This window comes from Limanda limanda, chromosome 16 (genome assembly GCF_963576545.1).
Source record: "Limanda limanda chromosome 16, fLimLim1.1, whole genome shotgun sequence".
Lineage (NCBI taxonomy): Eukaryota > Metazoa > Chordata > Actinopteri > Pleuronectiformes > Pleuronectidae > Limanda > Limanda limanda.
Genome location: NC_083651.1, coordinates 24,254,620 through 24,326,708, shown reverse-complemented (window position 1 = coordinate 24,326,708; position 72,089 = coordinate 24,254,620). Strand labels below are relative to the sequence as shown.

General features: G+C 39.2%; 3 protein-coding genes across 3 annotated transcripts; all 3 read left to right on the top strand.

Moving 5' to 3' along the window:
- The first annotated feature begins 21,845 nt into the window (after positions 1 to 21,845).
- LOC133021296 (interferon alpha/beta receptor 2-like) lies at positions 21,846 to 27,069 on the top strand. Its single transcript, XM_061088075.1, has 6 exons — positions 21,846 to 21,849; positions 22,036 to 22,143; positions 22,324 to 22,484; positions 25,529 to 25,691; positions 26,464 to 26,585; positions 26,909 to 27,069. The coding sequence occupies exons 1-5, from the start codon at positions 21,846 to 21,848 to the stop codon at positions 26,520 to 26,522; spliced, it is 495 nt and encodes a 164-aa protein (XP_060944058.1). The 3' UTR covers positions 26,523 to 26,585; positions 26,909 to 27,069.
- Positions 27,070 to 28,741: 1,672 nt separating this feature from the next.
- Positions 28,742 to 39,662, top strand: LOC133021205 (interleukin-10 receptor subunit beta-like). Its single transcript, XM_061087966.1, has 7 exons — positions 28,742 to 28,938; positions 31,476 to 31,599; positions 32,741 to 32,934; positions 35,025 to 35,179; positions 36,164 to 36,314; positions 36,880 to 37,025; positions 38,104 to 39,662. The coding sequence occupies exons 1-7, from the start codon at positions 28,860 to 28,862 to the stop codon at positions 38,335 to 38,337; spliced, it is 1,083 nt and encodes a 360-aa protein (XP_060943949.1). The 5' UTR covers positions 28,742 to 28,859; the 3' UTR covers positions 38,338 to 39,662.
- Positions 39,663 to 45,267: 5,605 nt separating this feature from the next.
- Positions 45,268 to 59,183, top strand: LOC133021295 (interferon alpha/beta receptor 1b-like). The gene is made up of 8 exons (XM_061088074.1): positions 45,268 to 45,277; positions 45,432 to 45,597; positions 47,995 to 48,185; positions 49,136 to 49,293; positions 55,640 to 55,793; positions 58,133 to 58,290; positions 58,639 to 58,811; positions 59,003 to 59,183. Exons 1-8 carry the CDS (start codon positions 45,268 to 45,270, stop codon positions 59,181 to 59,183), a joined length of 1,191 nt encoding a protein of 396 aa, XP_060944057.1.
- Positions 59,184 to 72,089: the final 12,906 nt, after the last annotated feature.

Here is a 72,089-nt window from a genome sequence, read left to right as displayed (position 1 = left end):
TGCCCGCTGCAACATCTCCACATAGCCAGCTGCTGTTTGATGCCCCTGCAAAACCTGGAGCTCCATTGTTACATTGAAGGAAAAAGCACCCCAGATCATGATGGTGCCCCCTCCACTGTGCCGCGTAGAAAACATCTCAGGTGGCATCTCCTTGTCATGCCAGTAACGTTGGAAGCCATCAGGACCCTCAAGGTTACATTTTTTCTCGTCAGAGAATAAAACTTTCTTCCACCTTTGAATGTCCCATGTTTGGTGTGTGGTATATTTCAGCTAATAACTCTTTTGAACATGGTTATAAAACATGATGACATCTTAAAAGCTTAAGCGTCTTAAACTCTCTCTGAACACTTTTCCAGGTGTTATTCGTTAGCTATCTCCCCCTTAGAATACTTCTTGACCTGTACAATGAAGGACCCTGTTGTATGACGTCATGTTATCTCTAGTCTTGGGGTTCCACCTCCCACCTATAAAACTTCTTACCCTGCAGGGAGACTTCAGATTTCACCATTTTGGCCTGTGTGATTTCTCCAAGTTCCGGAGCTTGTCTTGACCTGTACTGCTGTTGTGTAATAAACATCATTATACTTGTAAGTACTGGGTCCGCGGTCCTTTTCCTTCATCATCAACTTCTACAACAACACGGCGACCTCTCGGCCGACAAGAATACACCTCAGACTTTGGCATCACGTTGAACTGAGACGATTTGTGCACTGCGGCACCTCCAACAGCTTCAAAACGGTGAGGATTTCTCATTTTGTCTGGACGCTGGTTCGTTCATTGGGGCTGTTGTATGTGTGTCTGTTTATCCACACCGCTAAAGAACATGTGTGTGGGGGTTTGTTGTGTTGTTTGATGTGAAGTGGAACTCCGTGCTAAATTTGATTTCATTTGCGTATTGCATGACGCAAATAGGGGGGAAATACAATATTAAAGGTTAAAGGTCCTAAGGTAGAGGACATGGTTTAGAATAGCTTAATTGTAAAGATAAGGTGTGTTAAATGACATCGTGCAAGTTTAAAAAGACGGTACCTCAACTTTTGTAAACAGTAAGACATATGTGTATTAATCACTGCGTTACAATTTGCTAAGGCATAGTCAGAAATTGAGCTAAAGGGACAAATTGGGGGATAACCTGGATCCAGGTCATTTGAATATATAAATAAATAAATAAATAAATAAATAAATAAATAAATAAATAAATAAATAAATAAATAAATAAATAAATAAATGTAAAGGGTAAGGTGTAATGAGAGGAGGATAAGAGTAAGGAGATGACCACAGGGATCAGCCGCAAAATCTGGATGTTAAAGCCCTCAGAGAAGGAGCAGCAGGACGGGCCTCAGTTTTAATAACTGGAGATGAAGAAATATACATCCGTGTAATATGCTCCCGCTCTGACATTATTGACGAATTGCGTCGGAAGGAGCCAGTCACCCGGATTTTTTCATCTCATTGGGTAGCAGAAATTAAGAAAAAGCGGCTGACTAGCTAGAATTCGTGGTAAAAATGAGATCTCTGGCTGTGAGAGTTGAATTGCAGTGTTGTATTTTGGATGTGTGTGTATGAGAAGATTGTGTTCATTGCTGTGCTCGAGCTGTGTGAGTTGAATTGCAGTGTTGTATTTTGGATGTGTGCGTATGAGAAGATTGTGTTCATTGCTGTGCTCGAGCTGTGTGAGTTGAATTGCAGTGTTGTTTTTGGATGTGTGTGTGTGTGTATTTTGTTGTTTTCTGGCCAGAATTGAATAAACATGATTGAATAAAATATATGAGAGGACTATAAAAACATGAGCCTCGTAACAACACAATGAGCCTCTTTTAAGGGGACTTATGAACTATGAACCTCCCTTATAAGAGGACGTAATGACATTATGAGCCTCGTTAGGGGGACTTAATAAATATAACCATTCATTCCCTCCACTGATTCTCACTTTCTCCATGTGCTGGGGTGTGTGTGTATGATGAATGTGGACATGGCTGTGTGAGAAAGGAAAAATGCAGCAGGAGTTGGTCTGTTTGGTCTAAAATTAACAAAAGTTTTTATGATTGATTAAATATATATATATGTTGTGGTTACGAACGGGAAATTTGATGACTTGTAGGGACGGATGTTTTGTTCTCTGTGTTGAATGGAACGGTTGGCCTCATTTGGGGGACGTAGTGCATGGGTCAGTCTGCCCCCACCTTTTTGGTGTGTCTGTGTGTCTCTTGTGTGTGAACTTCCCTATGCATCGCTCCTGTTTGGAGCAAGGAGGGGAGTTTGGAAACGTAAGGGGGGATTTTCACTGTGATTAACAGTCTCTTGTGGGTCATGTTTTAAAGAACTCTCTCTCTCTCTTTTTCTCTCTCGTGTAATCAGAAATAAATAAAATAAAGTGTTGGGTGAGAGTTTTAGGAACTCCTTTAACAAATAACAGGAATTACACTTATGCGTTTTGCAACAGAGATCTAAATAGAGTCTCAAAACAGAGGAGAGAGAGCTTTTTAAAAATATTAAAGGAACTTTGACTATTGAACAAGTCGGGGTTTAAATTAGGAAATGTGTGATTGTCGGCTAAATTAAACAAAAATCACTGAAAGAGGCCTCTCCTCAGTTTCCCTGAAAGAAAGCATCTGTTCAGGAAAGAGATAGCAGGAGGAATATAAATCTTTTAAGAACTTTAGTGTAGCGACATGAGGGGAGATCTTTGAGGTCTCACCTATGTTATTTACACCATTCTGTAAGACACAGGGATAAGAGTCACAAAGAGTTTAAGAAAAAAATTTTTTAATGAGGTTTTAGTTTAAGCTAAAAATGATAATTTGTTTGTTTCTTTATGATAAAGCCAGACTGTGCAGACAACATAAGGAAATAAAATCGCTTGTTTAAACCAGCTAGATTGGATATGGCTGTAGTTCTATAAAAATCTTTTAACGCTTGAACTTTTTATTTCATTTGGTTTTCATTAAATTCAACAATATTTAGTTATGGGTTAACTTTGGGAATAAATTGGGTTTAATTTGACATCTTAGACTTTAAATAATGGATAAAGATCATTTTAATAAACAGGTAGAGGAAATTATTTGCATTGACTAGACAATGCAAATGTGCTGGTTTCAAGACTGTTATAAAGCTACACTAAGGGCTGATATAAAATAAGTCAAAACAGCCATGGAAAAATAATAAACTTTTGAGAACTTTAAAGATATAAATAGAATAAAATGAACTAAAATATACATTGATGATGCGTTGTGTGCAGTTACAACTGGTTTAAAAAGAGAAAAAACATCTGTTGACCTGAGCACTGGCAGATAATATGTGCAAGTGTGATGCTCACACTTTAATAATGGCCCAGAGCGAGTTCAGCAGCAAAAACAACGACTAGCCAGTCACTCTTTGTCTCACATTTTCTCTGATAATAAAAGTTAACGCATGGGATGAATCCTGTTGGAAAGGATGTTGGCTGAAATTTGTACAGCATTGGTTAACAAAGGCGCATAACTGTGTCCACAACAACAGCAGTTTGTTTTCTCCAACAGTATTATAATTGATGCATTTTTAATACATGTGACTTGATGTATAGAAAAAATTAACTGTGTATGGTTAAGACCCGTAGTTGAGGGGTATGCCCACACCTATGTAAACTGTCCAAATAGTTTATGACTTGGTTTTATGGCCATGTGGTCTGCAACCACAGGCCTATGTAAACTGTCCAAAAGGTTTATGACTGGGACTGGTGTGATGGTCTGAACTGTACATGACCTGAAAGCTGCTGGATTTTCTGCTTGTTATCCCTCCAAAGAACTGAATTAATTATTGGATAGGGGTTGTTACATTATTTTGATGATGATTATGTTACCAAGTTTCCTATTTTGCTACTTATGATGGTGTTTTGGAGATCGATTGAAGACTTATTGTTAATAAGGCTTACAATGAAGAAATTCTTAACATATGTAAATGAAAAAGTAAAAAAAAAAAAATATATATAAGATTTGGACAATGGAACTGATCCAAATACTCCTTATAAGCACTGCATGTGAAGGACCTAATACGACACTTAGACTGATAATCATATTGAATCGCCTATGATGCTGTTGAAAGGACCTAATGGGTTCATAAAGATACTAAATCATGTTTGTTTTTTCCCTTATCCATTTACGGTGGGTGAGAATTGAGGTCGGAAGACGGAAAGGCAGCTGGCCAGTGCAGCAGGCAGCCTGAGGCCTGCTGACGTCAGCGTGCACCATTCCTGTCTCCAGTCTGATCAAGGCCAGTACATTTTATCCACAAACTCTTTAGAAAAAAACCCTGCATTTGTACATTTGTATGTGTTCTCATTTATGGTTATTATTGCTGATAAACATTTTAACCTGCTTTCATTTGTGAGCTATTATAAGGATATTAATAGAGCACATTCATCTGTTTACACACACATGCAATACTACACTTATGTCAGTCAAACTAAATACAATAAAATAAAGGGCTTGGCAACAGACTGACCGGTTAATGCATTTGCTTAATTACTGGACTTTGATTGTTTGGTCTCAACTCCCGCTGTGAAGTTGCAAAAGTGAGGTTCATTGTTTGTGCGTGGTTCATTCTGATCTGAGCTGTGTTGGAGATTTGATATTGTGGCTGTTTGACGATTTGAGATAAAAATTGGGTGAATGTCTTGCTGCAATCAAGAGCACGTTTGGTGACATCTGGTCACTTGTGGGGGCGTGTGACATTTTTGTCAAATATTGTAAGGGGACCTTTGGGTTGTGTTGTTTTTGATTCCTTTTCAGTTGGTGAATCAATTTCATTTTATTGGCTGTGGTAAATTAGTGGCTTTATCACGTGATTGATTGATTTGTTTGATTAATTGATTAATCAATTGATTTGTTGATTGATTGTTTGGGTCTTTGATTGGTCAATTGATTTGTTGATTGATTGTTTACATTTTTAATTGATTTGTTTGATTAATTGATTTAGGAATTGACTAATTTGTGGATTGATTTGTGGATTGATTGTTTGAATTTGTCGATTGATTTGTTGATTGATTGTTTAAATTTGTTGATTGATTAATTAATTGATTGATTATTGATTAATTGATTAATTGATTGATTGGTTGATTGATTGAAAAAAAAAAAAAAAAAAGTGGGGGGAGTAATCTAAATAGCTTTGAATTTTTAGAAATTACTGAAAATTTACAATAAGAAAACATAAGTACATCGCTACAATGTGGAAGAAAGCCACTAAAAGCCCAAAAGTAATTACTCCTGTTGATGTAGTACAGAAGAATAATCCTTTAGTTAAAGGCATCGCTAACATTGCAAAAATATCGGAGAAATGGCATAAACGTTGGCCTGAAATTGATCAACCATGGCCAGTAGAGGGGACTCTCAACCCAGATGTGATCACAGTAATGCAAGTACTCGTGTCCACATACAAGGCGGGGCAAAAGAAAGGCAAAAAGGGGAAGACACGCAAAGAAAAGAGACAAGTGGAGCTTGGCATTCTCCAGTTGTTTGAAAATGAGGGACAGAAACTGATCAAAGCTGCAAACGACAAGAGTGAGAAAGACGTACAAGAAATGGGACAAAAAACAAAACAAACAGGAAAACTGTTGGCAGACAGCAACCCATTTTTCTCCCATATGAACCCGGTAAAAAGACCTCCACCTTATGAGGAAGAGACAGAGTCTAAAAGAATCTATCCTCAGCTCCCAGGGATCAGTCAGGAGGGTAACTACCATATCAGAGACGAGGATGACAGAATAATAGAAACAGGAAAAGCGGAAACAACGATCACGATGTATCCAAGTTCCAAGAGTAAGACGAAGACTTCCAAAAGTAAGGTGAGAACGACAAGTTCGGGAACAAGGATCAGAAGGATGGAATGTGGATACGATGACCAAAGTGATCTGGAAGGGGCCATGGGAGGATATGACCCTGTGGTAAGGCTCATACTGGCTAGAGCGGAAAAAAGAGGAGGTAAGACCACTAACGATAGTGAGGATGAAGACAGCGATGAAGATTTGGAGATCCAAATTCCTTCATCTTCAAAAAGGTTTAGTCCTGCGATACCCAGTCCTGAAATTGAAGAGGATTTAAAAGTGATCACAAGCAAAATAGACCAATGCTTCCTCGACCTGGATTCACTTAATACTCCAGAAAGACAAAGTATACTGGAACATCAGATAGAGGGGCTGCATACATTGAGGAAGAGGCTGCAGAGAGAAGAATCCCAACAATGGGGCATGAGAGATGCACTACGCTCAAGAAAACAGTCAACACCCAGGAAGATGCTTCCAGTGGTCGTCCGAGGGCAGAATTTGGAGTATAAGCCTTGGCAGAATGCAGATATGTCAAGCATAATTGACAAGTTACCTACTCTTCAAGATGGAGCACATTCCTGGATTTCAAAGTTGGAAGAGATTATGGTGGGAGACCAACCTGCCATGGGAGATATTAAGAGAATCTTGGCTAATCTCCTCGGAGTTCATGCTATGGGAGAGATTCTACTGAAAGCTGGACTTAATCGATATGTGGGAACTGCTGTGAATGACTCAGAACTGTTTTCTGCAAACAGAGGTCGAGTGTGTAGAGCGCTGAGAGAGACATTTCCGACAAATGTACATCCCGACAATATTCTGATTGAACCACTGGGAAAGGAAGAAAATCCGAGGGCCTATGTGTCAAGAACTCATCAAGTGTGGAGAAATGTTACAGGAAACGACCCTGATTTGAATCAAATGGAGCAGTCAATTTTGAGAGCCAAAATACAGAAGGAATTGCCTCAACCAGTGAGAAGCAAGCTGGCAGAGGTGGTCGGTCTTGGAAGCATGGAAAAAAGTGTTTATACGGAGCATATAGCCCATCAGGTGATGCTGTATAGAAAGAAGGAACAAGATCAAAAAGAACAGGACCAAGAGACCCTCAGAAAACTCAATCAAATACAACTGGTGGATAACAAGAAGATGGAGAAGAAGCAAGCTCTGGTTATACAGAATAAAGCTCCACTAGATCAACCAAACCAGGTTCAGCACCAATTTTTCCAGCCATCATCGGTGGATCCAGTTGTTTCCTACCCACAGCCAGGTTTTGATCAAGCACAGACCTGGGAAGGAAGGGATCAAGGAAATTTCAGAAGAGGAAGAGGAGGAAGAAATAATCCCAACTTTCAACAGCGTTCTGAAGAATGTTATAACTGTGGGCAATTAGGCCATTTTGCCCGCGAGTGCAATAGGTCAGGAGGTAATTTCAGAGGAAATTTCAGAAGAAACTCCAGCGGAAACTTCAGAGGAGGATTCAGGGGCCGATCAGGGCCACCCAGGGGACCGGTGAACCCTTACAGGGGCCCGGAACCAGGATTCTAGAGGTGCCCTGAAGACTCGAAAGGGGGGTGTCAGCTGATAGTATCTGGGCCGGAGAGAGATCCAACAATAGAGGTGAAAGTAAATAATCGACCATTGGAAGTGATGGTGGATAGCGGAGCTGCTTTTACCTGTATTCGGCCTGAAGATGCTATACATCTCCCTATGTCCGGTCAATGGATACGGACAATCGGGTTTGAGGGAGTAAAACAGCTGATACCTCTTACAGAACCAATTGAGCTCTGCTACAAAAATCTGAAAATTAAAATACCAATATTAGTATCAGAACATACACCTATTGCACTTTTGGGAAGAGATGCTTTGTGTAAATTGGAGTGTACAATAAAGTGTTCACCAGGCGGCTGTCTGGTTGAAATGCCAAACGAAATTTTTCACCAATCATTGATGACAACGGAAACTGAAGCTTCTACAGTATTTTGGATCGGAAGTCGGATCTTTTGAAGCCAGCTAAATTGTGGGAAAAGTTCATCACCGCAAACATGCCTGATGCAAAGCCTCCAGAGTATCCGTTACACTGCACGCTCAAGTATTTCAAGAATGATGCCCAACCAAACACCAAAGAATGGTTGAAATATCAACCAAAGCAAGTTCAACTCAGTTCAGGCTGTATAATTTTGGGACCACAAGGAGCAGCTATGAAGATACATAGAGATGACTATTTGGATAAAGAGTTTGATATCAAGAAGAGTGTGCCACATGTGACCTTGTTGGTGGGTGAAGAATATGCGCAGAAGCATATAGGAGAAATGATGGCAGAAGCAGAAGAAGCTGTTTTCATACCGGTAAAAGAAAATCTTGCCATCTGGAGGAGTGAGGATCAGAGATTCATTAAAATTATGATCTCCGCTCAAGGACAAGGAAAGCCACAAACTGTGCAGATGACACATGAGACAATTTGCAGTGCTAGGATGGACTCAAACTCAATGAGAGAAGAGATGCTACAACAAGTTCCAGAATGTTTGTGGTCTCGACATAGTACTGATATTGGACTTGTGAAGTCAGTCCAACCAGTAAAAGCTGAACTCTGACCAGGAGTCAAACCTCCTTGGAAGAACCAATATCCACTGAAGGAAGAGGCAATCCGAGGAATTGAACCACAGATTGAAGGACTTTTGAAAGCGGGTGTTTTGAAGATAACACAGAATCCCCAGAGTAACACGCCTCTTTTGCCCGTAAAGAAGCCAGATGATTCATATCGTCTAGTACATGATTTGAGAGCAGTAAATTAAGTGGTAGCTGATTTTCCAGCTGAAGTGCCAGATCCACATACTCTGCTAGCCCAAATTCCTCCAGATGCGACACATTTCACAGTGTTAGATCTATGTGGTGCGTTTTTCGGTGTCCCACTGAGTATAGAAAGTCAAGGCTTATTTGGTTTCACATACAAAGGACAGTTTTATGAATATGAGAGATTGCCACAAGGGTTCAAACATAGCCCTCACATTTTCAATAAAATATTGAAGGATGATCTGGTAGGAATAGATCGACTGTTAAAAAGTACTGTGGTTCAATATGTGGATGATATTATCATTTCTTCACCAGATGAGGAGACATGTCATAAAGACTCCATTAAATTGCTACAAATACTGGCAGAAAAGGGGCATAAGGCCTCTCAGAAAAAGCTGCAGTATTGTCAGGAGAAGGTAGCTTATTTGGGTCAGATAATAACGAAGGGACACAGAAGCATTTCTGTTGGTCATCTGGAGGCCATTCGCAAGGCTCCAAAACCCAGAACGGTGCGTGAGATGTTGACATTTCTTGGTATTGCAGGATATTCCTCAGCATGGGTAGAGGATTATGCAAGTCTGACGGGACCTTTGAGAGCTATGATCAAAGATACTGGGAATGACAAACTCCATTGTAATCTTTCTTGGACACAGGATGGCCTTGTGGCATTTGAAACAACCAAAAAGAAGTTGCAAGAGGCTCCGGCGCTAGCACTTCCAGACTACTCTAAGAACTTCTTATTATACGTATCTACTTCCACTGGGGGAAAATATGCATGTGCAGTTCTTTGTCAACCAACAGGTACGGGGACAAGTCCTCAACCTATTTCTTACTACTCCACTGCTTATTCAGAGGTAGAGTTAGGGCTACCACTGTGCTACAGAGCAATGGTGGGAGTTTCTTTAATGTACAATAAAGCATCATCTGTCACAATGGGTTATCCAGTGACAATTCTGACACATCATAGTCTCAGAAATCTTTTGAACTATGGTAAATACACATTGACTATGTCTAGACTCAGAGACTATCATAGGCTCTTGGAGCAGGAAGATGTCACTCTTGCAAGATGTGCCACGGTGAATCCAGCTGAACATTTACCAACTCCAGAGGACGGTGAGCCACACGATTGTGTTCAGGAAGCAGAGAAATACTCTAGACTTAGATCAGATTTGCAAGCCCTCCCATTGCATGAGGCAGACCTGGAGTATTGGACTGATGGGTCCTGTTATCGTGTGGGAGATAAATTGAGTGCTGGCTATGCAGTAGTAAAAGCCCAAGGAACTGGATTTGTTGTCGAGAAGGCTGAAGTGATTTCACAGCCTGCATCTGCACAGCTTGCTGAGCTAGTGGGCCTAACTGAAGCATGCTTGTTGGCAGAAGGTAAGCGAGTGACAATATATACTGACTCTGCATATGCACATAATGTGTGTCACTTGTTTGGAGCGGTGTGGAAGAACCGAGGGTTTAAGAAAACGGATGGTTCTCCAATACAGCATCACGCCCAGATCATGAAACTGCTACATGCTCTGATGAAGCCTTAAGAAATAGCAATAGCTAAATGCGCGGCACATAAGAGGAATGCGTCAAAGGTTTCACAAGGAAACAGAGCAGCTGATGAAGCTGCAAAAACAGTCACAGGAGCAGATAAATTGGGCAAAGTTCTTCTGGTCACTCACGAGGTGAACTTGGAAGACAAAATCACTCTTAAAGATGTGATTTTAATGCAAGAAGCAGCTCCTGACATGGATAAACAGTTGTGGCTGGATCGAGGTGCCACCCGAGATTCTACTGAACTTTGGAGGAATCATGAGGGGCTGATAATAGCACCTCCAGACTTGTTGGGTTTAATGATTCAGGAGGCACATGGGTTAGCTCACGTTGCAAGGGGGAAAGTTAGGAGAAAAATTACAAAGGACTATGGATTTTGGGCACCAGGGTTGCTTGAACAGATTGATTATGTCATAGGCAGGTGCACAATCTGTCTGAAAAACAATGTTCGCAGGGGTGTGACGGTTCCTCCTGGTTACATTCCAACTCCGAGGGGTCCCATGCGTGAACTAGTTGTGGACTATGTTGACATGATAAAACCGATTGAAGGTAAGAGATACATGCTAGTCGTCGTTGACAGATTTTCACGATGGCCCGAGGCTTGTCCAACCAAACGAAAGGATGCTCAGTCAGTTGCCAAGTTCTTATGTAAAGAGGTCATAAGCAGGTGGGGACTCCCAGATCGAATATCCTCAGACAATGGGAAAGAGTTTGTGGATAAGACGGTGAAACTGATTTTGCAAAAATTAGGAATCAAACAGTGTCTTGGCTCAGTCTATCATCCTCAAAGTCAAGGGATGGTCGAACGAATGAATGGTGTTTTGAAAAATCGTATTGTGAAAATATGTCAGCATACGGGTTTGAACTGGATTGCAGCACTTCCACTGGCTCTTATGGTATGTCGCTCTAGTGAGTTGCGCGATTTACATATGACACCGCATGAGTCAGTTACAGGAAGATTGATGCCAACGCCTTGTTTACGTACAAGTGGAAAGGGTCCAAGCCTGGCCCTTTTGGAAGATGAAATGCGGGCATATGTCACATATATGGTTAATCTACATAAAAGAATATCCACATATGTTTCTGACAGGCAAAGAAAAGCGGAGGTGCAGGACAACCTCGATGAGCAAACAAGGAACAAAGTGCAACCAGGAGACAAGGTTTTCGTGAAGGTGTTTAGAAGAAAGTGGTATAACGAACGCCGTGAAGGACCATTTGAAGTGGTTCGTAGTACTGGAACCGCAGTCCAGGTTAAAGGATCTCCAACGTGGTATCATTTATCACATTGTGTCAAAGCACCAAGTGAAGGGACACCACACTTACAGAACCAAGATGTTGATGGTTCAAGAGAGCCAAGAGACAATTTGGAAGAACCTACACCACATAGGGAGATGCATGAAAATCCCCAGAATCAGAACTCAGAAGGAGAGATCGTCCACGCTTTGGACAATGTTGTTGATTCTGTGCACATTTCTGATAATGCCGGAAATGACTCTGCAGTTAATGGACAGGAAGGAAGATTCAGTGACATCGTCTTTCAACACGTCCCAGAAACAGCAGGACCTATTTCAGTTGCCAGCAAAGCACCGGAGATATCAAAGGGCTGTGACCCTGCTTCAGGACAAATCAGGGATCCAGTTAAACAAAGGACCCCAAGACCCGTTAGGAAAAGGGTTAAACCAAACTATTACTAGAACCAGGGTTGAAACAGCCTTGGGAGAGTCAGTTCAGCTTCCATGTCAGTGTGCAGAAGAGAATAGTGGTGAAGGGCAGCTTAGAGTTGAGTGGAAAGATAACCATGGTAAGGTTTTAGCTCTGTCAGGGATATCACCATTGAGTAAGTATACATTAGTTAATGACAAAAGGAGAGTGAAGGTTAAGGGAGATTGTAGTCTTTATATGTATAGACCTAAACAGGAAGATCAAGGCGATTATACATGTTCTTTTTATGATCCACATTCTAGGAGTGAGCAGTCCGATTTTAGGTTTAGAGTTCGTATAGTAACATTCATGATAAAAGGTTTGAGTCCTATTGGAGATTTCATGGTTAATACAGGGGTTCAGGAACAATTTACCACAGTAACCACTCCAGGGGTGATTAGTACACGCATGATGGGAAAAAAGAATGATGATTCATCTGTAACAACTTAGAGGACTATTTCAGACAGGGACAATGGCTTATTTGACTCGGATCAGACACCAGAACGCATGACTGATCAATACCATACATTGCAAAAGAGGGACACCAAATGGAAGGCGTTTGGGTTTGATCCTTCAGTTTTACAAATTGCAGACCCATGGGCGAGCAGGAACTTATGGTTCCAGCAATTAACTCATTCTGTAAGATCGCTTACGAATCGGAAGGGTCCATGTGTGGTAAAAATTCCATCGCCAAACTCATGGTCTTCATTGATGGCCATGTCAGTAAATCTGTTTAAGCCTAAATTGACTTGTTCTTGGTTGGAGGAATCACCATATGTAAATTTGCTTGATCGACAAGAAGATATCACCACGGCGGTCCCTGATAAAATGGAAGTGAAATCAGTGAGAGCTAACAGCTGTTTTTGTTCAAACAAAACTTACAATGGGCCGGGAATGTTTATGGGGATTGCAGATTGTGACGAATATATGATGGATTTGGGTAAACTTCGACATTGGATTAGTAATGCTACATATGAAGTAACCTTTTATGGACCACATCACAGACAAAAGACAACTTTAAGGGTGCAGAACCAAAATCTGCCTGGGAATGTGACTATCGGGAATTTCAAGGATATTTGGTGGGTTTGTGGTGATAAAGCATACATATTTCTACCGTATGGGTGGACAGGATGCTGTTATATGGCAATGTTGAAACTCCCATATGAGGTTTTAACTATCCACAAGGGAGAGAAGCCAGAAGAGGTCCAATCTAATGTCGTTCCCGGAAGCAGGAAGAAACGGGAGATGGCACAGTTTCACAATCTGGAATCTTACCATTGGAGGATAAGTATAGGAGAGAAGTGGGGAATAGGATTATTTCCATGGTATGGAGTGACATTCTTGGCAGATCACATTGATAACATTACCTACACTCTACAGGGTTTTGCAAACGAAACCATAAGAGGCTTTGAATTTTTGTCAAATACTCAGAAAAGCCACAGATTGACGTTGCTAAAACATGACATGGCTCTTGACTACATTTTGGCCAAACAAGGTGGCCTTTGTTTGGCTATGAATTTGACTGGAAATGCTTGTTATACTCTGATTCCTGATAGCGCTGACAATATGACTAGTGTCATAGATGCATTGAAGGTTATAAGAGATGCGTTTGGTCCGTCGGAGGACGCTGGATGGTCTGCAAATTCTTGGTTGCGAGAGAAATTAGGGCCAGTAGGAGCAGTGTTAGTTCAGATTTTGGCAGCACTCCTTATAGCATTGAGTGTGATGTTTTGTTTTTGTACGCTGCTGTTGACCTTCGCAAAGGTAATGATAATGAAATGGGTTGGGGTAGTGATGCCCGGTGATCAAACTCAGATGCCATTATTACATGGTGCTGACGCTGATGAGGACGACGTGATAAGGGGCCCAATGGTGGAAACATATCCCTTTTGAATATCTGAAGTTGTTATAATCCTGACATTTACCTCTGTTACTTTTTAGTTATTTCTTAGTTTCTTATTACATTAGTGATGTGTTTCCAGGGGGGAAATGGATGAATGTGACTTATAATATCACATTTACTTATAGAGTGTTAATCTGTACTGATGTTTTTGATATTGTATCTGTTTTGTATGCAAAGATACTGGTTTTCTTTTCTTTCATTCTAGAACATATTGGGGAACGATCGCTATGAGGGTGGATTGTTCAGGGACTCCGATGTGTTGAATGGATTCAAACACTTCAAACATGAACAATACAAATGGACTGAAGGACTCTGGGCAACGATACAATATCCAGATTCAAGATGTCATTGATACTACAACTGAGAGACAATACTGCTAAGAAACTGCACTGTTCTATATTTTTGTGTTTTCTCTTACATATATTGCATGAATAATATTAAAAGTGAATTATATTCTTTGTGTGTTAAATACCGGGAAAAATGATGTTTTCTGTTATTAGGCAAATATCCTGGGACCTCAGATATTTTCTTTATTTTCTTGACGCTTAGGGACAGTGGGGCTAGGCAGGGAAATGTCCATTGAGGGTCCAATGGGATGACCAGCCTGACCTTGGACATTATTTTGTTTTTATTTACTGAGAGTTCCATATGTATTTGCTTAAAGACATTCCTTACACAATTTGCTAAAAGCCTAATTTCAGTGATATAGGAGTACTATATATGGTCGCCTAGGCAGAGGGGCCGTGAGAGAATTTTCCTGTCTAGATTGTTTGATGGATAATATCAAGAAAGATAGCTGCCAGACTGGGTTTTTCGCTCTCACAACTAAACTCCTAAACACAGTTACTTTATTATTGGAATTAAACGCCTGTATGTTTTCGAGACCTTATTTAGTCTCGAAGGGGGGAATATGTGGTATATTTCAGCTAATAACTCTTTTGAACATGGTTATAAAACATGATGACATCTTAAAAGCTTAAGCGTCTTAAACTCTCTTTGAACACTATCAGACAGATGCTGTCTGATGGTTATTGGGCTGCAGTCAGCACCAGTAATGGCCTTAATTTGGGACGAGGATCGTCCCGTGTCTTGACGGACAGCCATTCGGATCCTCCGGCTCAGCGCCGGTGAGATTTTTTTGGGTCTACCACTTGATTTTTTTGTTCCATAACCCTGAGGATCTTTTAAGAAATCCAAAATGACTGTCTTACTGCGTCCAACCTCAGCAGCGATGGCACGTTGTGAGAGGCCTTGTTTATGCAGTTCAACAATCCTACCACGTTCAAAGACGGTGAGCTTTTTTGCCTTTGCCATCAACAGATCTTCACAGTGTGATTACTTGACAGGAAATTACATGGAATCCAAATTTTTGAAGCTCTACTTAGAACCTTCCTAAGATCCAACAGTGCAAAATGCAAATTCATGCAATTTTTTAACTGGTCTTAAGATTTTGATCAGGAGTGAATATTAGAGTCTCTAGTTTGAGCAATAGACGCCTCACAGGTCCTCAACTGGCAGCGTCTTTGAGAAAGATGCTGGAAGAGACCTGGGGCCATCTGTCAAGCATGGTGGAGGTCATGTGATGCTCTGGGGCTGCTTTGGTGCTGGTAAAGTGGGAGATTTGTACAAGGTAAAAGAGATTTTAAATAAGGAAGGCTATCACTCCATTTTGCAACGCCATGCCATAGCCTGTGGACAGCGCTTGATTGGAGCCAATTTCCTCCTACAACAGGACAATGACCCAAAGCACACCTCCAAATTATACAAGAACTATTTAGGGAAGAAGCAGGAAGCTGGTCTGCTGTCTGTAATGGAGTGGCCAGCGCAGTCACCAGATGTCAACCCATTGAGCTGCTGTGGGAGCAGCTTGTGCCCATCAAGCCAATCCAACTTGTGGGAGGGGCTTCAGGAAGCGTGGGGTGAAATTTCTACAGATAACTTCAACAAATGAACAGCTAGAATGCCAAAGGTCTGCAATGCTGTAATTGCTGCAAATGGAGCATTCTTTGAAAAAAGCAAAGTTTGAAGAGCAAAATTAGTATTTCATATAGAAATAATTATTTCTAACCTTGTCAATGTCTTTATATTGATTTTGCATCTCATTTGATAAATAAAAGTGTGATAATCAATCAAGTTGTTGTCTTTAATAGCTTTGCTTAGTTACACTGACATTCTGTGACTGTTCTTCCTTTTTGTGGGGTTCACCAGAGCTTTGTGTACATTATATAGCCCAAACCTGAATGCTCTGCTATACCAAAATGTGAGAAAAAACGGAAAATCCAGAAAAAGTATTTCCTATATTTTAAATACAAAATACATGTATTGTATTTTGTTAAATTTTCTTGCACCAGTATTTTGTATTTTATTTTGATGCATTTATTTGAGGGGTATTTTGTATTTTGTATCAAAATGCATTTGTATGTATTTTTTCCCATCTCTGTCCACGCGGCCATCTTGTGTTAAACAGGGTCAAACAGGGACTCGATCAATAAGGAGTCAGTCTCAGCTGTCAATCATGATTGTCAATCAATCCGTTTTTATATCATTCAAACCAAGCTGATCAGAAACATAAGCACTGGAACTGGCCGGTGATACTGAAGCAGACAGACTTGAACTGCTGCTGATGTTTCCACAGTCATGAACTAAAGATCACTTCTTCTTCTTCTGTGCATATAAAATAGTTTTCCAGCCCTGACTTAATTAAAAAGTTGTTTCCTATGATTTAACACAGCTCAGATTATTGCAGGTTTAGGCCTGAACACATGAATCTGTTTCTTCCACTGAAGGTTTTAGAACAAACTTTCTATCAGAGGAACACGGATGAAGATCTTCATCTTTTACCGCTGGCTGTAAAAAGAAAGGCCCCTTTCTCCTGAGGAGAGACACTGTCTAAATGGAATGCTTTAACCATGTCATTGCTCTCACTAAAATTTTCATTAAATAATAATCATTGTCTCAATTGAAGACCACTGTTCCAAGTGATCCAATTAAAACTTAAACAGTCAAAAGTCCATTTCAACAAATATGTGAAATGCTAGCCTCCTGGAAGTTCTCTCACTGGTTTCGGGATCATCGTTTCAACAAACAGGTGTATGCTTTGCACCTGTCTCATGAGATGCCATTTATCTAAATAATCTGCACAACAGTGCCGTCTTCAGGCAAAACTCAACCAAAACACTTTTTTTTTTTTTTGGATCCTCTTCACTGATAATGCAGATATCCTTCCTTCCTTCCCAAGATATTTACAGTAAAACCAGATTTATAGGAGAAACAAAGTGAGTGTTCACGTACCTAAGTGCAGAAAGAATAAAAATGAAATGTCCGACAGTGAACAGTGAGTTAGTCATAATGAGAACTTTTAGGGAGCAGTCCTTACAAACGTTCACTTTGAGTTTGTGATGCAGCAGGTTGTGGGTCCCACTATTTAACAACAAAATGAAGGCGTGGCTAACATCCAGGCCAGTATGAACTTGTTTTAACTGGACACTGAGTCATCGCTTGACTGTCGACCAATCAGAGCAGAGCCATCCTCTGTGAGTCATCCTCCCCCAGTGTTGTGCAAGTTCACACATCTCATGAACCAAGATAACCAGTGAGCTGAGCCCCCCCTACGGCTCAGGGCCGAGACCCAGTTCAAGGCCAATGGCTGTAGGATTTTGTTGGATGGCAGGCTTTAATTATATAATGACATCTTCTTCATTATCACATTGCTCACAAATCAACTGTCAGCTGGATGTCATCCAATCGACTTTATGAATAGGCCTCTTATAAGAGGTGTTAAATGACACAGTTTTAATATTTGTATAAAACAAAGTTAATTTAAAAAAAAGTAACACAAAGTACATGATGGAATAAAAGCAATACAAATAAATACCCCTGCTTTCACTAATTTGTTCACTTATTAGTTTGTTTAGCTTCCGCCTCGTTCTGTATAGTGTGTCATGTTTAATTGCTGTTTCTGAAGCTTTTCTAATTCCTTTAACAGTCCAGTTTTTATGAAGCTGTAAACAACATCAGTGGTGTCAGCACTATGTTTCACTTGCTGTGGTGATGATATATCGATCAACAATGTTCTCGGGTTATGATCAGTCTTTCTCTTTCCGTTTCTGTATCTTCTTTCACTTTGAAGGAAGAACTTGTGGAGACCAGTGGTTGGTTGTTTGGAGCTGACAGCTGGACAGATGTGCAACCAGAGATGGGCAAAAATACATACAAATGTATTTTGATACAAAATACAAAATACCCCTCAAATAAATGTATCAAAATACAATACAAAATACTGGTGCCAGAAAATGTAACAAAATACAATACATGTATTTTGTATTTAAAATATAGGAAATACTTTTTCTGGATTTTCCGTTTTTTCTCACATTTTGGTATAGCAGAGCATTCAGGTTTGGGCTATATAATGTACACACAGCTCTCGTGAACCCCACAAAAAGGAAGAACAGTCACAGAATGTCAGTGTAACTAAGCAAAGCTATTAAAGACAACAACTTGATTGATTATGTATATACACTACCGTTCAAAAGTTTGGGGTCACCAAGCTAATTTTGTGTTTTCCATGAAAACTCACACTTTTACTTATCAAATGAGATGCAAAATCAATATAAAGACATTGACAAGGTTAGAAATAATGATTTTTATATGAAATACTAATTTTGCTCTTCAAACTTTGCTTTCGTCAAAGAATGCTCCATTTGCAGCAATTACAGCATTGCAGACCTTTGGCATTCTAGCTGTTCATTTGTTGAAGTAATCTGTAGAAATTTCACCCCACGCTTCCTGAAGCCCCTCCCACAAGTTGGGAAGGCTTGATGGGCACTTCTTGCGTACCATACGGTCAAGCTGCTCCCACAGCAGCTCAATGGGTTGAGATCTGGTGACTGCGCTGGCAACTCCATTACAGACAGCAGACCAGCTTCCTGCTTCTTCCCTAAATAGTTCTTGCATAATTTGGAGGTGTGCTTTGGGTCATTGTCCTGTTGTAGGAGGAAATTGGCTCCAATCAAGCGCTGTCCACAGGCTATGGCATGGCGTTGCAAAATGGAGTGATAGCCTTCCTTAATTAAAATCTCTTTTACCTTGTACAAATCTCCCACTTTACCAGCACCAAAGCAGCCCCAGAGCATCACATGACCTCCACCATGCTTGACAGATGGCCCCAGGTCTCTTCCAGCATCTTTTTCAAAGATGCTGCCAGTTGAGGACCTGTGAGGCGTCTATTGCTCAAACTAGAGACTCTAATATACACTCCTGATCAAAATCTTAAGACCAGTTAAAATATTGCATGAATTTGTATTTTGCACTGTTGGATCTTAGGAAGGTTCTAAGTAGAGCTTCAAAATGCAAAAATAAGAAATGGGAACAAGAGACCAAAAGTTGTGACCAGGCAATTTATTGAAAACAACAATTTAACTCAAATAGGCTGTTCATCAGCTGATCAAAAGTTTAAGACCACAGCCTTTAAAAGCCAAAATCTGTGCAAAAATTTGGATTCCATGTAATTTCATGTCAAGTAATCACACTGTGAAGATCTCTTGATGGCAAAGGCAAAAAAGCTCACCGTCTTTGAACGTGGTAGGATTGTTGAACTGCATAAACAAGGCCTCTCACAACGTGCCATCGCTGCTGAGGTTGGACGCAGTAAGACAGTCATTTTGCATTTCTTAAAAGATCCTCAGGGTTATGGAACAAAAAAATCAAGTGGTAGACCCAAAAAAATCTCACCGGCGCTGAGCCGGAGGATCCGAATGGCTGTCCGTCAAGACACGGGACGATCCTCGTCCCAAATTAAGGCCATTACTGGTGCTGACTGCAGCCCAATAACCATCAGACGGCATCTGCAAAGGAAGGGCTTCAAAAACAAGAAACGTCTTCATAGGCCACGTCTCCTTCAACGCCACAAAATTGCCCGTTTAGACTTTGCAAGGGAGCACCAAACATGGGACATTCAAAGGTGGAAGACAGTTTTATTCTCTGACGAGAAAAAATGTAACCTTGATGGTCCTGATGGCTTCCAACGTTACCGGCATGACAAGGAGATGCCACCTGAGATGTTTTCTACGCGGCACAGTGGAGGGGGCGCCATTATGATCTGGGGTGCTTTTTCCTTCAATGTAACAATGGAGCTCCAGGTTTTGCAGGGGCATCAAACAGCAGCTGGCTATGTGGAGATGTTGCAGCGGGCATCCCTCATGACTGAGGACCCTCGTCTGTGTGGTAACGACTGGGTTTTTCAGCAGGACAACGCTCCAATTCACAATGCCCGTCTGACCAAGACTTTTTTCCAGGAGAATAACATCAACCTTTTGGACCATCCTGCGTGTTCCCCTGATCTTAATCCAATTGAGAACATTTGGGGATGGATGGCAAGGGAAGTTTACAAAAATGGACTTCAGTTCCAGACAGTGGATGCCCTTGGTGAAGCCATCTTCAACACTTGGCGCAACATTCGCACTAGCCTTTTGGAAACACTTGCATCAAGCATGCCAAAACGAATTTTTGAAGTGATCAACAATAATGGTGGAGCTACTCATTACTGAGTCAGTTTTTGACACTTTAATTTCTGTTTTAGGAGGTTTTCTTTTTTTTGAGCTGTGGTCAACAGTGCAAAATGCAAATTCATGCAATTTTGTAACTGGTCTTAAGATTTTGATCAGGAGTGTACTTGTCTTTTTGCTGAGTTGTGCACACCCCCCCCCCAACTTCTCCTTCTACTCTGGTTAGAGCCTGTTGTGCTGTTCTCTGAAGGGAAGGGAGTACTCCACACCGTTGTAGGACATTTTCAGTTTCCTCTCAATTTCTCGCATGAAATAGCCATCATTTCTAAGAAGAAGAATAGACTGGTGAGTTTCAAATGAAAGTTCTCTTTTTCTGGACATTTTGAGAGTATAATCAAACCCACAAATGTGATGCTCCAGATACTCAACTAGCTCAAAGGAAGTTCAGTTTTATAGCTTCTCTCAACAGCTAAACAGTTTTCAGCTGTGCTAACATAATTGCACAAGGGTTTTCAAGGATTTTCTAATCATCCATTAATTTTCTAAGGTGATTAGCAAACACAATGTACCATTAGAACACTGGAGTGATAGTTGATGGAAATGGTCCTCTATACATCTATGTAGATATATCATTAAAAATCAGACGTTTCCACCGAGAATAATCATTTACCACATTAACAATGTATAGAGTGTATTTCTGATTAATTTAATGTTATCTTCATTGAAACATTGCTTTTATTTGTGACCCCAAACTTTTAAACTGTAGTGTATATATTAATTGGACTTAATAGCCCATAAACTTTGGCTTTGTATCAACAAGAAATTATTCATCACATATGAATAGCATCACACATAAGGCCTATGTATACTATAAAAGACAAAATATAGAATTAAAACCAGTTTTACACAGGTAAAGAGCCTAAATAAATGACTGTACATCAAGTTCTGCACAGAAAAATAAAAACAAATAAAAGGTAAAAAGCAAATCAATACAAAAGTGAACAGGTAGCCTACTTACTTCTCTTTTACTTTACCTTGGCCAGTGGCATGGTAGGCCACATAGTTCCTTATTAAAATGTTAAGTGTCTCATACAGGTTCAGACTGACATCCTTATGACGTAATAATCCTTTCATTTTGGTTCTTGAGACCCAACCACTAAGTAGCCAGTTTAGTTTCCTTTAAGAACAACTCCCTTTTCAAATATTTCTGTTGGTAACCGCCTCCTGTGCGGATGGAATATTATTCCTGCAAACGAGAACAGTCTCTCAACCGGAGCTGAAGAGGGGAGGGTTGTGTTAAATCAAACAAAAAGGAGCTTGATAAGTGGTTACTGCTGAAGAGAAAGCAGGTCTTTTCTGGTGTCCTCCAGAAAACGAAGGGTCTCTAACTCAGCTTTGCTGTGGCTTGTGATCTCCTGTCTTTCCTGGACTTGAGTTTCTTCAGCTGAGAAAACAAAGGAGTCATCTTCCTCATCATCTTGGAGGCTGGAGGAAGCCGTTTCACTCTCTGCCACCAGGCCAAGATCTTCAGCTGAATGGAGCATAAACTGGTGGATTTGCCTCCTTTCTCCTGACAATCGTGGTGGTAGCCAGCGCATTTTGAAGAATGGGTGAACTCGTGAATTGTTTTTGGATTCGTGGAGAAAGTATCTTGAGTATTTCAAATACAAAATTACTTCACTCTAAAGTATTTTGTTACAAATTACGTTAGATTTTTTATCGGCCCTATCAAATACAAATGACAAAATACTCGAAGTAATTGAAATACTGCCCATCTCTGTGTGCAACCTAACCAGAGTGTTCACTGACCCATACACTCACTACAAAGCCCGAGTCCAAGCCTTCACAACCACCCAGACATCCAGCTGGACCAAATCAGGCTGGTTCCAGCCCCAAGTCAGACGGTGAGATACCACAGACACAGTTCAAAATATGTTACAGACAAATATTTAAGAACATGTTGCCCAACATTTCCCTCAAAGGGCAGCCATCATTAGGCTGCTTCTTTTTTTAAATGACAATTCTTTGTCCTGTGATTACTCTCGTCTTAGTTGATGAAATTAATTAAATGTTTCTCCCCATAGCTGTGCTGGGACCTCCTGATGTGTCTGTCTCTGGCTGTGGGAACTGTTTGATCCTGCAGCTCAAACCTCCTGCAACAAAGGGCCTCCAGTGCAGCCTGCAGCTGGAGAACCTATACAGAGGAGTGATCCTGCATGTGCAAAGGACCAGGGATGGGGCACAGGTATTTGTTACACAGTAGCACTTCTCAATATTTTTTATATTTCCATTTTGACTCTACTGTAGGATTGTTGTTTTTGTTTTTCCTAACCTTCAGTTTCACAAACAGTGTTTGCAGCACTAACAAACTAATGTGTAACAATGAAAAATTATTTAATTATTTATTAGTTAATCACTAGAAAATCACTAGAAAACTAGAAAAATCATCAGAAGAATCACTGTCTTTGGAAGTTCCATACATGCCACCAGAGCAGGGACAATACAGACTAATCAAAGACTTGTGTCTTCCTGTGTTTGAGAAAATGTTCAGCCGGAGGAGAACAAAAAGGAATTCATTTTCATATCTGTATATTCAATCTTATGGCCTGCATTCGTGCCAGCTAGAATGTACGAATATGATAAGATGTAAGTGGAGGGCTAAACCATTTTTGAACAGAGTGATGGTCAATCACACTTCCTGCCCCAAATTAGGGTTATAAAGCAGAAAACAAATGATTCTTTGATTCTTTAAGCAGATATAGGTCCAGGGTATGTGGGTTATATTTTCTTATCTTTACCAACTTCGAGTGTAAAAAAAAAATAAAAGATTATATTAACAGACTAACTGATGCATTTTACACTTTAGTGGATATGTATTGTTGTTTCTTTTTCTTGTTCTGAACATCAGGTATGCAGCCAACTCTTTCTTGAGAGAAAATACAGTACTTTGACGCAGGAAATGATTTTCATCACTCTTACTACGTCAACAGTTTCTGTTAACACTTTAGAAATGGGTGAAAGCTGAACAAAGAAAGAAAGGTGCACCACTTCAATAATAATAACAGAAATAAGGAAACTGTACACGTTTGCTGGTAACAAGTACACTTCTGAAGTTCTTTAAGGATTCCCATTCTGCACTACCTTATTCTCCTACTCTACCACAATTCAAAGGAGGATATTAAACTTTTAGGAAAAATTACTTTCCATAATATTACTTTACTCCACTACATTTATTTACCAGCTATAAGTGATAGTTTCCGTACAGATTTCACATATACAGTCAGACAATTTGTTGCACCATTACATACTCAAGCATTAATGTGCTTATTAATACATTAGTAACCAAACTCCAGTAATTTCTTCCAAGTCCAACCTTATATTCTAAATGCTGTTTCAAGTTGAAAAGCTCAAGCTCATGTTTCATCTTAAAACTGTCACAAATGTATTGTTAATTTTACACAACAATGTGATTTGAAAGGATTCAAATTTAACATATTGAAAAATTATGGCTGGTGTTTTTTTAATTAGCTATTTTAGTCTTTCTTTCATTTGCCAAAAAGGCCAGAAAGCATATCACAGCATGACATGTATTCTTTTCCCCCAAGATGATTTAACTAGTGTCATGGAAATTATTATTAATTAAATCTAACTGTTCTCTGTGTTATGAAACACAAACATGTTGTTCACATAGCTATGCTCAAAGTACAGGTGGAATGACCTAAAGAGCATTGCTATAAAATCTAAGTAATATTTGCAACTGCCTGATACAAGTACTGTAGATGTCTGTTTGTTTGGCCATGGATGAACTTGAGACTATTTGATGTTCTAAATGTCTATTCCCTCAGGAGAGGAGGATGACTGTTGCCTCTTTTCTGATAGGTTCCAACCACTGAACTTGTGATGTTCGCGTGGTATGGGACGATGATGTAGTGACGTCAGATTGTGTATTTAAGACAGCCTTCCTCTCATCCAAATCGTCAGACCTTCAATACCTGCAGTGGTGTTGACAGCTCTGTCCCGCTTGGCCAAGTATTCACTCAGAAACTCTGTTTGTATTCAACTCTATTCTCTGTAAATTGTTTTCTTGACCATTAATTAAATACTTTGATATCATTGAATTGATCACTCAGTCTGATGGTCTATTTCCTCACCAGGGAATTAAAACAAAATTCCCAGCACAACTAGCGATTAAACTTTGCCTCACTTTTCACACTTTTAGCCCCATACACACCAGGTATTCATATGGGTTTTTTGTGATCCCATCACAAGGGGACAGCTCTAAGTACAGGTGAATGCATTTAGACTGGATAGCGATCGAATCATGCCAGACCACATTCAGAGGTGGTCTGGACCACATGTGCAGTGTGAACGTGAATGCATCCTTCACTGCATTGCACAAGGTTAATTCAGCACTTCTTGATAGTTGACCGACACCCCCACTCCTCTCTTTCTCATCCTGACAGACAGACACACACAAACAATGACATCGGACACATCTGTAAACTCAGACTGGGTAAAAACAACATTATTTGGTTTAACTTACACCAATGACATACATGTTCATTTGCATCTAGAGCGGGGAAGTGAGATCTGATCTAAGTGGTCACGGGAGACACATTCAGGATACGCTTTAATGCCAGACATGAACACACGTACTCAGTGCTGGCCACTTGTGATCGGATCTTTCAGGAAGGATGTTAGTACCTGGTGTGTACAGGGCTTTTAAGATGCTCTGTTGAATTACAGTAGCTCGTCTATGTTTTTTAAACAGCAACACAGGTGGCACCCTGTACAGGTGAATAGAGACTGATTTCTGATTCAAGATCTGTGCAATCAAAATTCACACAGTTGCAGTAGACATTTATTCTTATACATTTCGACCAGCAGAGAATGTGTTCCTTTGTGTTTGACATAGTTAAAACCGACAGTTTTTGTATGAGATCTGTGTTAACTGTTTTGAAAAAGGGTGTAAAAAATGTGCAACCCCAATGAAAAGGTGCCAACACACAGAGGACTTCTGCTCTACTAAGCAGGCGATAATGATCAAGTGGATCCCTCCTAACAGTATGTTTCAATATACAAGAAGGAACTGTAATGTAAGCAAAACCCAACATACTTAACATACATACATTAAAATCTCGTAATACGGCTTTTGCCTGTCATGACATCAGTGTTTATATTAAGGATTGAGCAATACCAAATATTCAGACTTGGTAAATAACAAATCATTTATTCCTCATGATTTGCTTTTAATTTTTTCCCCCTAATCTCCTGGTTTGTATGTTTCAGTTCAGACTGGATCTGCTGTACAGTGAAGAGACAGTGATCATGTACCTGCAGCCAGGTGTAGAGTACTGTGTGAGCATCTCTGTGACAGCACTCCTCAAATCCAACCATGTAACCAGTAAACCTCACTGTGCATTCACCAGCCATCCTCCATCCAGAAGCTCATGTATGTCACTCTTGTTTACCCAAATGAAATAGCCAAAACTAATGCAAAAATGTGTGATCCTTTTTCTTCTTTTGTGCCATCAACTTTTAAACGTTGACTGGTGCAATAAACCATCAAGACATATATATCTCTTCACCTTTTCTCTCCTGCTTTGTTCAATAAGGAAATTTAGATAAGAACATGAATCTTGTGATAACAGATATGATGACAGTTTTACATGGTAAATGGACAGTACTTGTAAAGCGCTTTTCCAGTCTTATCCACCAATCAAAGTACGTTACAGTGCATCTATACAAAGCACTTAATCACACATCTTTCATACACTGGAGGTGATGGTTGATGTTGAACATCATTTACTTTAGGACAACATTTTCAATTCGTATTTCCCTGGACAGTGAACATTTTAATGTAAATTTGGGAATTTGAGTATTGTTTTAAGATAACCCACTGTATAAACGTATCCTCTGCTGTGAAGTGATGTACTCAGCTGCCAGGTAATCAGGTGTCACTAAAGCTGTCTGCATGAAAATAGGATTTTTTGAGTATCTAAATGTTTAACATCTTTATGTCATTATATATGTTTGAATATACTAAGTTATAAGTTTATCATTGAAGCATAACCACAGTAAGTACATGCCAATTACCAGTGAAAACTGAAATCTAACTGAATTTTCAGTGTTTCCAAATGTAATACCATTTCTGATTTAAGTAAAAATGTATGTTCCAAAAAGCAGAGTTGCGTCATCTGACATATTGTCCTCTTTTCTAACAGTGTATTTGGTTATCAGCCTGCTGTCTTTTTTTTGTTTACTGGGCTTCCTCATAACTTGATTGGTTGTTAATGGTGGTCAGCGGAGCTTCACAATACTAAGACAACACTTATCCACATGTCTGGTAAGTAATGCAACTGTGCTGGAACACAGATAATTATTTGAAACAAGGTGAAGCTTAAACTATTGAATGTAGCAGGTGAATTAGTACAGGTCAATCAAAAGTCATGCAATTTCTCAGGATCTCCATCCAGATCACCATCATTATATAAAAGATGTAACCATTCTTTTATTATATTTTCAGAATATACGAAAAAGCAATCTACCAAAGTCTATTCACAATATTAAAACTAGGACAGGGACGGGAACAGAATGCTCCTGTAAGGATTTCTGTAAATTGGATGATTTAAGTGTGACTGTCTCTGTCATTGTCTCTTTAATCTCCAGTCATACACAAGTTCATCATGAAGGGACCTGAAGAGCAGCTGTGAGAGGGAGAGGAAGCCTATGAACTGGCACTATCCCTAAAGATCAGAGGAGCTAGATTGGGGCAGCTAGTTTTAGAGCTGGCCGAAGCTCTGAGAGAAAAATCTCTGGTTAAGTATCAAAGTGAAAAGTTTTCATAAATTGTTATAATACTGTCTTTATGTCAGTATTTCAATTTTGTTCTGACTCTAAATGTAATAAAGTGAATGAAGTCATTGTAATTTAAAACACTTTAAAACTGAAAGAATACTTGGATCGCATGATCATTGATCGCATTCATAAATACCTTAACTTATGAATGATACTTGATCTTAGCAATAAGATTATATATTAATAACCACAATTGAGTTGTTCTCATACATGGGTTTAGCGTAATAAAATCAAAAAAGTAAAAATACGAAACTGTACAGAATATATTTTGAATCCTGCTGTCCAGCCTCATCTCTACCAGATGAGCAAAGTGATACTTTTTCATTAATTCTTTGGTTTTACTAACAAGCTGTTGTACTATACGATGAGAATATGCCATTTGATGATATTAATATTTCATATGCCTCTCTTAGGTTTTCATTAAACAATTTTCATTAAAATGAAGCATGTTGACAATTTTCTCCAGTTCTCCATGTTTTTTCAACAAATGTATTTTATACTTTGACCTAATCTGGATGGTGATGTCTTTATCATGGTGGCACACCACCTTGATGTGTGCAAAAAATTTGGAAAGGTGCATTTACAACTAAAATGAAAATAGTAAACCAGCTTTGATGTAATTACCATTCATTCAAAATCAGTTAATAAAATCAACTAATAAACTTTTTTCCGATATCTGACGTCATCAGTGCTCTGGGTACACAGGGTTAATTAACTCTTTATCAAAGTCTAATTTGGATCACTCTTGCTATTTTCTTTGGCTTGTGTTTGATTTGCTAATATTGAAAAGGTCCACATTAGCTTTCATTCAACCATCTAATTCCCAAATCTCTTAGGGCTCTATTGAAATTTATCTCATCCCAAATGTGTTTGTAATATGGCGTTTGCTGGGCTAGGTTCATGCTCACAGATATAGAAAGATAGATATCTCATTGACATGTTACACATGTCGCTGCCATGTGTCACTTTTGTTGCCATATTGACGAGGTCAAAATTTGTGAGTAAATAAATACATGTGAGAGATCCATATTTGACCATAAATTCTGAGGCTTTGATCATCTCAAAAATATGTCATACATCTATTTCCACCTAAAATACATTTGTATTATAAAGGGTTACATTACTGGACATAAAATAATATTTGTTAAGTCTGAACAGAACTGAAGTTGTTATATTATTTCATATTGAAATATTATCATATGTAATATTTCTAAAGCAGTTTTGGCAGGGGGTTGTGGATGGGGGCCATAATTGTCCGTACTGTGTTGAGAGGATTTTTTCGCTAAATGTGTTTAGTATTTTTGAAAATAATATTTTTTTCATTATTGTTTGCTTTAAAAGATAAATAAAAAGTTGGGGTAACAAAGTGCTATTTTAAAGGGTAAAATACTGAAAATGTATACATATTTGGTAATTATGATCAGGAATAATGTTGGTTGAAAAATTAAGTCATTAAAATTAGAAAATGAATCATATATATATATAATTTATAGCATTTAGGGAGGGGATAACTTCCCTTGGAAATCTTCCTCTGCTCTCCCTCCCACTCCCAACACACAGGCGCATACACACACCTGCTGTAGCCCCTCCCCTTCTAGAAGCCGCTCTCGACAGGCCTTTTTTTACAGCGTCACCAACTGTCAGATTACTGGAAGCCGACGGCAGTTTCGTTTCCGCGAACACTCCGCCTCTTGTGAGTAAACTCTACCAGGAAACACTCGGTTCAGAAGTGAAACAGCCCGTCACACACTTGCTGGACTTAATGATAACCTCAGAGGAGCCTCAAAGAGAGATGTCAGCCATCATCATTGCCTTCCTCCTGACTCTTTCTACACCCACAGGTAATTTCACTTTGTCGCGGAGCCGCTGTGTGTCAGGTGTCAACTGTTCGGGAAAATACGTTGAAGAACATATAAATGTTTGATACTGAGGGATTGATCACCTGCTCAGAAAATGAACGTTATGTTTCTTATTTCTTGTCCATATTATTCATATACCTCGGGTAGAGATGCTACTTTTGGTGAAATAATGTATGAAGAGTGCATTTTGATACCCTGAGGATGATCATAACAAAGGCAACACAAGTAGTTGTGGCTTTATTCAAGGGCAGTAGTCATGACCATGACATTTCTGTTTGATATAACCACCATTTGAGCATTCAATGAACACTTTACTGATCCTGGGTATAGTTCCTGCAACTGCTGTCACACAGCCTCAGTACTTCCATGTTGACATGATGACATCACATAATGTCTGCAGATTTGTCAGATGCACCATCTCCTGTTCTTTCACATCCCAATGGTTCTCCTGGATTTACATCTGCTGACTGGGGAGGGCACTGAAGATTACTGAGCTCACTGTCATGTTATTTACACCAGGTTTAGTTTTTTGCTTTGTGACATGGAGCATTATCTTAGACCCTGTACACACCTGGTATTAACATGTGTTTTTTGTGTGGGAAGTAACCACATTACTTTGGATAAAGACACTAAGTAGAGACTCAGTCTGTCATGGCTTTTCATTTGAAAATTCAGCACATGTTCATTAAAGAGGTACATTTGTTCCAAATTAATATTATCTTGAAGATATCCGCGGGATTTATCAGGGTAACTTCAGGTTTACTTAAGGGTTAATCACCATGGTAACTTATGCTGAACTCCTAACTTTATAGTTAATTTGGAGATTAGAGATGAACCTGTATAAAAGCACCACCCACTGACCAATCAATTCCTTTGAATCATGACATCAGCATTCTTAGAGGATCCCATGGAGCAAAATAAGATCCTGTGAAGGGTCTTCAGAGACCGACACCTTTTACCTACTCCGATGAGTATCTTTATGAAAGATATAGCCTCTCATCAGAGGGCATGATAAACCTTTGTCAGTTGCTGGAGCCAAACATAACCAACCTGACACATATGAACAATGTGCTCACAAAACCACAGACAGTCTGCATATTCCTATGTTTCTAAACTTGTGGGAGTTACTGATATCGATGTACTGGGTGTGTTTCTTGTTTCCATTCGTTATTATGTTGTGTCCACGTAATATCTATTTTTCCCAAGTGTTCCACACAATCAGGTTTATTAACAGCTCTCCTTCCTGCATTAAGCAGGAATATCTCCCCATATTTTTCAAATATAACAGTTTGCTCCTCTTTGCTGTCAGTACAATTGTCCATGTCGGTGATTGGTCATATGCAGTAAACACCGCCCCTTTACGTTCATGCACTCAAATTAAATGTAGGAAAGCATGTGTTGACTTCAAATTAATAACCAGCTTTGTGTTATCTATTAGCCTGACAAATTTTGTATGGTCCCGATCGTAATCTGGGGGTTAGTGTTAGGTAGGTTGATGGATAAACGGGGGCGTTGCTTCTTCTGCGACAATGAAGTTGAAACACTGCGTTGCGTCATAATGTGCGGAAAGAACTTCTCGCCTTCAGTGTGTATGTTGTTGTCTGCTCGTCTCTGTCACTCTTCACAAAGACAAAAACAAGCACTTTTATTTAGTTATCATTCGATGATGTCGGATAATGATTCTTGAACGTTCCTCTCACTTTAACCCTGATGTCCTGGCTGTGCGCTCCATGTCTTGTCTCGCTGTGTGTGTGGTCGAGGGCGAAACAAACAAACACAAAATAAACTTCAGTACTTTTCAGTTCCTAATTACGTCTGATTAGTGTTCGCTAGAAACACTTTTGGAGTCTCAGGGATAAACAATGTAGCTGATTAGTGACCTGAACAGAACAAAAATAACATGCCTCCATACTGCTTGTGTGGTGTCATTTAAGTGTCCGCAAGCCACCACATTCATATTCGACTCGAATATGAATGTCGACATCATTAACATTGTGTTTTAAGCCTAAAAGTCCAACAGAAGTGTCTAATCTAGTGGACGCTAGCATTTCCGACGGCCCCTGGATGCACCCTCGTCAGAAGATATCAGCGAACATTTTGGCTTAAAACACGGTGTAAATTACCTCGTTTCGAGTCTTGCAGACACTTGGATGACCACACGAGCAGTATGGAGGCATGTTATGGTTTTTCTGTTATTTTATTATATCTGAAGAAGTACTCACCATTGACTTCGATTGTATTGGATTCTGCTCTAACAAAGTACTCCTGAGACTGCAGAAGTGTTTTGTGGACTCAAATACTTAACCTACCCCTCCATCTGCAGAGTGGTGAGTAGATGATGACAGAAATTTGATTTTTGGATGAACTATCCCTTTAATGTGAACATTAACTGACGACGCCATATGATTAGCCGATTGGATTATTGCATGGGCGCAGGTCTACGTAGTCGGCAAGTGTCTAAAGTGTCCATCCATGAGTGTAATTATGATAATTCCTACTTAATTTGTCTATGTTTGCAGTGGTATTGGGAATCCTCAGCAGACCCACAAATGTCAACTTGACCTCCTACAACATGAACCTGGTGCTAAGTTGGAATCCATCTAAAGGGGCAGCCAACAACCTGGTCTACAGAACGGAGTACAAGTGAGTCAACACTAACATAAGCACCAAGAAACCCTGTCAGGGCCATGTAGATCAGTTTGTGTCTGTTTTGAATTTTTTATGACTTTACTTATCACTGCTGTTCCACATGCTACCTCTCTTAATTTATAGAGATATCTATCTATTGTGCTGCTGTGTGATGGCCACAAATATTTAATACAGTTAAGTAAAATGAAACTGTGTTCTACGTTTGTTCAACTACTGCGACAGAGTCTGAAAGTAGATGTTTCAAGCCAAGTGTGAGTTGAGTTGACAACGCTTTCATACTAAAGGAGACACAGCTGAACTACTACAGGATGAACAAGAGGCAAGATATCTGCCCATCTCCAAATGGCAGACAATTAATGACCTTAATAAACTTTGAAGAACAAAAATAAGCTGCAAAGAGAGGCAGACACATTACACTTTCATCATCACTTTCAGTATAGCAGGCAGCTGTGAGAAGCCACTGTCCACTACCTGCTCAGCAGAAAACAGAGCCTGATATTTCCCTCAGGACAGCTGATATTTTTAATTGGACTTGAATTCCTCAGAAGAACTTTAACACAATTCCAAATTAATACTAAAGCTGCTTTCAGACATGCACTGAACTCCGAAGATCATCAGCATTTTCTCCAGAGGAGGTGTATGTGTGAACACAAATGTCCAATTGAGAGCCTCTAAAGACTTTATTTATGCAAAAGGCTTAAAGTTGATCTGGAACAGCGGGATATTTACTGTGTATAAGCAGTTGTTTTCTAACAGACAGTTCTATCAGTCACATTAAGTGAATGATAATAACATGTTAAATATGTGATCCTCAGTCTGCTGGATTCTGGACACAAACCCAACTCCAAATAAAGTGCTAATGTTGCTCTGTGTCTGTTTGATGTTGCTTGTATGCACATTAGGGTGATCAAACGCTAAATGTGAGGGTTCAAATGAAAATATGTCTTCAGCACAATTAATGTAGCTTTAAAAATGCAAATTAATCTAAAGTACTAGCAGACTTGCTTGTAATCAAGCCCAGGGTCAAACATCAAGGGTTCTTCCAATACTTTTTGTATGTTGTAATTACAAACACACTTACTAACTGAAATCATTACTGGCAAATTGGTAATACCTGTGCAATATTTGTTCACAGAACTTCAGTCGTCACAAACTACACAACAGGGTGTGTGAACATCTCCACCCTTGAATGTGACTTCACTCGCCTCAGCCATCCCAGCCATCCATCCATCACTGAGAATGGAAAGTATACTGGCCGAGTGCGGGCACAATTGGGGTCAGAGAGTTCTGCCTGGGTGGAAAGTAACCACATTACCTTGGACAAAGACAGTGAGTAGAACCGCTGTGTATCATGGCTTAACACTTAAACTCTGCACATGTTCATTTAAAGAGGTCAATGTTAACAAAAGGTGCACAGTGACTGTACTGTATCTGGAAATACAAGTGATCTTCTCTCAGAGACATAGCTTGTAAAAACTTATGATGAGATGTATTAAAAATAATTTGTTTAGCTGAATCATCAGCCACCAGAATTCAAATAAAGATTACATAATTGATTGGTCTACCAAAAAATCTGATTTAGTTTTATGTAATGTAGCTAAATAACTGTAATTTAACGGACGCCAAACCCACTGAAAATTCAGTTTGCAAGAGAGCTGCAAATGGATGCACTGTAGAATGTGTGTGTGAAGCGCTTTGAGTGTCATCAAGAATAAAAAAAGGTGCTATATACATAAAGACCATTTAGAGACCATATACTGTTCTGGTTCAGGCTTCACAGTGCTCATTTAGTTATTTTCAAACAGCAGGAGGTAGCTGTGTTCAGCAAGTTTTAACAACCAATTTTACACAACCATTTAAAAAGAGCAGATGGTGATAGCTCATCCTGGTGAACACAGTGAAGCATTTAACAGCTAAAGAGCCAAATATTTTCCTTATTTACTATTATTTAAGCAGAGCTTGAAAGTCCAATAAAAGTACTTTATTTAAGTTAGAAGACATTTTATTCCAGTACTAACAAAAATGTACTGAGATAAAAGTAAAAGTTATTTCAGTTAAAATGTTGATAATAAGGATATTTGATGAAAGTATTAAAATAAAGAACATCAATAGGTTACCATGCATTGGTTATGGTATTGTTCTATGTGAAAACAAGTTAGGCAACTTAAAGCCTCTGCAAAACAGTTGATAATTGATGGTTACATTAGATAATGGTAACTTAAAGCTATAGATTAGACAATACTGTTAATTTTAATTTGAGCATTAAGCTACATAGATCAAACTGCTGCCACTTAAACCAATTAAAACGAGAATAAAGCAGCTAAAGAGTGAAATATAACAAATGGTTGATTTGTTGCACACACCTGTCTGAACAGCTCTTTGTAATACTTTTGCATAATGAGGTCCTCCACAATGTGCTCAAGATCCAACTTCTCTGCTCTTTCATTCTGAATGTGAAACTGTATAACCCGTCAACTCAGAATCTCTGTCTCAATGTAAAATATAACCCGTCAACTCAGAGTCTCTGTCTCAATGTAACGTATAAACCCTTCCACTCAGTCTCTGTCTCAATGTAAAATATAAACCTGTCCACTCAGTGTCTCTGGCACAATGTCAAATATAACCCGTCCACTCAGTGGATGAGTTTGGTTCAATATTCACTTGGACTTTCGAACTAGATGTTCTGTACATGGTTAAAGGTCAAAGTCCCTTGACCTCACATTGGGCCTCATTCACAAACAGTGCGTACGCACAAAAATGTGGTTAAACCTTGCGTACGAACGTTTATCTGGGATATATCAATATGTTCTCACCTAAATTTGTTCGCAGAGTACTAGCAAATCTAGAACTTCCTCAGACCATGAGTATGCACAAATGATGAAGGCCAGACCTAGAAAATGTAAAACACGCACCCCTTCAATGCATAGTATATTAAAACTCCCATTGATTTAAATAAAAATAGTAGATAGACAGCAATATTCTAATTTACTAATGCATTGACCAAGTATTATAAATACTAAAGTTTCCCAGCGATTGTTAGGGTAACTAGTAGGACTGTGTTGAATTTGTGCTAAGTGTGTCTAGATAACCGAGTATACATACAGAAGGGGATAATGGAATATCGCAGCCATGAATAAAAAAAAAGCTAAACTTGCCTCATTAATCAATAAAATCTACTTGAGATCCAAAACGTACTGCTCCTAATGTGGTCTTACCAAGCAGCTTTAACACACAATACACAATTTATATGTCAAATTAAGTCAATAACCTTTTTGTATTTACAACTACGGTCTGGAAATTTAGCTTTTCCATTGTTTAATTCAGGACCAAAGCTTTGTTAGGTCTTGAAGAAAAGCTTCCTCCTTACTTTTTGTGCCATTAAAGAAGCTGTGACCCACTCTTTTCTCTTTCTTCCCCAGCCATCATTGGTTCACCCAATGTCTCTCTTGTGTCTAATGGGGCCGCTATCGAAGTCAGTATTATAGACCCAGTGATGGTGATCTCAACCCTCAGAAATGTTTACATTTTTGCCACTTACAAAATCACCTACTGGAAGGACAGCCAGAAACACAAGGTGGATACATGTTTTTTATTTCTAAGAAGATCTCTTATGTATTATATATAGATTTGTGTGGAAGACTTTTAGGAGCAAAAGACAAAGCATTATGTTTGGGGAAATGATTAATTGCTTGACACTTGACAAACAAATCTCTACCCAAGTATGCTTCTTATGGTATCTTCAGAAGTTGTTCAAGTGTACGTAGGCAACTGGACTTGCTTTTGTTTCTTGAAGATGTTTCAACTCTGTTCGAAGAGTATTCTTCGATTCTAGATCACAAGCAAGTCCAGTTACTTAAGTACACTCGTACGATTTCTGAAGATGCAATGTGGTAAGCATCTTGAATTAATACATGAATTTTCCTTAGTCATAATAACATGAGGTTTTTTTCTCCTCTTCCCATTATTTGTGTTAACTGGCAATGTTAATGGAAGCACAACGTTGTTTCGAAGGTTATGTTTACGATGTTGCCCTAATTAACATGTTTTTCGCTAAAACCATTTATAAAAGTAAATTATCAGTACAATTAAAATTTTGGGATTACATGTAGATATCTCATTAGTACTGATACACAAAAATAAAGAGCCGCTACAGTATATATCTAATGCAGATTGCACATCTTCCCATCTTCGCATACCATTCTGGGAAAGCAAAGTGTTACTGTGCAGCAATTGAGAAATCAAAAAATTAAATTAAATGACATGAGCCCCTCAGAAAAGAAAGGTGTTTCAATGCAGTAATGCATTGTCACAATATTGTTTAAGTTTATATTTACCCTGGTCATGTCCTGTTTCTATGTCAAACTCAGATCCATCAAGTCCATTCAGATGCACAACATATATTCTGTGCTAGAGGATAAGATGATTTTCAATGATAATGAGTGGCTTGCTATATTTTACTCCATTCATTTCATTGTCTCTGTATTGCGCTCCAGCTACTTCAGACCATTTTGGTTGGACTACATCACACACCTGATTACTTGTCTGTTGCTTCCTACAGGCCAAACACATTAGCAATATAATTCAAAACCGAGTGGTTCTGAATGACCTGGACCCATGGACCAAGTACTGTGTTCAAGTCCAAATCAAAACAGAAAGGAATCCCAACCCCAGTAAGCCCAGCAGAATTTTCTGTGAAAGTACCACCAATGGTAAGTGTCTTTTGCAGGATTTATATTCATTTATTTATTTATAAAAATACAAGGGTTGGACTGTTGAATTTCCTGCCATTCACTTGGAATTTTTACCACGTCCTGAAATGGTGGGGCATCAAGCTAACCTTTCATATGTTACCATAATTGCAACAAGACACCGATTTTTAGCTATTGCAGTTGCAGGGCTTTAGGGATGACGGTGGCAGTTTAGGAGTTGGGTTCAACATTCACTTGGACCTCAGGACTAGATGTATGTGGTCAAAGGTCAAAGTCACTTGACCTCACATTGGGCCTCATTCACAAACAGTGCGTACGCACAAATATGTGGTTAAACCTTGCCTACGAATGTTTGACGCACAAATCTGGGATTCATCACATCAGTAAGCACAAATGTGAAGCATCTAAAAACTTTGATATAAAAAGTAAACAAGTGAAATTTTGATAAACATTTACAAGCCAACATGTTGAGTTCTGAAGTGACAAATTCAAACCAAGTACCAGTAGATTTAAATAGGAAAAAATACTGATTACTTCTGCTGTTCTTTGTCTGATTTTTCTGTAGAACAAGAACCTCCTTGGGTGGCAGCAATTCTGACATTTGTCTTCATGGCAATTGCAGCGGCTCTGGTTGTGATTGTGGTGGTGTATCGGAAAAGTATATCTCACTTTCTTTGTCCTACAGATTCACTGCCGCAGCACTTCAAAGAGGTGTGTATGTTTATATGTATGTGCGTGTACTGTTTTTGTCTTCAAGGTTCTTTTGTAATCACAGATTCACCTTAAAATTCAGACAATTAATTTCGGGAGCAACAAAGCATGATCTTAAATGTTCACAAAATTGGCATGCTGATTTCAGATGTATGCATGTAATTGGATCTTAAATGTTGGCATTCATGCAGTTAGACTCAGAAAGTGTCCCTTCAGTTGGATATTTAACCATTTTATTAATGACTTTGTATTAATATAAATTAAGTTTTTCTCAATTGTTAAGACACTTAAGGATCCCCTTGATCTTCATCATCACCTTCTTAGCACAGCAGAAGTCTTCTCAGTTGGAGGAGGAGGTGTATGTGTGAACGCAAATGTCTGAGTGAGATTCTCCTGAGTTTCTTCGGTCTTTGTCTGCTGGCCCCCTAGTGCAAAGTCAGCAGAAACTTTGGAGGAGATTATGTGCGAATACAGCTGGAGATCCTCCACAGGATTGACGTGAGCAAGTGTGGGGGGGGGGCAACAGACGCAAAATTAAAACACCTAAAATAAAACACAAACACAGACGAAGATGTCAAGAGAGTTCTTGGTGATAATAGCGCAAGGCTGTTGTTGACAAAATCAAGTGATCCCCGCAGCAGAATTAATGTGTTACATTCTGCCTCTAACTGCTGCGTCAACCCTCACCTCAGTCTTCCGGAGGATTTGTTGCTGTTGTGAACATGTCGGAGTGGAGAATCTACTCCATTGTTAATGGGGGAAAGGCAACCTCGGGAGAAAGTCTGGGCCGAGTCTCTTTTTTTCTGCATTTCAACAGATAATCTTAATCTCAAAAGGGCAGGGTTAAATTTTTTGTAAATTAAATAAAATAGAAAAATTACCTTGTGCTTTATTGCACATACTGTAATTACGATTCATTTGACTGACTAAGCCTAAACTAAATGTATCATTTTAGATTGTCTGCCTCTGTTTCAGCCTGTCTGTTAACTGTTTTGAAAATGAGTGAACACGACTGTTTAAGCAATCAACAAAAACTGAAGCACAAATCTGAATCAACTTGCCTCTTTCCTATCTCTAGTATCTGCTGGCACCACCCAACTCCAACATCTACTTGGTCATGCAGAATTCCCACCCACCGGAGGAGATCTATCACAAAGTCAGAATCATCGAAGATGACAGGACTGTGGAGGAAAGAGGTCCTCTGGTGGTAGAAATGACCGCCAGCAACAAACAGTCTGATGTAACAATGTGTGGGAGACACAAGGGAGAAACTATCAGCAGGGGGGACTTTAAAGCCACTGAGAAACAGTGAAATATCCTGCCCTTGCTTCACTTCAGAGTTATAATACAAACAACCCTGCTACAACCTCATATTATTCCTCAACCCAGGTGTTACTGTGAATGATTGTATAAAAGAGTCACAGAGACATACAGGAGTGATAGAGTGATCATGCAGGTGGTGGTATTTGTGCACTAATATTGCTCACAGCGCAGAGGTGTTGTAGTATGCCCCATTTCAGTCTCCCACACTGAAATATTTATTCATTATTCCTGAATCGGTATTAGTCCTAGGTCGAATCAAAAGTTTTTAATTCCTTAGCAAATAAGCATGCTCCCTTTAAAAAGCAGATCTTACCCCTGGTTTTCACCAGAAATCTCTGCGTTGCTGAAGTTAAAGCATTTGGGTAAAAGCACAGAGCTCAAAGACCCCAACGGATTGGCAAAATGTCCAACAGTTGAGAAATAAATGTGTCAGCGCAACAAGAAATGCCTGTACCCTTTAGTTTATAGTTTATAATCTAATACTTGGAACACACAGAAGATCTCTGCCCGAGGATCTTAATGTACAGTACATGACGGCTCATAAAATACTGAAAGATCTGATATGTAGCTTGGAGAAAGGCCATGGAGAGAGAAAAAAATCAAACATAGAGACCCTAGAACAGGAGTAATGTGGTCATGTGTTTTGGTTCTGGTTAAAAGCCTGGCAGATGAGTTCTGTGGAGTCTGGAGTTGATTAATAGATGTTTGGGTTAGGGAAGTAAAAAGGCTGCTACAATAGTCAAGGTGTAATGTAATAAAAGCATATAAAATACTTTCTGTGTCTTTAAAAGTTAAAGTTTCAAAATAATATTGAAATATTTCAGAGATGATAAAAACATGATGTATCAGCTGTGTTAGCGTTAAAAGTTAAATTGCTGTCAACCAATACGCCAAGTTTCTTTGAAGCAGGGTTGATATGATCCAATAAAAGACCAGCAGATGGCAGTATTTACCTGGGCATGTGCTCAGCTCCAATTCAGAGCTACAGTAAGAAAACAGTAAACAAATCGCTCTTTCGCAGTATCCCGCGGGCGGCCCTTCAGCCCCTCTGCAGTGGCTCCCTGTGCAGTGTCGTGCATGTCGCGCATATTTTTCCCGAACGGAAAGCGCACACACTCATGCCCCGGGGCTCCGGCCCCCGCCCCACTCACTCGCTCAGAGACACACACAGTGAGATCAGAGCTCGTTCACGTGAAGCAGCCTGTCAAATAAACATCTAGGGTTGTGCTGGTTGGTAGATATCAGTTCAGAAAAATAGTATGTGCCTTAACCATATTGTTGTGTTGTAATAAAAATTCCTTTGTGATATTGTAATGAATTGAGAGTCCAGATTTCTCTCCATCTTTGCTCTGATTTCCTACAATCCCTTTTACAGCTTCTAAAATTGTCATGTATCCAAGGTAGTTTTCTCTCAGATGCCTTTGTACTAGCTTTAACTGGAGCAACAATATTTAAGGATGACAGACACACAGAGTTAAAACTGTCAGATCATTGGTAAGAGAATATTCAGACAAGTGCTTTGGCAATCAAACATTTGGCAGAACGTTGAAATGCTGTGCTCATTAAAGATGTGAGTGTACGACCAGTGGGTTAAGACAATATTTACCAATGGTGATTTGAGGAAGAGACTTCCAATGAGAGTATCGCTGGGATACATGGCATACACAGTGAGGAAATATATACCAAAACCAATAAGATCCTTTAAATGTCAAAGATTTGGTCATACTGCTACGACATGTAAAGGAAAAAGAAGGTGTGCAAGATGTGGTGAGGATCATGAGTATGAGCAGTGTGGGAAAGGGATGCAACCAAAATGTTGAAACTGTTAAAGTGCTTATCTGAGATGGGAAATAGAAAATGTTTGGAGAAATTACACTAAAAGTTATCAATCCCTAGAAGCAAAGGGACAATGAGTAGGAAAGCAGTTCCATGGTGGACAGAGGGTTGTAGTTAAACCATTAAATAAAGATTTTTTTTTTTTTTTTTAATTAAAGAGAAACCAAAATTTTAGTTCACAGTTCTGACAATCTAACAGAGGAAAGGAAGCAAGGGAGCGAGGAAACTAAACAAACAAACCCATGGATTATACAGAGAAGAAAACAAAAAAAATGGTGGGATGGATGCACCTTTTACTTTACGGGATGAGGAGAGCTATAGGAAAAACTGGGTTAACATCTCCAGGGAAAGATCAAATCTGTTACATAATGATAAAACATTTGGGGAAGCAGACATAAATTTTACTTTTAGATATATATAATAAAATATGGGAAGAGGGAAAATTACCCACTAACTGGAAGGAAGAAGTCATCATACCTATAATAAACCAGGAAAGGACCCGACAAAACCAACAAGCTACAGACCAATTGCACTTACATCGCATATTGTAAAAATAATGGAAAGGATGATCACTGAGAGAATGACTTTCAATATTGAGAGCAGGGGCTTGTTATTTCCTTATCAGAGTGGGTTTAGGAAAGGAAGGGGAACAATGGATTCAATAATCTGTTTAGAGACAGAAATTAGAAAAGCTCCAGTTAGTAAAGAATTTATAATGGCAGTGTTGTTTGATGTTGAGAAGGCTTATGACATGGTATGTAAAGTGGGTTTAATGATTAAACTAGACAAAATGGGAATAACAGGATCAATCAATCAACTTTTAATTAGATAAAAAACTATTTATTTGATAGATATATCCAGGGCAAGATGGAAACGACTATATCGACCAGGTGTAAGGTAGATAACGGAACGCCCCAGGGCAGTGTCATCAGCCCAATACTTTTTTCCATCATGATTAATGATGTGTACTCAGATATAAGTGCTGATATAGGAAGATCATTATTTGCTGATGATAGGGCTTTATGGAAAAGCGTTGAAAACTTAAAATTTGTCCAAGAGAAGATGCAATGTGCAATGAGGGTGGTCGAGAAATGTGAATATGCATTGAGATTTAGGTTTTCATGGGAAAACACTAGAGTAATGATCTTTTCTTGGAAAAAGGTAAGAGAGTATTAAAAAAGTATGGGGAACAATTAGAGCAGGTAAGCACATTCTGATATCTGGGGGTTTTATGTCACACAAAGCTGACCTGGACTGTACATATAAATAAGATGTAGGAAAAATGCTAAATAGTTCTCAATGTAATGAGGTGTCTCAGAGGGTCTGAAAAGAGCTATGAAGAATATATATAGCACTAATTAGATCAGTTGTAGACCATGGGAGTATGGTTTACAGAACAAACAGGCTAAATAAATAGAGAGGATACAAAACCAGGAACTGAGACCATGTTGTGGAGCTATTAAGACCTCCCAAAATATAGCTGTTCAAGTGCAGATGGGAGAAATGCCCCTGAACCTCAGATACAAACAGCTTATGTGTAACTACTGGTCAAATCTTCAGGGACACAAAGAAGAAGAACACACAACTGTTGGGGCCCTTAGACCATGCTGAGAAAGTGAAAAAGATAAGACAGAATGTTATGTATGGACAGCAAATAAAATGGCAAAAAAGATAAGGTTGCATTAGAAAATATACAGTGCACCAGCTCCTTATCCTGTTACACCTACATGGTTAATTCCCACAGTAACATTCTACTTTTATGTCAAGGAAAAAGTGAAGATAGACAAAGGAAAAGACAGTTGGGCAGATATAGTAGAGGAAAGCCTGAGGATTACACACAATACTCTGGTCCCAATAAAGGAGCAAAAAAATGGAAAAACTGGATATGCTTTTGCTATCCAAGACCTAAACTTTCATGTGGATCCCAGCTCACAGGGGCATTGAGGGAAATTAAATAGACTGTCTCGCCAAACCATCATTAAAACAGGAAATAACTATGTAGGTAACATTCAGTGAGGACGAACCAAAACAATAATAAGGAGTAGCATGATGACAGAATGGCAAAAACAATGGGATGAGGGGGGGATAGGATGGAATCTGCATCAAATACAGCAAAAAGTGGGACGGATGAAAACAATGGGGAAAAACACTAGAGAACAAACAGTAATAGCAAGACTAAGAACAGGACTAAATAAAACAATTAATAGGGAAGAATCCATCAGGACAGTGTCAATGTGGTCATCTGTCACTACCAAAAATATAACACACACACACAAAAACTACAAAGGAGCTGAGGAGATGTGGGGAGGAAGAGTTTGACCTGAAGAGTTTTACTATTGGAGAAGGAAAATATAAAATATTTTTTTAGTTTTTAAAAGAAACTGGTTTAATGAAGAAGATTTAAGTTTAAGTAAGGTTGTTTGTTTTTATGTATTTCTGCAGGCGAAAAACTCTAAATCATACTCCAGCGTAGTAGGTGGCAGAATTAAACAACAATTAAACAACATTAAACAACAAAAGGAAGAAGAAGAAGAACACTTTCGCCAGTAAGAAACTGTCGCATCTTCATTTTCAGAAATACTCCAGCCCAGTCGGTGGCGGTAATACATCGGTAGGCGGGTTTTCCCATTTTCAACAAACACCAACGAGGAAGACATGCTTCTGCGTTTTCACGGGAACGGAGACGCAAGAGCCCTTCCGGGCCCCTCACGGCCCTTCCTACGTCCTAACGTGCGTCGGCCAATTTTTCTAACTAGACGGCAAAGCCCCGCAAGCGTCACCCGGCCGCGAGGGCTGTGATTGGTCTGCTGACTACATCATTTCCGGAGTCGCATTTCCGGTTCATACCCAGAAACCACGGAAGATTTAGAAGAACGAATATGGACCAGATAGAAGAGCACTTGGCAGAAGAGATCCGACACTATGCCCACTAGTATAACCCGTCACTAACCGGCGGATTTTTCCGCCAGAAAAAGGCTCTGCGGAGCCGCCGTGGCGATGTAAATAAATCGCTCTTCTTCGTGCAACACACGAAGAAGAGCCGACTTCGACAAAAAACATTACTGCGCCTAGTGTTCTGGCGGGGAATTGCATGGCAACACGCGCAACGGTTGGAGAACCATGAATGAGAACGAGTCCTGCGTTACAGCTGCGTGCCTGCTGGCCCCTGACGACGCAGAAGCATGCGCCGGCCTTTAGCTCTCTGGCAGCGGAGGGCCGAGTTGCGTTCGTCAGGCAGAACCTCAAGAGGAACTCAGAGTACACGAGAAGCTTTATGTGTTTCAACACGAAACACCAACATGTCCTCAGCTTCAAGAAAGCCAAACTACAAAGTGCCATAAGTAATGCCATTCAAGTGCTATTAAATTGTTAGTTTAAACTTTTATTCAAGGTATAGTCGGAAGAGGTGTGTTTTTAGTTTGCGGCGGAAGATGTATCGACTTTTTGCTTTCCTGATGTCAATGGGGAGCTCATTCCACCATTTAGGAGCCAGGACAGTGAACAGTCGTGATTTTGTTGAGTGTTTAGCTCCCAGTGAGGGAGCAACAAGCCGATTGGCTAGGGCAATCAATGACATTATCACGGAATGTATCTCTTGATGACCAGTGATTTTCCGTGGTAGAAGACAAAGGTTTCTTCTTTACTCCTCTCTCTCCACAACAGAGCCACTTCTGTTGGTGAGCCTTCACAACAATAAAGCAACTAAGCAGAATAGCTTACAATATGAAACGGACATTATTGCATGCACTCGCACACAGCTGCCTGTCAGTTCAATAACAGCCCTCATTTTTTAATGAAAGATGCACTTTACATTTTTTTTAAACTAATTGTTTGTGTTTAATAATTGACATTTCTGTTCAGAGTTATTGTCATTGCATTTAATTTATTTTGAATTTTTATGTGAAACATTTTATATACGATTTATGCTACATGAAGGCCAAAGTATAGAGAAACCTTCCTTACTCTCATGCATTAAAAGTACATAAGCTTTTCCTTTTCTTTATTGAGCATAATATTCCATGTGCTTTTGAGAGTTTTAATCAGGCTTTCAGTTCTATAATAGCCTTTATTTTTGAATGCACATTATTTTACCTGAATTATTGTTTAATACATTGAAATATCTTATTTGAAATGTCAAAACATTTAATTTAAATTCTTTTGAAGGAGAAATTGTTCTCCTCCACATGAAGTTATTTGAAGTTAGAACTGTTATGTTAACAATGGAACATTATTAAATCCATATTTGCTTACTATATTTTGCAAATTTACCCCAATGTTTGGACCGTAACTTTAACTACAGGCTATGGACTACCTACACGTACAGTGAAATAATTATCGGTAACGGTATCCGCCATGTGAAGCATGTAATTATCGGTTATCGGTGTCGGACGGAAAAATCCATAAGTTGCATCCCTAATATGAACTGTTTACCACACAAATGAAAAAAGTAGTAGACTTTTCACATTAAGCTGCTAATAGAGTTGGTCCAGAGCCTGTGCCAGCAGGTGTTGGCACGGTTTGTGCAGGAGGACACAAATGAGAAGTTCTTCCCTTTCCATGACCACTAGAGCAGAGCCCCCTACAATGTCACATCTGACTTATACCTAGAAGGGAAAGGTAAAACGCCTATTTAACCCAGAGTTCTTCAGAGCTGCACCAGTTTTCTCCTACCTGGTTCAACACTAAATTTGTCTGACAAATGAAGTGTCAGTACAGCGAAACTGGGGAGTCAGTTGTTGCCGTTTTTGTGAACACGTTTTTGTTGTGATCACTAGTAAAGGGATGTAAGAATAGTCACAACAATAATCTCAATGCAGAAAAAATGCCCCCTGCAACTACTTTTAATAGAGATGTGCTTTGAATTTTTTTTCTAACCAATGCAACATTTTATTTTAAACAAGGGACTAATTTTTACGGGTGCCAATAGCAGCAAAAACAAAAGGACATGAGGAGTCGCACATCATCACATACTTGCAGCTCCTATTATTAGAATAAAAATGAACAAATAAACTAAAAGGTCAACACAGTGTTTTTCATTAATTACTTTGTAACTACTGCAAAGTCATGGACAAATTGTTCCAATATGGAAATAAGTATGTCATTGATTACAAATTCAGAAGATATCACATTTTCAATCATGTCATGACAAATAAAAAGCAGAACATTATGACATTTTAGAAACAGGAACCAGCAAATGTGTGCCTTTTTGTGTCTGTTCACTTCTGAATCTGTTTTATTTTTTGACAGAAATTGACTGTATTGCTGTAACAACTTTGGCAGCAGTTGGACCAGAGCTGGCCCCACCACGGGACCTGATCATGATCACTTTGAACACCAATTATGCATTAAGCTGGGACTGGGACCAGAATCACACAGAGAGTCATGCTGTCACCTTTACCACACAATATGTTGGGTGAGTCTTACTCAAACATACACATCAGTGTGGAACTGTTGGACAGGTGAACCCAGGTGCAAACACACCGTTGATCGCGATCTACTGGTCGATCTCTCAGTCTTCACTGTCTATCCCCCAACTCTCTGGACTCACTGGCTGTCGTCGCGCCGCATTTCAGTTGTGTGTCGGTTGTTTGTTTAAAAAGTTTTTTTTATTGTGAAATATTTGCAAGAACAGAAGATGCACGGCTTCAAACTGTGTAGTACAGGTATTTATTTGAGTACAAGGGACTTCCTTCATACAAGGCAATAATCATATTTGTGGCCATATTCAAATCAAAGCCTATATGTAAAAACTTTGTGCTGCAGTAGGAGCTTCTCTGCAGAACATGATGTGGAACTGAGAAGCTACATATTGTGCATTGTAAATATGAATTGATATTAATTTGAATATTGTGCATTGAATAGAAAAAGTTGCACAACTGCCTCTCTTTGTGTATATTTAGTTCTTGTACATTCAGCCTTTAACGCAAGTTTAAAAAAATAATGAATATGACCATCCTAACTGGGTTTTTTTGGAAGATATCAGGGTGGTAGATCTCGGTTTACATTTGGAATTAAAAAGTGATCTTGGTCTCAAAAAGGTTGGTGTCCACTGCTGTACATCAAATACAAAGAAGAGAGACAGCAATTCTCAGCCAAGAAACAAGTTGGTTGTGACTAGCTTGATCTCAAATAATGTTGGCCGGTAATGCCAGTATCGTAGTTCTTCAAACCAAGAAAATGGTGTCACTGTACTCAGTGTTGTTATGGTTAAGTGTCTGAATGTGTGATAAAGTTCTGCTTAATAGTTTATAGCTGTATCATAAATATGATTTACTCTTTACTTGTTCATTACATCCAACATGAATGTAAGTAGATTAACTGTGATAAAAGCGCTTCACAACGACATTGGTACAGACAGTATCACATAAGCTAAGTTAATGTTTCCTTGTAGAAATGTTTTTGTAAAGCGGTTGGATAGACTCAATATTAAAAATTTAAAAAATACTTAATTTCACTGGATAATTTTTCAAATAACCGAGGAATTTTGGTCAAGTTTCCCTTTAGCATTTCACTTTAACTTGCTTCCAGTGGCTGCAACAACAACATGAGCTGCGAGTTGCTCTGCATCATATCAAGACTAATATTAGCTTTCGGAGCCATGAATAAATTAAGGAAGAATATTATATATATATGTTATGTGGAACTGTTGGACAGGTGAACCCAGGTGCAAACACAGACAGGGAAACAGGAGTAGGTGAAAGGTATTTATTGCCAGGCTGCAGTGTGGGGAGCCAAGAGCTTTAGGCTGAGGCAGGAATGATGGGGTTAAAGGTGAAAGGTCCAGACGGTTATTCGGAGAGCAGGGACCGGAGCTAGAACAGGAGGAGCTGGAGAAGGGAAATGGAGAATAGTATGAGGATCAGGTAACAAGGGCTAAATGCTATATAGCAAACACAAGTACCGATAAATGGCTTGAAGCGTAGCAACAGTAACTGGTATCAGAGACTATGATCTTGCAGCATGGAGCTGGTAAGGCTGAGTTTAGCTGGTGAGGCTCTGTTCTGACTCCGGTGCACCTGCAGGCAATCACCCACACAGAGAGAACAACTCAGGGAATGGTAGCAGGTTAGTAGTACCCAGAACAAGAGGTAGAGGGCATGGTAGAAGAAGTCTGAGGGGCAGATGTAATATATAATATATATATTATTTTGGTTATGATACAAGGTGTAAAGGGTTTGTATTTTGGGGGTATTCTTTTTTTTTTTTTTCATATTATCATATTAATTTGGCAGAGGGTAGGTCACATAGGATATGGGCTGGATTATAGTTATATAAAATGAGGCCAAACTGACACTTGTAATCAAAGTACAAATAATAATAACACAACTACCCACTCGGATCCTGAACATTGCTACCTAGGGGTAATAGAGCCTTATATATATCCGGTCTGTCCTTATATATAAATATATTAGATTTTCCTCTGGGTGATTATTTTTCCGCAAACAAGAGAAAGAGCTTCATGCACAGAGGAGACCATGTGACTCAGCCCTGGAACGTGATCAAGCCAACATCATTTCTGATTAGTGCAGACAGTCAGAACTATGGTGAGTCAAGGGTGCTGACACAACCATGGAGCCATGCACAGGTTCTCTATGTTCGCTTAGAGTGTTCATTTGGGTCTGTTCATACATGTTTGGACCGTAACAAAGCCCTGTCAGTAATTTGCTCCTCCCTGTGTGTCTATTAATAATGATTAAGCACTGCTTATGTTTCTCCCAATTTGTTCTAATAAAGGATGTCTACCTCAAAATGGCTAGTGTTTTAAGTTACCATAAGTGATGCCCGAATATGTGTTTGCTCATCTCCTCAGGAAGTATAAGCTGGAGTCCCAGAAGACGAGTCCAAACTGGTCCACGGCATGTGAGGCAAAGTCACGCAGGTCATGTGATCTTACAATGCGCGGCCTGAACTACCATGGCATTTATGTGCTTCGTGTTCGAGCCAATGCAAATGGGCATCACTCCAAATGGGTCCAATTGGAATTCTGCCCTGATAAAGATGGTAAGAGAGAAGGGATGAAATAAAGGCAAGTGAATGAAGAGGGGAATGAGAGAATGAAACACTTCCTCTAAATGTTTTGGCAGCTTACAGGAAAGAGTGTATGGCAGCATGTAACCTTAGATAGTACACCACAGACTATCAAAATTAAAAAAAACATTCTTTGTTAGACAGAGAAGATTGAACCACAAAGAGATGTTGATAGAGCCATGCACCACATTTCTTAAAACGGAGCCTTGGTGTGTTGTGATCAGTTTCAAAACACGCCAAACTATCAAAACAACAGTGTAGAGTTCAGTGGTAATCATGCAAGGAGTCTAGGTAAAGTCTGTTCACTCTGGGTGTTGAATAGTAACTCAGTAAAAGCACTGTAGTCAATGAATATTTTATATGCATTTAGCAAGTTAAGAGCATTGTCTTTTCTTTAGTTTAAATTGGTATTTTTCTTTATGGTATTCTACTTAATTGTATCTAGTATTGGAATTATTGAGAAACTTCATTGTGAATTTGTTTACTGATATCAATAATCAGTAGAAATTGAAAAACAGTGTGGTACCAGTTGTATTCTAAAGATATGGAAATCAGCCTACTTACTGCTATGGAGTATAGTTTTTATGTCTATTTTTCAATAACTCCCATGTGCGCTAGAACCCACCAGGGTTGCACCTGAAAGAATAAGGCTTAAACTCTCATACACACAATGGGAATACATTACACATAAATGACGATTGGAAATTGATTAATCTATCGAAATTACCAGTTAATTGTATAATTATCAGTTGTAATCAATGCTTATCACCCTACATTTCTGTGGTAAGAATTTATAAAAGAGGTACCATTTATTTATGTATTTATTTTAAATGAATAAATACTTTGTTTGTGCTTTGAGGAAAGAACACATCGGTATGACAAACCTTAATCTATTCACTCCTGGATCTCATCCTGTGTCTCAGCTGCTCTGGGCCCTCCTGCCAAAGTGGACCTTGCACCTGCTGGAAGTGACCTCGATGTTTTCATCTCTGAACCATTGACAAGCATCAACACCTCCATGAAGGAACTTTCAAAAATGTACTACCACATCCTCTACTGGGATCATCCTGAAGACTCAAAGGTAGGCAGCTCATCCATCTGACATACAACCATGTGAACAATAATCGTTCTTGTCTTTGTGGCCTCTGGCACATGCTAATACCACTATTTCATCATATTTCAAGTAATTTGTCTGCCTGATCGTACAAATTTTAATAATTATTGTAAAGGAAAATTAGGAATTACAAATTAAGAATTAACATTCACTTTGGTTCACACAACGCAGGATTTAAACTGACAGATTAACCACAAATGGAAAGCATGCATAAAATGTATGATAATGGAGAAACGTATAATTTAACTTCATTATATTTGTGTTTGCACAAACATCTATTACATCAGATTTTATTTGTGAGGATCTGAAATCAAAACTTAAGTTTGCCAGAACTCAATTAGTCTAATCTGCACGCTGTAGTTCTGTAAAACATATCAGAAGTAGGTGGGGAAAAAAAACACTTGTCTACATGTTTATTGAGAACTTAGTATCTTATATATCAACTCTGCATTTATCACAACCTAATATAGTTTTCTGTGTTTCTTGTTGACCCTCCATAAGGAGCAGATAGCAGACGGGACGATGTATTAAAACAAGGCCAATTATAAATCAAACAAATAGGGGATTATCTTTAATACAGACCTGGCTGCCTCAAATAACAGCATGTTAACTTCTTTACTTTAGGTAAAGAAAGGCCCTGTACACTGTTTAAGGAAGTACTTTAATAAAGTAAAGTTGGTTTATTGATTTTGATTTGTACGTAGCAGAGATGTTTCCTGTCTGTGCTTAGAGTACAACATGAGAAAGAGTGACTTGACTTCATGTCTGGTGCCATTATTTCCTGCTAGCTCCTTTCGCATTAAAGCATTTAGCAGGTCTGTCTTAAAACTGGTTTGACAAGGAGGAACCATATAATTACAGTGCATTCTAAAATAACCCATAACTTGCTCAGATCTGAAGAGTTGGTCAGATCATTTGCTTTAAGGACAGATTGCATGCAAAATATAATACAATGGAAGCTTCAGTCTCTAATTTAGGAGAAGATTGTTATTGAAATCCTCAAATTTAATCATTAATTGTGGGAAATTATTTTTTCAAAGCCAGTTTGTCAAGGAATGATAAAACAAAATTAGCATGGTGATGATTGGCTATAAATGGGTAGACTTTTCAGATCTGGGATCTGGATCTAAATGTAGGGCTAAATACAAATGTACCATCATCCCCATACCAACATACCCTATATGGGTTGCACAAGACTGCTTGTCTGCCATAAATGTTATTCCATGTGCCATGCATTCATTCTCCGATGTCAATACAGTATATTTGGCCATCAAATGAAGCCCTACCACCCTAGATAATTCAGTTCAATTAAATTAAATTTTGTTTGTATAGCTCCAAATCATGATATACATTATCTCAAGGCACATTACATAGAAGGTCAAGACCTTCAAATTTATAGAGAAGCCCAGCAGTTCCCACAATGAGCAAGCACTTTGGCGACTGTGGGGAGAAAAAACTCCTTCATTAACTGGAAGAAACCTCTAGCAGAACCAGACTGAGTGTGGGCAGCCATCTGCCTCGACCGGTTGGGGTGAGCAGGGAAAAATTAGGAGAAGAGGAGAGCTGGGTGGAAAAGAGGGGAGCGCGAGAGAGGAGAGAGAGACCAGGAACACTTGTGCACCATCAGGTTTCATCAGACTTGTGATTAGCTATGATGAAAACAATAAGAGTGTAAAGATGCTATTGATTATTGATGATAGCAGCAACAATTCATATAGTAAATAATTAATAATAGGTATTATTGTTAATAATATTAATTATAATAATTGCTTTCCTGCAGCTCTGGAGTCAGAGATACCTGCAAAGAGAGAAAAAGACTATGGGAGGAAAAGACGCATAAGTGAATGTGGTGGGGGGCGGTCTAGAACTATAGCAGTATAACTAAGGGATGGTTCATGACTCACCTGATCCAGCCCTAACTATAGATAGGCTTTATCAAAAAGGAAAGTTTTAAGTTTAACCTTAAATGTAGAGATGAGGCTCAAGGTAATTCGGACTGGCTACTGGTTTGTATGGCAGTACTATGAAAGCCATGTGGCCCACTCAGTAGATCAGACATCAAGACCTCTATGCCTTTTTGAACTAAACGCTTCCTATTATAGAACATAGGTTAAGTTACGCTCCGCCGCACTTATATATGCATACCGCCAGTTGATGTTATCAACCATCTAGACCTATAGCAGCATAACTAAGAGCAGGTCTAAGACGAGCCTGAACCAGCTCTAACTATACGCTTTATCAAAAAGGAAGGTTTTAAGCCTACTTTTAAACGTACAAATGGTGTCTGATTCCCGAACTGAAAGCGAGAGATCATTCCACAGGAGAGGGGCTTGATGGCTGAAAGCTCTGGCTCCTACTCTACTTTTAGAGACTTTAGGGACGACAAGTAAGCCTGAATTCTGGGATCGGAATGCTCTGGTAGGTTGATATGGTATTAACAGCTCTATAAGGTAAAATGGCGCCATATTATTAAGGGCCTTGAAGGTGAGGAGTAGAATTTAAAATTCTATTCTTGATTTAACCGGAAGCCAGTGTAGCAATGCTAATACTGGAGAAATGTGCTCTCTTTTCTTGGTTCTCGTCAGGACACGAGTTGCTGCAGAGTCTTTAACGACTTACTGCTGGAACCTGAAAATAATGAATTACAATAGTCCAGTCTGGATGTAACAAATTTCTAGGACAGGCCATCCTAGAAATTTGTTTTAAGTGAAAATTAAAGCACAAAACAGGATCGAAGATCACTCCCAAGTTCCTGACTGTATCATTGGAAGCAAGGGCAATGGCAGCTTTATCATTAGATAATGTTTCTCTAAGTTGTTTAGGGCCAAGTAATATAACCTCTGTTTTATCTGAGTTTAATAAGAGAAAATTGCGGGTCATCCAGGTTTTTATGTCCTTGAGACATGCTCGAAGTTAAGTTAATTGATTACCTTGTTCAGATTTTATTGACAAGTATAACTGGGTGTCATCCGCATAGCAGTTGAATTTACCGAGTGTGTCCTGATAATGTTTCCTAGCAGAAGCATATAAAATGAGAATAAAATTGGGCCGAGCACAGAGCCCTGTGGAACACCATGGTTAACTTTGGTGCGCACAGATGACTCATCATTAATTTGTACGAATTGGGAGCGATCAGAAAAATAAGATTTAAACCAGTTTAGGGCGGTTCCTTCAAATTACATGTTCTGGTCAAATATAACTCCAAGGTTCCTCAAAGTGGAGCTAGGGGCCACAATAATACCATCCAAGTTTACTTTCTGGTCAGACAGTGTTTCTCTGAGATGTTAAGGGCCAATTACAATAACCTCAGTTTTGTCTGAATTTAGAAGTAAGAAGTTTTGGGTCATCCAGGCAGTGATGTTCTTCAGAATATGGAATCAGCTCTATTGGCCATATATGTGTACACATACAAGGAATTTTACTACATTTTTTCCTTTTAACTACAATATACATTTAAAATCTAAAAATATATATATTAAAGTATACATATATGAACATGAAAAACACAGCAACAGTGTGAAGGAAATGAAGAAATAGTGCAATGGTTTATGCAGAGTGCAAATATGCTTCATTAAATATGGAAATATGTCACAGAATACTTTATATACATGAGGCAGGTGGAATATATATATAGATATTTTTTCCTGAAGACCTGACTGAATAGAGAATTTCAAGCTGCCTCGTCTCCTGACAAAATTCTAGTACACTGGAAACTGCTAGTGATCATGTTTTCCCCAGGCCAAATTAATGTCTATACATTTTTTCAATAAAACCATGTTGTTGGAATTGGAAATAATGCAATTTCAAAATAGGCTACTCAGTGTATGTGTACTATGTTGGCATTAAAACAAAGGCAGAAAGACTTTAACACAGTATACTTAAGCATTTGTTTAATTATCCTAAGTCATATCGTCTTAGCAATATTCAACAACATCAACGCATATCAAATGTTTTCTCTATTTTGTGCAGCCTTTTAAAAATGTGTTTCAAATTCGATTCAGCTTATCAAATTTAAACCTGGTATCAATCATCATCACCAGTGTCCACATTTAGATCTGTTAGGAATCTGATAGCACTTTCAAGCTCATGTTACTTATTGTTTGTGCTGCTCCAAAAAAAGATCAAGAAGAATAACAGAAGATGGTAGCCATAAGTGCTGCTCCATTATTAGGTTTTCTTGCTTTTCGCGTACCGACACCAACTCAGCTGACGTCTCTGACCCTCTACAGTTAAAATGTCTGTTTGTTTGAAATGACCTCAACAATATCACACCGCAACAAGCACTCACACACACAAACAGTTCGGTCGGGCACATCTGTAAACTGTAAAGACTGTTTTAAAACAACAGAATTTGTTGACTTAGGCAGGGCTCCAGACTAAGTTCTTACATTGGTGGATTTAGGTGCACCAGCACATACTTAAGGTGCACCTACAATATTATATTGCAATTATACCCTTTCAAAGAGCAATGAACTTTAAATTCTTAAGAATATTCAGTCCAACATTTGAATAACAAAATGTTTGAAAAATCCTAAATAAATAAAACACAAACAAAATAAACCACACACAACCAAAGTAATAAATACAATAATATAATATATGAATGTAAAGAGGGTGGGATGGTTATTATTTGGTCGGGCTTCTAGTTCATGTATTGCATTAGGTTAGTATGTCAGTGTTTCTTCTAGGAACTTGTATGTGTGTGTGTCTGCTGGTCTTTGTCACTCTTCACACACAAACCGACAATCACATTTATTTATTTATAATTAATCGATGATGTCACATCATGAATCCGGATGGTTCCTGTCACTAAACACTGATATACTAGCTATGCTTCATCGGTTGTGTGTGTTACTTGTGCACTAAATGTTGGTTCAGGGTTTCCCCCAGTGCTGTATAGGCCTGGCGGGCCGCCAGGCTTCCCCCCCCCCCCCCGCCAGGCTAAGCGTCGATTGTTTTTTTTATTTAAAAAAAAAATAAAAATCCGTCACTCGCGCACATCAACAACACTTCACTTCCTCATTGAGCCCCGATCAGAGACATGGACCCGATCCCAAAGCAACCATCCTATTGGTCCAAACAGTCACATGTCCCACCCAGACCCATTCACTGACCCTTGGACATCAGAACGCTCCTTCAACACAGTGTTTTACTGAACATACGTCACCTTCACTGACCGTCAGACATCAGAACGCTCCTTCAACACAGTGTTTTACTGAACATAAGTCAAAACCAAACATAAACATAAACCTAGTCCGTTACACTATTAGGCTGCAGCTATTTGGTTTTATTTATTTAAAAATAGGGTACTTCTTATTTCATACATTTTCCACAAATATGAGGAGGACTCAAATAGCCCTACAAAGTTCTGTGTTTAATTTATTTCAAAGTAGGCCGACACTTGCCTGTGTATTTTGTTTGTTTGTTATTTTGTTGCTTGTCTGTTTGAGTAGCTGGCTGAAAGCAAAGAAGTAGTAGGCTTACCTTTTATTGGTAACCAAACTGTTACGGTTCATTGTTTCTGAAATAAGAGGACTGACTGCTATGTTAATGCAGCACAAAACAAAATGTAAACAAAGGCTCAAATATAGTGCAAAACTGTAGGTTTAAACTAGCAACTCCAACGTGATAAAAATAAATAAAAAAGAGGGCTTATAAGTTAAGTCAGCAGTGCAACTCAAAAAGATATCAAAGTATCTATTTAACCCCTTTTCAAAATAAACAAGTTAGGTGTGCATATTAAACAAAGTGCAACATGTTTAGAGTATAAGAAACAATGGTGTCCAGCTCAAAATCCGACTCAACACCCCCCCCCCCCCCCCCCCCCCCCGCGGGTGCCTTCTAGCAGCCCTACCACCAGGCTTAGCAAGTTTTCTGGGGGAAACCCTGTGGTTTCATGTGTTTAAATAACACATACTCATAATAACATAACGTTGGTACTGTTCAGATCCTAATAACTTATTAGTGATTAGTGTTGGTGTTTATGTTAAAGTGTAAAATGAGCACAGGTCAGCAGGAGTATGGAGGGAGGACACCGAGTCAAGAGACTCTGATGAGATAAATTATATAAATTTCATAGAAATGATCAAAATCATCAATTCAGTACGTACAGGAGCGCCATTACTGGAACAAATACTGTGTAAAAGTGATCATTTTGGTTGATTTTCATCTACCAGAGGAATTTTTTATAATTTCTTTGACCTTATCTATATTCATCTTCCAGACATAACATCACAGATTCTAATGTTGTTGTGTCATGGCTAAATTCAATTAAAGAGTAATGTTTTATTAACCTGTCCCATGTGTCCCTCAGGCCTTAAGAACCCAGACGTTAAGCAGCGAGGCCAAACTGGTGACTTTGCCAGGCCTAAAGGCTTGGACGTTGTACTGTGTGAGCATCCAGTCATGCAACGACTTCTACAACAAGAGCAGTAGCTTCACTTCGCCCCAGTGTATGGAGACTGAAGGTAACTGAGCAACACACTCTCTAATAGACCCAGGGGGACTGAAATATTGAATCAATCTGTTGATATGAGTGATTAAGAATGTATGTCAAGGGTCACTGCTAGCCATTTGGGTGCCCTGTTTACTATTACTTTGACAAAACTTCAAACTGTCCATAATCACAGCATTTGTCAGGGGTAGACATATTTAAAAAAAATGGTGACAAAGGACACAAATGTTTCAGTGCGATATCAGGCTCACATGCATATTTAGCTTTACAATCAAATTTACAATTAACTTTGACCAGAGATACAACCAACTTTTCTGTAACTGGATTATAATGAAATGAGCCATTCATAACGCATGGAGGGACCCACAGCAAGCAGCTAGGGCATGCAGTAGGGAAAAGGGCTTGACTCAAATGTTTCAAAATGGTACAATAACAACCAGGTCATGTTGTTAACAACATCACACACCAGCCCAAGACGTGGGCTCGACAGCAGGATTCAGCTTATTCATCTGGTTTTTCCTCACTGCAGCGGTAAAACAGCATACTCCATTTGGGGAAAAGCGTGTAATCTGTTTTTTCCTTGAATGAACCTTTGTCCGTCTGCAGGCAGCAATCAGCTGATGTTGTGCAGCTGTATCCTGAATCCAGAAATGTATTTGGTGAATCAAAACACTTTGTTTATTCGATCCGTGATTGAGAGACAAAGGTCTACAGTTTGGCTTCAAATCTTGGGCAAAGTGTCCCGTTTTAGTAACCAAGTCAGCTCTTTATTATAGCAGATAAATCTGTAGTTTTACTAGTAGAGCAATATAATCTATGTAAAAGAAACATTTAAAAGAGTTCAGTTCTCTTATGGCCAAGGGGTAAAAGCTGTTTTTCAGTCTGTTTTTCCGTGTTTTTATTCACCTGAAGCGTCTGCCAGAGGGCAGCAGGCCAAACAGATGATGTCCAGGGTGGAAAGGGTCCTTCACTATGCTGGCCGCTCCGCTGTGCAGCATTGCAAATTTGTCCTGAGATCCAATCACTGAAACCACATTCAAAGGTAGTCTGGAAAGTATGTGGCCACATTCTTTTCATTGTGTGTCCTAGGCCACATTAGGGGTGGGGATTGGCAAAAATGTGACGATTCAATAGTATTGCGATATTTGTGCCACGATTCAATAGTATTGCGATTCTGCGATATATTGCGATACTGCAAGTATTGCGATTCGATTCTGCGATATATTGCGATTCATGTCCCCCATATTATTCAAAGGCATTACAAAAAATGAGGAAATGACAAATGTCACATTTAATTCTGTGAACAACATTGTCTTGTACACATTAACTGAAGTGCAAAAACTCAGAAAGGGTAGTGCAAAAACTTTGTCCTTGAACATTCAGGACACAGGACCTTTGTAATTATTTTCTGAATAGGAGACCTCTCACATGAACTTTGAGCTCCCAGCACATATCTTACAATTATTTAAATACAATACAGTAACATAAAGCAGACATAATAGAGTAACATAAACCTGAGAATAATCATATAAATAAGAGTAACCTAGAGCTTTAATCAAATTGAGAAAAATAAACAAATGTGTACTACTAGAGTCCAGTCCAGTTGGCTGCAAGGTCATGACCCAAAATGTTAAATTCATTTGGGAATATTGGCATTTTTGTTCAGAAAAAGGAGTTGGTCAACATGCTCATATGTAAAAGTGCTCCTCTGGGCCGTTACTATATCTCCTGCAGTGGAGAACATCCTTTCCGCATACACACTAGGTATCTTTTAATTTCTGAAACTCTCCTCGTCATGCTTTGCCAGCCAGGGGCTGTTACATATATAATTGTAAATAAAGTATTAAAAAAATTATTGCAATACTTTGTGCTACAGTATCGATATAATCGCGGGTGCAAAATATCGCGATACTGAACAGAATCGATTTTTCCCCCCACCACTAGGCCACATACTGTATGAAGGTCTCTTCTTCGTCTTCGAAGAAAATTGATAAAAAATGTCTTCATAGCAGAGCTCTAGAGTTATTCATTCAGTTGTTCTTAACTCCACTTGCTATCTTTCTCTCACCCAAAGCTACACATACATACGCACACACAAACATTGTCACTGGAGAAATCCGTAAACAACATAATTTGGTCTTCGTTGACACAAATGACATGCGTGATCCTTTGAACATAGAGCAGGGAAGTGAGAACTGTTGCAGCTTTGTTGTGGTTTCCTTTCATCTCCCCCCTTTCACTAACGATAATTGTGGTTTTTGATAGGACAGAAGTTTTTGATTGAATGTCATTAGAAAAACTGTAGAAACCCTGTTTGAGTGATTCACTGCTTGTGTTTCTGCACTTTAACAGGTAATACTCCATGGTGGCAGATCATCCTGTACTTCGTGGGCTCTCTGGTGATCTTCTTCCTTGTCATGCTGCTCATACTCTGCGGCCCCTTTTGGTGCTACAAAACACTCAAGGCAAAGTTGTACCCCTCCAACCAGTTGCCTCCACATTTCAAGGAAGTACGTAAGGGGTGACAGCATGCAATTGTCTGAATTATTTCAATGCTGCAGGGGTATACAACTTCAATATCAAGTGCCACAAAACATTTCCAAAGGGCGTGGCCCACAGGCCGCTGGTTTAATAGTCATGCATTACAGCTTTGGCTGAATGCATACAGGAGGCAAATCAAGTTTGTGTTCATAATTCTGATATTTAAGGTAAAATAACCTTTATATTCACAAAGTTTTGTTAGTAGTTCATAAAAGAACATAGGGCTAATATATAAATGTAGCAGCTCACCAAGTTTTTTTCCAGAGTGTCTCATCTCAGTCTCTCTTCTCTTTTCCTCCCCTTTGCCCCCCCTCCAGTATCTCTATGACTCTCGTAGTTCTGACATTCCTCGCCTCCTCACTCCGGGTTCAGAATCAGAGCTGCTGTGTGATAATGTGATTATTTGTGCTGAGCCAACAGCCCTGGAAATCCACATATTTCGTCCTGATGCCATGGCAGCTCCTCCATCAGACCTGAAGTCAGATACCAGGTTGATTTTAATCTATGCTACATCTGCTCACATTTTCCATTGATATTTACAACGTGTATTTGATAGGAATGTAGACATTTTATTCTGGTATTTGTATTGTTTAATTTCTTTACCAGTATTGCTGAAAACTAATACAACTTTAGAGAATAAACAACAAATGACTAAATATACGTTATCCTTGACGGTTCCAGTGGAAGACACAGTCGGCAGCAGCAGCAGCAGTGGAGACTCTGGAGTTTTATCTACTGGGGGAACCTCCAACCTGTCACAGCTCAACAGCAGTCAAACCTGCACAGGAACGGAAGACCTGGAGCAGGTAAAGATGCAGGAAATGACTCCAGGGCTCGAGACATAACTTCTGATAGCAGATGAGGGCATTGTAGACATGTGTGTCTGAAAATATGCATTGAAAAATATATTTGTTGCAAAGTAACATAAAGCAAGGATGATATTAAGGAAACTGGAGGTTTGTGGATAATGACAGTGTGGCTTTTTGTTCCTGTAAAATAAATTTCTAGAAAAAACAAGGTCACGAATGACTGACTCACACAAGGAAGAAAACTGTTGACCTATCACACACCATCTCACTTTCCAATAAGGAAGTGTGTTGTTAAACTAAAAAGAAAGTGTTTGTGTAGCTCTCTTTAAAATTGCTTTTGAAGATCCAGTTCCGTCAGTGACCTACATTTGGCACCAACCAGGAGTACTGTTAGTGCTCATCTTCAGCAGCCAATGTCTTAATCCTGATTTTATTCTGTGAGGGGTTGACATGTCGCTGAAATATGACTGTCTGAGGGATTTAGTGTATATTTGTTTCAGTCTGCATTAATAATGTTTTTGAGTGTAAAATCATGTTTTATCTGTCTTTCAATATCCAGTGCTTTAATAAGATATTAAAAGTAGCTGATTCGGTAACAAAGTTAATGGATGGGATGGATGACGTCAAAGCACTGTGCAGTAAAGTCAAGTAAAAAAAAAACACAATACAGCAATTGTGAACCAGGACTTAATAGTTCCATTGGTATTGGATAGTCCAAATAATCAAAAGGTAATTAATACATACCGGACATATTCTTAGAAAAACCTTTAACCAAAACGTTCTGCCTAAATTGGAAAAATATTTTCAGGGTATGGTTGACAGTTAGATATTTATTGGTGTGAAGTAAAAAAGGGGAAGACCAGAGGTAACCAGGCAGGTGTTCCTAAAATGCAATATGTGACATCCTTTTTACAGTAGTATATATAATTTAAAGAGACTTAGACCCAGTCTGATTTTGAACTGGGAATAATTAGCCTGATCCAAAATGTACTGGACAATTAATGATGCATCTCCATTTCCTCCCTCTGCTCCCGCCAATATACCCACTTGACAGTCTCAGCTGTCAATCATGATGTTTCACTCTGTTTTTATAGAACCAAATTACATATTAAAACCAAACTTACAGGAAAAATTAACATGCCTTGGTGTGATAAGACCTACTTATAATGACCGAAAACCATCTTTGAGAAAAATGGATTTCATGTGTACTCCTGTCTAGCGCGCACATATCCGGGCCAAGACTCCTGTTGTGTGACTACTACTAGTTTCTTTTATCACAAGTCAAATGCCAACAGAGATTTTGAGTCTGTTCATGCTCCCTCCAAACATGTAAACATTGAGTTTCTACATGTATCCATGTAAATATATTGTATGCCTTGGGCAGTGCTGGTCATTGTCAAAATGGTTCGGTTCATTTTGATAAAATGTCTCGTAATCACGGCAGTTATCAGTCCATCCATAAAAGATCCTCTAAATAGTAATGTTTCTAAAACATTATTTAAAGATAATTAGTTTGTATTTGGTGTGCTTGTGATGTGGATCTGAGAAAAGCTTAAACACAATGTAATTACATTTAATCTTCCATTTATGATTCTAATAGAATCTTGGTGCCATTTAAGTTTCTCTTGTTCTGAAAAGAGATTTTTTTTCTCATATTTGCATATAACTTAAATAAAATATTATTTCTACTTCTGCTGTTCTCATGTTGTGTGTATTTTTAGGTTTTGATGGAGAAACCTGGTTCAGTTAGTTATAAATGTTACCTTACTTGTTTTTCCAGATCACTTAATCCATGACTTTACATTCAACTAAGATCAAAAGAACCTTAGCAATTTTTTTGTGAAATAAGTTCATCGTTGTTGCTGAATTTCCTTTGCATTGTCTGAACATATATTTCTTTGTTGATATTGTGTCTAAGCCTCTTGTCAAGCTGTGTGTTGGTGAATCTACAGCAGCCATGTTAATGGACAATCAAAGATAATGAAATAAAACACCCCAATGCGAATCCTCTGTGACTAAATTAGTGACTTTTCTGCATGCTGATTCTCTCTCTCAGGCACGCACTTACACAAGACTGCAACAATGTTTAACCTCAGTAGGGCTGTAACTATTGACTCTTCTTTTTCAATTAATCTGTCGATAAATTTCCTGATTGCTAATTTAGTCTATAAAATGTCTGACGTTTTGGAAAATGCCCATCATTAGTAGATTATCAAAATACAGTTGTCGTTTTTGTGTGATTGATGAATCAATGAGTCATTGCACCTCTGTACCTGTCACATTTTTCATGGTGATTAAATATTTTTTTATAATGTCAGTTTTCCCATAGTCACATCCTTTAATTGTTGACTGTCTCCATGCCAGCTTTCTGTGTCATAACCAAATATACATGACTTTGATTGAATATTTAATTTGCGACACCCTAACTATACCAGATTGTGCCGTCAGACTTCGAAAAACTATTTTAGGAAATATTACAGCACTGGCTCAATTATCTCCCTCGATTTAAGCATGTATTTCCCCCCTTATCTTATTTAATCTCACATAAATTTAGCAGTGAAGTAGTATGTTTTTTTTGTATTTAGAACATAACAATTATATTTATTTATTTAAAAAAAAAAGACAAAGCAAGTGTCAGAACATAAATATATATGAGGGCAGAGGATGTCACACCTTGTTAAAGCCCTAAGAGACCAATTGTAATTTGTGAATATGTACTATACAAATAAAATTTGATTGATTGATATACTGCACTAGATACACAGTAAGGAATAAGTGGTGCTGTGCCTGATGCATTGGTCCTATCCATGTCTCACTCAGTGAACAAACGTATGGTGTGTCAATACCCTCCTATATGACCCTTACCATGCAGATGCCATGCTGTCAGCAATTGGCAAGGTTCCTTTGTTCCTGTTACAATTAGCTTGGCCGCAAATGTAATCATGGTCCGTAATAAGTTGCTCATACAGGTAACCTACAGTCTCTGTTAGAGGGTAAGTTCACATATCACCTACACTGAAATAGATTCTCTGTAGAGCCACTTTTGACAATAGGGATGATTCCAGCAAGTAGTTTTTATTTCACGTTAAAGGTTTGTCTTTTTTGCTCCTATCAGTTTCCTTGTCATGGACAGATCATGCTAAATTATTTTATATCAACTTTATATGCAGTGGTGTCTGTACATGGAGGACAGGAGGTGTTTTATATTTTTTTCAGGAGGAGCAGCTCAGTTGCTACTATAGTTGAGAGAGATATTGTCAGATAGCCAACAGACATGTGCACATACACTTGAGTGTTTGCTTATGTAACTTGCTAGAAACTATATGTTTGGATTGATTGCAGAACAGAGCGTTTTGCATATGGGATTCAGCTTTAAGTTTATTAGATCTACCCTCCAGAACAGTTGGTGGCGGTAAAGCTCCAAATCTGTCTCTCTCTCTCTCTCTCTCTCTCCCTCTCTATTAACGTAACTTCCCAAACGCTACCTTTAGGGAAGTGTCGCAGTAAAAAAGACATCTCTGCCAAAGTTATAGTACAACATATACATTATGTTTTCAGTAGAGACAACTTTGATTACTCACTGAAATGACGCAGGCGCGATGCTTCTCATGTTGCTCTGTATTCAAGCCGTCGTCCAAGGTAATTTCAGTGACCGCTTTCGTTGAAGCCTTTGTTATATATCTCGTCTTGTATTTTAAGTTTGACTATTTTAAATACACTTACATTTGTTATTTGGCCTCAATACCCTGCTTCTGTTACTTTTGTCTTTCAATCCCCTTTAGACTTCAAATATTGTATTGTCAATATCTCCATTAGGACATACTTCTTTACAGTGATAGCACTCTAGTAGTTCTGGTGGCTAGACTCTCATTTCACTTGCAGTGCACTTATTCTTGACTCATTATGGCCTTTTTTTAATTCCCCTCTGGATCAACAAAATATCTACCCACACAGATTGAGAGAGGCATGTTATTACGAAAAACAGCAGCTACAGGAACTTGAAGCTCACTCTTAGCTCCCTGGTTACTTTTCTTGTAAGAGACAGTGACTAATTAGTCTGACTGCCGGAATTGTTCTTTGAACAAATAACGCTTCAGTTTTTGAGTTAAGGCATGTAGTGGCAATGCTGTTAGAGCCATAAAAGCATTGCATTTACAAGATGGAACAACATTACACACTACATTTTATGTACATTCTGTTAGTAAAAGACCGTTGTAGACTGGACTGGAAAAATCAAACCTTTAATTGAAATGCATACAAAGAGATCTTCTTCCCATCAAATAACAGTATGATTCTCAGAAACAAAATTGGGCTTTTTATAATTCACTGGTTAATTCATTCCCATCAGTTCCAGTGGTGTCTGAGGCTACGCCGGTGTAACAGAGATAAGAATGCACTGTATTTATTTTTGTTTATAATTTGTAGTTGTGTGAATTTTATTATGTTATTTTATTTTGTTAACCCTTCCTGCGGAAGTGATGTCACTGTGTATCACTTTTTGTGCTCCCCGAGTGTGTTACTTCCTGTCAGTTCTTTTGTTCCCTCAGTTAAACTTTTCCTCACAGAGGGTAGGTGGCATGCAGAAAAGCTCCGCACTGTTTATAGTTTTCCTTAAAGAAATTACCGTTGTAAATTGTATATTGTATATATAGGTATCTTGTGTTGTTGTTTCGGATGTTTATATGTTTTGTAAATGTTGTTATTTATCATCCACGGAGATGTTTTTATTTTAATGCGGCCGCCATTTTGTTTTCGCCACGTGGATTTTGACAGGCTCTGATGTTAATGTATTTTATTTTGTAGACTGTTGTGTGGAGCTGCTAACTCACAGTGACATTCACTCCATATCTGCAGGTATGTGGGGTTTCTATTTTGGTTTAATGACTGTTTTTACAGTGGTTTGTTGTGTGTGGTTTTTGTGTGGAGAAGATAAAAAAAAAAAAAAGAGCAGTTCAACTTTTCCTCACAGAGGACTGTTGTGTGGAGCTGCTAACTCACAGTGACATTCACTCCATATCTGCAGGTCTGCAGGAGAATAAAGCAACAAATATCAAGTCCTGAGTTGCGTGTGTTTCATGTCTGTTACACCGGCACCACCCCAAAACATTCATGTTGATAAGTGGCTGCTGACATGGACTCCTGCCACTGAAGAGAGAGATGTCACCTACACTGTTCAGTACCGTAGGTGAGGATGTTCAATGTGCAATGATTTCATTTTGGCTGAGACTGAGGAATCTCGATAATGAATCTCTTAATGAAATGTCTGTAACATTTTTTGGTCAAAATACCACAAGGATCTTGAAGGGGGGGGGCTATGCCACGCAGACAGACTGTGAGGTCACAATCTGGTGTTTTCCCATTCGACTCACTCTAGCTTATAGTTTCTGACAGAGGAACCACAACAAATCGCGGGAGTTTTTTTTTTCAAGAGTTTTTGGGATGGTAGACACGCCAGATACCCAAATTAACGTGTAGAAGCACTACAAAAGTGGAATTTTCATAATATGTCCCCTTTAAATAAATTTGATTCAATCCAAATATGATGGGTGAAATAAGTTATCGCACTGACAGAATACCTCAACTGATTAAAGATGGTGATATTGGAATTTACTTTATCAAATTATTTTCCCCTTGCTTCCTAGAATGTTTTTTACCAATCGCACTTCCCTGCTGTGATTGTTCATCTGGGACAACAACTGTTTCCACCAGAAAGCAGGTCATTTTGATTGGCATGAATGGTAATGTTTAAAAAATTCATCTTTCATACAGTAATGCAATTTTAAATTGCTTGTGCATCTAAGTAAACACGTTTTGTCTTGGTTTTTCAGGCAGATACAATCTGTCCCTCCCACATGGTAGCTGCTCCTGTGGAAAGACTTGTGCAGTGGACATGGCTGATCTAGTCGAAAGTGGGTACTGGCCAGCCACAGTCAATTACCATCACAGTATCATTGTTTCTACATTGTCTGTTTTCCTAAAAGTCATACTAAATACAGAAACAATATGGTGTAGGTCCTTTCCATGAGCTCAAGAGACATGTGACATCTTAGCAGCTTGTATTTGGGTCATCTTAAAACATGCACCCGCCAGGTACTGCACACTGTAATCTTGAAAACCATGGTAGGGAAAATGCACTAGAATTAGTATGAATTCCAGGTAATCTTGAGTCACAAGGCTGGGGACACGTGACCTATGCGCTTCTCGCTCTTCGTGAAAACAGCCCTCCTCAGATTGTCCTGTTTTGAGTGCTCCGCCCCCCCCCCCCCCTCTTACTGCCCCGCCCCCCCTGTCACACCGTACACACTCCACCAGATCTGGGGGGGGGGGGGGGGCTATGCCATGCAGACAGACTGTGAGGTCACAATCTGCTGTTTTCCCATTTGACTCACTCTAGCTTATAGTTTCTGACATAGAGGAACTACAACAAATCGCGGGAGGGTTTTTTTTCAAGAGTTTTTGGGACTGTAGACACGCCAGATACCCAAATTAACGTGTAGAAGCACTACAAAAGTGGAATTTTCATAATATGTCCCCTTTAACACACAACCAGTGTCTTTGCTGGTTGTGCTGTACTATATTTCAGTTTAATATATGAAATGTGTCTTACAGCTGCAACAATAATTCAATCAAACAAAAAGTTGAGTGACACATCAATAAATGATACTGTCATTATCCAGGTTCTGGACTGATGTTAATGTGTTGTTTCTGTTCCCTATCCTCAGCTTTGACAACATTAGGTGCAGGCTGGTACATCTTCCCACACAGACATCTTTCCACTTTTGTAATGTCGGTATCACCAGAGATGAGAGTGAGCGTGGCTGTGTTATGCTCCGTGTGCATATCCTGAATAAATCAAACATTAATAAAATAAATGACACACAGAAAAAATAATTAATAGAATTGAATATCTGGCTCTGGTAACAAAAATCGCTCTTGAATAAATATATAACATTCAGCAGAGCATATATTTAACCAGCTCAATAAACTGGATGGGATGGTTATGATTTAGCTGAGCTTTTAGGTTTGCATTGTATAAGATCAGTCTTTCAGCATTTCGTCTGTGTAGGTGTGTGTATCCCTGTTACTTTCTGTCTGCTCCTCTTTGTCACTGCTTACACACAACCTGGCGATTACATTTATTTAGTTTTAGTTTAGTTTTTTTTTCATGAATCCGGATCGTTCTGGTCACTTGAAAACTGATTTCCAGTGTTTAGCAGGTGAAGTACGTTTCCAATGTGTCTCAATGCGTGACTCAAGAACTCTGGATCTTTTTAAACAAACACAAAGTAAACTGCAGTACTGTAATGTTTCTACTCTTTCTGCTTAATGGAAGCTTTACATTTAGTTGTGATTGAATGAGATTTCTCCACAAGTGATATATTGTGCACTCATGTCCATTATGTTTCTCAGCTACACATTGATGGTAGTTACAGGTTTGTAGACGTGTTTGTTACCAAACAGCAGTTGAAAAAAGCTTACACCCCTAACAGGGCTACCGCTCCCATCATGCACCCCACTTATGATCATCATCCTAAATACCATTCAAATTGATGAATTGGTGCATGATTGAGAAGCCTCAGAGACACTGTTATCGCAATACCGAAAGATGCATGACTATATACCATGAGTACTGGCATTAAGTTGAGATCATAACCAAGGAAATACAGTCGTTATACCAGAACAGCATGAGAAATATTCCCTCTGTCGACAGTCGTGAAATGCAGCAGCACCACGGCGCAGCCGTCCTGCCCCGCTACCGCACCCAGTTTGGCCTGGGTGTAAGAATGTTGCTTAGATCTTGCTTAGCAACCGACACTGCCTGTGGAATCGTGCTCTGGGTGCTTTCCCCCGGGCTTGGTGGGCCAGTGGAGCTGTCCATGGTCCCTGTGTTCCTGCCCCAGCTGTGTGAGGTCTGCCTCAGGCTGGAGAGCTATGCAGGCCACCTGCAAAATTTGCCCTGGTTTTGTGGTCCAGTAGCCGAGATGTACGCACTCTGGGTAGGCCAGTGGAGCTGTGCAGCGCCCCCTGGGTCCCTGCCATGTCTCTCTGTGCTCTGGCTGGGGCAGTTGAGCTGTGCAGGGCTCCCTGTGTTCCTGCCCTGGAATGAGATGCAGACGTGTGCGTATGTAGAGCATCCCTTAACAGCTAAAAACTCCTGTTATGTGGCGCAATATACACTTTCCTCTGCATAGTTAGTCAAGTTTTGTATCTTTCCTTCTGTTTTATGTGACCAGTTGTATAGTTCTGATTTTCTTGTTTTCATTTACATCTCATTTTAACAACAGCAGCAACATGGATAATTAAACGGTTTGTAAATGAGATTTTCTCAGAGAATTTGTACCCTCTTTTTTTCAAGGTGACTCTTGTAGCCCTGAGGTAAGACTGGTTGCACGGCCTGGCTCACTGACTGTGAATCTGAGCGGGAACCACAGCATGGTTTGGGATCATGCAGACCATGTAATACACAAGGTTTACTATGGCAAGGAAGGAGAGTCACTGCAGGTGAGACTCATCATCAACTTAGCAAGAATGCAGTATGCTGTTGCTTCTTTTCTATGTGTATGGGACTAACGTTACATTCACATCTGTAAAGTAATATTAAGTAAACATGCTATACTTATAGAAAAATATAAATGGAATACAAACTAATATATACAATAAACAGAATATATACAGTGTGAGAGTAAATACAGGACTCCAGAAGAGCTGTAGGCAAAGGCTTGTCTTCCTACACATTACACACACACACACACACATTATTATCAATATTATTATTATAGGCGTGTAACAATTAATGTGTCATTGTAATCCAAACATCTCTTCAGCAGAAGTATGAATATTGTACTTCTTCAGTGACCCTCCTAAAGCTGGAAGAGGGTCAACGTTACTGTAAGAAGGTGCAGTATATTCTCTACGATCAACCAGTTGGACTGGAAAGTTGCACCCGGTGTGAGGTCATCCCTGTTTCAAGTAAGACCATGTTACAGTTGATATGAATTGCTAATATGCAATTCCTGAATCTTCCTCAAAACAGTACACACAAACTCTCAAATTCAAGATACACTCACAAAACCTTTGACTGTCACACCGCGGTGAGGTTTGTCTTGTCTTGGGTTTTTTGTCTCGTAACTTCCTGATTTATTTTGAAATCCTAACTCTCCTCTCGTTTCAGGTCACTTGCCCTTCCTCATGTGTCACCGGTCTGATTGTCTCCCCTGATCCCGGATTGTTTCCGCCTGTTCCCTTCACCCTCATGTGCTTATAGTCTGCGTCTCCCCTTTGTCTTGTGCCAAAGTGTTTCGTCCTTGTCCGTGCACCTAAGCCCTTTTCCACAGTCATTGTCATTTTTGCCAAAGAGTTTTGCTACGCCACGTAAGTTGTTTTCTGTTTTCTCCTTGAGAGTGATTTTTCATTTGTTAAAGTTTTGTAGTTTAGCTTCGTTTTGTGTTGTTTGTAATCATGTTTTTCTTCCTCCCTTTTGGAGCAATTTATGTTTAGAGAGTTTTAGTTAGTTTGTTGAGCCTCTTGTTTAGGTGAGCCTTTTCTTTTGTACCGTTTCATAGTTGTTTGGTTTTCCTCCTTCGGGAGCGCTTTTGATTTCTTGCTCTAGCCTTTTGTTTGTCATCCTTCGGGAGCGATTTAGGTTTTAAACCTTTTTCTTTTTCTAGTGTGTGTTTTGAATTTATTAGGGAGTTTTTCTTTCCCCAAGTTATTCTTGCCAGGTCTTAGATATATTAAGTGAGTTTTTCATAGCCCAATCGTTTGTCACTCTTCATAGAGGATCTGAATTCAATAAAGTGTGCTGGTACGTGTAATCCTCTGCATCTGAGTCCTCATTTCAGTCCAGGCCTGACATTGACTTGAAAAATCAAGACCAAGCCAGCCAATACGTAAACACTACTTAGCAATCATTACACACTCATGAATAAATCAACAAAAATAAAAAACAACTATATGCACAATATGATTTTACAGAGAGCAATGTCAATCCTTCATTCTGCCATAGCATCATGCCTCTGGGCAGTGTCAGACCACAGGACTTCATCTATATCACAGGCAATCCCTCCCTTGCTAAGTGGGAAAAATCCTTATTCATGCTGAATCCTGCCATGAACCGATCCAGTTAGAATAGATCCTATAATCATCACATGCTGCATCCATTTTCCTGGGTATAGGGGTTCTGGTCATAGCACTTTCCACTGCCATGCTGAGAAAAAATCTTTTGGGGGGGCTTAGGGAGGGGGAGTATGGTGAAAACAAACATTAAGAAAACGCTGCTTATTGATACAGTAAACAGTTCACGTATTTTTTTACAACAATGAAAGCTCACGTGATCTCAAATGACAATATAAACAGGATGCTCCGCCTGCTCCTGACCTCTCTGCTAATATCTGAGCAAATCATCCCGTAGACCTTCAGGAATATTGATGACTTTTAGTCTTTTGTGGGCCTAAAGAAACATGATTGGACACGTGTGCATTCAATTTTAAGTGGTTGTAAATGGTAAATGGTTTTTTATTTATATAGCGCTTTTCTAGTCTTGATGACCACTCAATGCGCTTTACAGTAGTTTTTTTTTTACATTCACCCATTCACACACACATTCATACAGTGCATCTATTCGCAGCACTTTGTTATTCTATGGGGGGCCATTCAGGGTTCAGCATCTTACCCAAGGACACTTCGGCATGCAGATGCGTCAGACTGGGGATCGAACCGCCGACCTTTGCTGCCAGAATTTAGGTTGGCTATTAACACTGCAGTGCATGAGACCACTGGTGTGACCCCTGCAGTGTTAGCTCTCGAAACACACCCTCAAAGGCCCACTGGAGCGTCTCATACACAAATCCCCTACACTCACACACACAATTGCTTAGGGAGGTTGAAAGACATGTTGGGGTGTCCAAAGCCAGACAAGCCAGGTATTATAATGCAGGACGTAATGATGTACACTTTGCTGTTGTAGATCTCGTCTGGGTTAGGGCACACCCATTGTCTAAAGCCTCAGCTAAATTCTCTTCCAAATTTGGGGTGAATTGTTACACCCCCATACTTAAAAAATCTGGACTTGACCCCAACCTCCCCCAATAACTACCAGCCCATTTCCAACCTGCACTGTAATAAAAGTCCGTGAAATTAACAGTGAAGTGCTGTGAAATCGTCACATAAAAATATTGTAAATGGAAAAACAATGAAGCAGGGTTTAAATTACAGGAATATTTTTTTAAATACTGAACGTAACATAACTGTTAATTTTAAGGTAAAAATATGTTAAAATAATCATATTTCTTTGTAGAATTTACAGATTACTGTAGTTTCAACAAAGAAAAACTGTAATAGAAAAAGCAATACAATACAGTTAAAATTACAACATGACAGTGTTAAAAATGTTTTATACAGAATTAAACTGTATTAAATTTTACAAATTAATATGTTATACTTTACAGATAATAATATGTACAAATACAGCTAAATTATGATAATATGAGGGGTTTAAAAAAACAGGTGATGTGTCTGTTTAGAATCGAGTGGGCCTATAACAATATGTCAGTTTGGTCATAATAATAATAATAGTAATAATAGTAATGATAACTTTATTTGTGTAGCACTTATCTAAACAAGGTAACAGCTTGCTTCACACAAAAGTCCATGGCAAAAATGAATTTAAGTGCCAAATATTAACATAATAAGCTCAAGACCTTAAGTTTATAGAGAAACCCAATAGTTCCCACAATGAGCAAGCACTTAAGGATAAAAACTTTTCTTGTCATTATGGTAATTACTAGTGATTTTTATTTTGTCATTATAGGAAGTTAAGAGTTATTTCATATTTAGGTAGTGGACATGCAGTTTGGTCTTAATTTTTTCTGCACAGCCTTTTATCCCACACACATGCACAGACATGCACAGGCACACTCATGCAAGGGGACATTTAACCTCTGCTTTTAACCCATCTGGTGCCAGACACACTTCGGTAAAGTTAAGAGGCATGTAAACGGCTGTGTTTGAATTTCGAGATTCATTCTGATTGGACTAGAGCAGCCAGATCGGCGAACGTCACCGCTCGTGCCTGAATGCGCGCCCTCACTGTGCGCCCACTCCGCCACCGACCCCCTCTCTGCCCGGTCAGCTACCGCCTGGAGCTGAGTCTACCTGATCCAAGGACGGCGGGTGTTAGGTTCTGTAACTGGTAAGCCAACGTTCATCTTCTTCAAACTTGAAATACATGTGTTGTCACTTTATTACAAGCTTCTGCCTGGGACCGAGGCGATATTTGAGCGTCACGGTCCGACTGACCAGCAGTTAGTTACGCAGTTAGGTGGGTTTCATGCTTAGCGTCGAACTTTTTTAGTTCGTTGTTTCATGCTGTCGTGTGGGTTGTTGTACAGCGTCACCGGAGGAGGGAACACACTTCTAAAGCTAAGCTAAACAAATCGAGCGGTTTTGTTTCTTTGCTAAAAATGATTACCTGCCGTTTTTGCAGCAAAGCATTAGAGACGTTGAGGGGTTATGTGCTGCATTGTAGAGTGCATAGGAACGCACCCCGTTGTATTTTCAAATGTTTTGGCGCCGACTGCAAGCGGACATTCTGTACTTACGCAGCTTTCAAAGCTCATTTCTATCGGGTTCACAATGAACCGGCATCCTCTGTTACATCTAAAGCCGTTGTTACACATTTCAAATGTGCCATTCCGCTGTGTGAGCGCCAGGGCTGGCCATGGTAATGCTGGCGCCCTAGGCGGGATTTCAGAATGGCGCCCCCCCCAACATACACACGCAAATTGTCATGCATCCCTAATAACTTTTGGACTGTATACAGATGCACACACAGGCAGACAAAATTCTAAGCTATAAAAAATAATAAAAATATATAATAAAAAAATATAAAAACTCTGAAATCAGCTGTACTGACAGCATATCATGTCATGTCGACAAAAATAAACATTAATGATGTCCGC

What these genes read in the sequence shown, in the direction of transcription:
- LOC133021295 (XM_061088074.1), top strand. An exon ending in ATTCTGCCCTGATAAAGATG is followed by an intron (nt 48,186 to 49,135) that starts GTAAGAGAGAAG and finishes CCTGTGTCTCAG; the next exon opens with CTGCTCTGGGCCCTCCTGCC. An exon ending in TGCCTCCACATTTCAAGGAA is followed by an intron (nt 58,291 to 58,638) that starts GTACGTAAGGGG and finishes CCCCCCCTCCAG; the next exon opens with TATCTCTATGACTCTCGTAG.
- LOC133021205 (XM_061087966.1), top strand. Translation starts at nt 28,860, where the DNA reads ATGATAACCTCAGAGGAGCCTCAAAGAGAGATGTCAGCCATCATCATT. An exon ending in CATTACCTTGGACAAAGACA is followed by an intron (nt 32,935 to 35,024) that starts GTGAGTAGAACC and finishes TTTCTTCCCCAG; the next exon opens with CCATCATTGGTTCACCCAAT. An exon ending in TGCCGCAGCACTTCAAAGAG is followed by an intron (nt 37,026 to 38,103) that starts GTGTGTATGTTT and finishes TCCTATCTCTAG; the next exon opens with TATCTGCTGGCACCACCCAA.
- LOC133021296 (XM_061088075.1), top strand. An exon ending in TTCCAGCCCCAAGTCAGACG is followed by an intron (nt 22,144 to 22,323) that starts GTGAGATACCAC and finishes TTCTCCCCATAG; the next exon opens with CTGTGCTGGGACCTCCTGAT. An exon ending in GGACCAGGGATGGGGCACAG is followed by an intron (nt 22,485 to 25,528) that starts GTATTTGTTACA and finishes TGTATGTTTCAG; the next exon opens with TTCAGACTGGATCTGCTGTA.